At 49.8% G+C, this 70,225-nt stretch overlaps 2 protein-coding genes and 1 pseudogene across 4 annotated transcripts; 2 read left to right on the top strand and 1 right to left on the bottom strand.

The window, feature by feature from the left end:
- Window positions 1–18,914: 18,914 nt before the first annotated feature.
- Window positions 18,915–40,242, bottom strand: EMC8 (ER membrane protein complex subunit 8). 2 transcript variants are annotated; one of them, XM_026004942.2, is made up of 5 exons: window positions 39,842–40,242; window positions 31,693–31,769; window positions 23,175–23,244; window positions 22,372–22,466; window positions 18,915–21,908 (listed from the first exon to the last, which is right to left on the bottom strand). In XM_026004942.2, the coding sequence occupies exons 1-5, from the start codon at window positions 40,070–40,072 to the stop codon at window positions 21,749–21,751; spliced, it is 633 nt and encodes a 210-aa protein (XP_025860727.1). In that variant the 5' UTR covers window positions 40,073–40,242; the 3' UTR covers window positions 18,915–21,748. The 2 variants fall into 2 exon arrangements, with proteins under 2 accessions (XP_025860727.1, XP_025860726.1); XM_026004941.2 differs by having other exon boundaries at window positions 22,372–22,462; window positions 39,842–40,214.
- On the top strand, window positions 19,253–19,416 carry LOC140594935 (U2 spliceosomal RNA; annotated as a pseudogene).
- A 2-nt stretch (window positions 40,243–40,244) lies between the features above and the next one.
- Window positions 40,245–48,125, top strand: COX4I1 (cytochrome c oxidase subunit 4I1). Of its 2 annotated transcripts, none has more exons than XM_026004943.2 (5): window positions 40,245–40,398; window positions 41,527–41,600; window positions 46,042–46,209; window positions 46,827–46,958; window positions 47,866–48,125. In XM_026004943.2, the coding sequence occupies exons 2-5, from the start codon at window positions 41,528–41,530 to the stop codon at window positions 48,000–48,002; spliced, it is 510 nt and encodes a 169-aa protein (XP_025860728.1). In that variant the 5' UTR covers window positions 40,245–40,398; window position 41,527; the 3' UTR covers window positions 48,003–48,125. The 2 variants fall into 2 exon arrangements, with proteins under 2 accessions (XP_025860728.1, XP_025860729.1); XM_026004944.2 differs by having other exon boundaries at window positions 40,315–40,413.
- The last annotated feature ends 22,100 nt before the right edge of the window (window positions 48,126–70,225 follow it).

Genomic DNA, 70,225 nt, shown 5'->3' with positions numbered 1-70,225 from the left:
GGGTGGGCGCTGGGTAAGCTGCGTGGCCTTCTGATGCAGACCCCTCTATTCCTCCCCTGAACAGGCGAGGGGCTGAGGCTGGTAGTGATGCCTCACTCCCTCCAGGTCTTGGGCCAGGAGTGGCAGATCCTGGGTTTCCGCCGGGGAGTCGGGTGTCACTCTGCTGCCCTTTGTGTATGCTGTGGACAAGAGTCGGCATGAGAGCACAGCTGTCCCTGTCCGCGACCCAAGGACGATCGGGGCTGCTTGTGGGGGAAAGGGGAGAAAGCTGCCCCACAAAAGCCCAGGCCTTCACAGCCCGCAGGCAAAGCAGCATCTGCCCGACAGATAGAAAGTCATGAGATTGGATGGCCATGTCCCCCAAATTAAAACCTTCTAGAGACACCGTTACAGAAATTAACAGACTAGCCACAGACTGGAAGAATGTGTTTGCAAATAGTGTATCTAAGAAAGAACGCACACAGACAGAAGCCTTTGGACTCGGAACAGGGAGCCAAGTAACTCAATTAAGAACTTAAATTTAAATTAAAAAATTAAATTCAAAAAAGATTTGAGTAGACAGTCTATGAAAGATCCATGTATGGTCAGAAGCACGGGAGGAAAGCTCAAGGTCATTGGTCGCTAGGGAAATACAAGCCAAACCCAGAACGAGATGCCACCAGGGTGGTCGTAATAACGATAAGGGGAAACACAACAGCAAACGTTGGTGGGGACGTGGGGAAGCTCTGATGTCACTGCTGGGAATGTAAAATGAGGCAGCCACTCTGGGAAGTGAAACACTCGTCCACCATAGAACCTGCCAATTCCACCCAAGTGGTGGGATGAAAGCCGGTGTCCACACGAAGACTCGAGCACGATTTTATTCACAGTACCCCACAGGTGGAAATGGCCCAGGCGAACTTCCAGTGGTGGTGGGCGCATACATGGAGGTCCCCCCACACAGCCACGGGAGGGAAGGAAGGAAGGAAGGAAGGAAGGAAGGAAGGAAGGAAGGAAGGAGGCTCCCACTCATGCTGCAATTCAGATGAGTCTCAAAGGCGCTCTGGCCAGTGTGAGAAGCCACCTACGAGAGGGCTCACATTGCACGTGTCAGATCACCAGGAATGTGCAGAACAGGCAGCTGTGCAGAGCTAGAACGCAGACTGGCAGTTGCCCGGGGCTGGGCCGAGAATGGGGAGGGCTGCAGATGGTGGGGTGAGGCTGGACACTCACTAGAGGTTATTGTACTGGCGTTGGAACAGGTGACTTCTATGGTATGTAAGTGACGCCTCATTACCTGTAATGCAACCAGGACACGGAAATACCTCGGAAGAACGTGGCACCTGGAATGACCAGGGGGCCAGTAGGTACTAGAACAGTGGTTAGGCTCTGGGGCTTTGGAAAGAGCCCTGCAGTAAGGAGAGGGGAGGCCGGGGACCCTCACGCCGGCAGGGAGGAGATAAGAGGGCAACCAGGTGGGCCCTAGAAAAACGGGCAAGAGGGTGGGGAGATGGAAGGGGTCAAGTGGGGGATTGTGGCCAGGAGGAGGGAGGGGTGCTGTCTGGCACCCTGGGAGTCTGTTGAGGACAGTCCCTCTGACGGGGGCTCAGGGACTCCGGCGTTGGGGACGCTTGTGGGATAACGCGTCACATGTGTAGTTGCCCAACCTGCTCCTTCACTCCTCACTGTGCATCTCACAGGTAGCCTCCCCCTGGAAAGGTGCCAGCACTTTGGGGAACAAGCAGGTCCCCTGCATCACGGAGACCTTGGGCTGGTGGGGCAGGGCTCTGATGTTTTGCTGGCACGTGTGAGGGGGGTCACAGAAGCCAAGTTCAGCGGAGGAGGGTAGATGGCAGGGTTTAGGGACAAGGCAAGAAGGTATCATGAGGGAGGATGGCAGAGGGAGAGTGACTGCAGGGGAGCCCTGCCTTGAAGGCTGTTGGGAGGTTCAGGGGAGGACTGAGTGGCTGAGGGCACTGGGACCCAGGGCGGGGGGGTCAGGGGGCCAGACCCGTGGGGCCCTGGGGGCGTGTTCTGGAGGTTGGCATCCACAACAATGGAGACAGGGTGACAGGTGTTCAGCAGGGGAGTGGACAGGTCAGAGAGGCGTGTACTGCTGCAGGGCAGGAGGGGTCTACAAAGTGAGTGCAGGGCTAGAGAAAAGGAACAATAAACACAAAACAAATCATTCGCTCTGCCGCCATATGAGCGACCAGCTCTTCCCGTCCTGATGTCCTGATAGGGAAGGATCTCTAGGTGCAGAAGAACGGGGATGCCCTGTCCTCCGGGTCAGGGAGAAGGATGTGGCTCGGTACCTGTCCGCCTGCGCTGGGAACATCTGGGGAGACCTGGGCTGCTGGCCACTTGCTTGTGGCTGGCTGCGCGGGTGGGGGCCTGGGACCCTCTCCACTTCATACCCTTTGTCTCTTTTGAAACTGAACGCGGAGAATGGATGACTCAGTCCAAAAGTTAAATGTCAAAGAAAAAAAATCTGTAGGTTCTAACATACAGAGAAAGCTTCGAAATAGAAGGTACTAAAAGTTCACCCAAGACATGGAAATGGGATTCATTCATCATTGACTTTGCTCTTCCCAAAAGCTTCAGTATGATGGGTGATCTGGGTGTGCAGGATGGTTGAGCACTCACAAGTGATCTGGGTGTGCAGGATGGTTGAGCACTCACTGCCGACCTGAACTTTGTAAGTTCCTTACAGCCAAACGAGGGCGGGTACAACATCACAAATGTTGTTTACTTTTTAAAGAGCACTGGAGCCAGTGGGGTTTAATGGCAGGTGTGGGTAAGATTTTTCATCAGTGGACTGGGCTCTGGGGTAGAACTTCGCAAAGAGGGAGATTTGGAGGCATCAGCCTGGGCTGGGGCTGAGGTACTGAGTGTGGAGGGACAGGCAGGGGGAGTCCCCAGGGGAGAGGTGATAGTGACGGGATCTGTGGCCAGTGGATGGGGGGACAGAGGGGGCATCCCCGGGGGAGATAGGGATGGGATCTGTGGTCAGTGGATGAGGGACAGAAGGGGAGTCCCCGGGGCAGGAAGGGATGGGATCTGTGGTCAGTGGATGAGGGACAGAAGGGGAGTCCCCAGGGGAGGTAGGGATGGGATCTGTGGTCAGTGGATGGGGGGACAGAGGGGGCATCCCTGGGGGAGATAGGGATGGGATCTGTGGTCAGTGGATGAGGGACAGAAGGGGAGTCCCTGGGGGAGGAAGGGACGGGATCTGTGGTCAGTGGATGGGGGGACAGAGGGGGAGTCCTTGGAGGGCGCAGGGACGGGATCTGTGGTCAGTGGATGGAGGGACAGAGGGGGAGTCCCTGGGGGAGGGAGGGACAGGATCTGTGGTCAGTGGATGGGGGGACAGAGGGGGAGTTCCCGAGGGAGGGAGGGACAGGATCTGTGGTCAGTGGATGGAGGGACAGAGGGGGAGTCCCTGGGGGAGGGAGGGACAGGATCTGTGGTCAGTGGATGGGGGGACAGAGGTGGAGTCCCTGAGGGAGGGAGGGATGGGATCTGTGGTCAGCGGATGGGGGGACAGAGGGGGAGTCCCTGGAGGGGGCAGGGACGGGATCTGTGGTCAGTGGATGGAGGGACAGAGAGGGAGTCCCTGGGGGAGGGAGGGACAGGATCTGTGGTCAGTGGATGGGGGGACAGAGGGGGAGTCCCTGGGGGAGGGAGGGACACGATCTGTGGTCAGTGGATGGAGGGACAGAGGGGGAGGCCTTGGAGGGGGCAGGGATGGGATCTGTGGTCAGCGGATGGAGGGACAGAGGGGGCATCCCCAGGGGAGATAGGGATGGGATCTGTGGTCAGTGGATGGGGGGGACAGAGGGGGAGTCCTTGGAGGGGGCAGGGATGGGATCTGTGGTCAGTGGATGGAGGGAAAGAGGGGGCATCCCCAGAGAAGCAGGGTCGGGATCTGTGGTCAGTGGATGGAGGGGATGGGGGGGGAGTCCCCGGGGGTGGATGAGGGGACAGAGATAGGAGGAATCAAGGACGGCTCCCGGTCTTTCGCCTCCTTCAGCCCGCGGGTGAGTTTGCTTTGTTAAATTAATTTTGATCTTGCCAGATTCAAGCAAATAGCAGATCTTAGAACCATCATGAAGACTAAAAGATTGGCACTCTGTGATCTGTAGAGAATTTGCTGCTCTTGTTGAACATTCTCATTCATATACCAGTATCTTCTGGTAAGGACAGTAATGCCATTTATTTGAGGACATGTCTGGGGACCTCACCTGTCCATGTCCCAAAGCCCTGTGCCAAAGACGACCCAGGGGTCAGAGGTAAGACCCAGTCTATATTTTACATACATTTGAGTAAGTTTGGCTTTTCCAGGTCAGTTTGGCAGGGGTCTCTTCCAAAGGGATCTAGATGGGCTAGAGGACGGTGAGGTTAGGGAAGGACGCGGACGGCAGATGCCCTGATGCAGCAGGAGCTGATGGAGACTCTGGACCAGAGGAGGAGAATGAAAGGCTAGGAGACGCAAGCTGGGGGCTCAGACAATGTGGCCACTGGGGACAGAAGCAAGACAGTCTTCCATGCTCGTGGGGCCTGAGGGTGTCACCATTCAACTGCTCAGCCTTGGACCCGATGGTCACCATTTGTCATAAAAAAAAGGACCAATATCACTGGTAAACATTTCCCACCTAAAACCACTAAGATATGTAGAAGCACTGTGTCTGCTGGAGTAACACTCCATCACCCAAAATCTCAAGTGTTCTAGGTTTCTTCCCCAAGGTTCCAGATGGGTGAGGTTTCTGCACATCTTTGGAAGGAGTTCCCCCACAATTCAGGCTGGGCTCCCCACTGCTCAGGGGTAACTCTGCAGGGTGTCCAGGACTGGAAGCCTTAGGGCTCTTTGTTTAAGCCCTGCCTGTCTAGCTGCTCCCCCAGCAGCTTCAAAGTTAACCTTTCTCAGGGCATCAAAGTGGCCCCATGGAGTATGGGGCCTGGGCAGGCGCCCAGGGCCCGAGCACAGCTTTGGCATTCTTCTTCTGTGAGGCCTTGGGCAGGCACAGCAGCTGGCTCACAACCCTCTACAGTGTGGCCCTGGCCTCTTGTGGGGTTAGGACAGGGCCAGCAGGGTAGGGCTGTCACATGCCCCAGCTGGGAGGAGGTGAGGGTGCTCACCAGACCCCTAAGGGACCTGAGCTGTTCTGCAAGACAGTGTCTCCCTAGTCAGTGTGAGGTTTTCAGGAAGGCCCTGCTCAGGGGGTGCTGGCCCAGCAGAGCCCAGGCTTCTTTCCCAGGCAGCTGGTCTCCTGCGCTCTCCTGTGACCCACCTCTCACTTCCTGGGGGCAGAAGGGGTGTCAGGGCTCTCAGGTAAGGAACTAGCCTCTGTACCATCTGAAGCACCCGGGTTGGGGCCAGGGGGGTTCGGCTATACCCTGGATGTCCTTATCTCAGGTATCTGATTTCACTCATTCATTCATCAGACTTCTCCTGGCACCCCCCGCGCCCCAGGGCCAGCCAGGCAGAGTCTAGAAATCCAGAGTCTAGATTTCCATAGAAATCTATGCCATGCCACACATGCCATCTACAGGTTTCCTAGAACCATGTTAAAAAAGCAAAAAGAGGCAAAATTGGTTGTAATGGCATATTTCATTTAACCCAATTTATCAAAAAATGTTCATTTCAACATGTAATCAATATAAAAATTATATGGGGATCCCTGGGTGGCTCAGCGGTTTAGCGCCTGCCTTCGGCCAGGGTGTGACCCTGGAGTCCCGGGATCAAGTCCCACGTCAGGTTCCCTGCATGGAGCCTGCTTCTCCCTCTGCCTGTGTCTCTGCCTCTCTCTCTCTGTGTGTGTGTCTTAAAAATAAATAAATGAAATCTTTTAAAAAATATATAAAAATTATAAGTAAGATAGTTTATATTCTCTTTTTGTACTAAAGTCTTCCAAAGCTGGCGTGTATTTTATACTTAGAGGGCATCTTGGTTCAGAACAGCCACATTTTGGGGGCACCTGGGTGGCTCAGACAGTTAAACATCTGGCTCTTGATCTTAACTCAGGTCTTGATCTCAGGGTTGTGAGTTCAAGTCCTGCATTGCACTCTACGCTTTGCATGGAGTCTGCTTACAAAAAACAAAACAAAACAAAACAAAACAGCCACAGTTTAAGTACTCAGGAGCCACATTTTAAGTCCTGCCAGCTGGCATGTCGGACAGCACAGATCTAGAGATACAAAAGATAGCAACACCTGGACTTCCCTGGAGGCATTGTTTGGATGTGGGTATCAGGCATGTCAACAGCCCATTATGTAAATCAGAGCTGGTAGGTGCTACCGGATCCAAGTGTGGAGATGGTCTGTCCAGAGTCTCCTGCGTGGGCTTGGGAGCTCGGGTTTCTGGTCCTTGCTTTGTCCCCTCGTAATAATGCACGGCCCCCCGGTGAGCTGCAGGTGCCGGTCAGCATTTAACGACTGGACCACGAGGAGATGCCACCGCACGCCCATCTGACAGATGACTTAAAAATGCTGGTTCTGGCCAGAGTGCGGAGAACACTTCCCTGCTCACGCAATGGAAGGAACAGGGCAGTGTCTGGGTAGCCCGTCCCCTGCCGCCCAGCCACGCCTCTGGGGGCCTGTGTCCTCAGTGTGGGAACCCACACAAGCGAGTGTGAGCACGCAGGCGCCAGGGTGTTCACTTAGCATCGCGGGTGAAACTGCAAACTGGTGATTGCTGTTTGTCAGAACGATTAGACAATTTGTGACATTGATTACAGTGACCTATTTACTGGCGGAAGACTGCACGGTGGCCACAGGCAAAGAACCAGACCTCTGGGCGTCCACCCGGGAAATACTCAAAGGCTTACTGAGCAGGGAAACCAAATTTAGACGGTATGACGTCGATCAGAACACTTTGGAAAGACAAAGCGACACATGAGCTCACGCGGCAACACTATCGAGCTCCTGGGGAAGGATGCCCACCAGCCTCAGATGAGTGGTTGACTCTCACAGGGGAAGGGAGGACAGAGGACTTCTTAGCTCAACATTTTAGTTCTTAACAAATTCAGCAACGACAGCAAGAGGCTCATAGGTTTTGAATACAAGAGTGCGTGTGGAGGTAATCTCTGTACTTGAGGTATTTCATAATGAACAATGAACGCCCTTCTGAAATAAAAAATGAATTAAAGAATGGCCCTGTGAAGGTCACTTGTCCTCCCTGCCCTTTGGTTTCCACATCTAAAGATGGGATAAGAGTACTACGTCGCTGAGTTCATGTGGAGCGAAAGTGTGACCATGTTTTCGTGACCAGTGTCTGGTAACAGGAGCCCTGAATCAACAGCAGTTGTGCATGTTCAATGCTTACTACACATGCCACACGGATGAACGGGCTGGGGGAGCTCAGTTGGCCTCAGGTGGCCGACTCTTGGTTTCCACTCAGGTCCTCATCTCAGGGTCCTGGGATCGAGCCCCACATTGGGCTCCATGCGTGGCAGGGAGTGTGCTTGAGGATTCTCTCCCTCTGTTCCCCCTGTACTGCTGCTCATGCTTGCATGCACTCTAACAAATAAATAAGTCTTAAAAAATAAAAATGGGGGTCCCTGGGCGGTTCAGTAGGTTAAGTGTCTGCCTTCGGCTCAGGTCATGATCCTAGGGTCCTGGAATAGAGCCCAGTATCGGGCTCCTGCTTGGGCTCCCTCTCCTTCTGCCTGCTGCTCCCCCTACTTGTGCTCTCTCTCCCTGTCAATTAAATAAATAAAATATTTAAAAAATGAATTAGGTACACCTGGGTGGCTCAGTCAGTGAAGTGTCTACTTTTGGCTCAGGTCACGATCCCAGGGTCCTGGGATGGGGCCCCGTATCAGGCTCCCTGCTCAGGAGAGTCTGCTTCTCCCTCGGCCCCTGCCCCCTGCTGGTTCTCTCTCTGTATCAAATAAATAAATAAAATCTTTAAAAAAATGAGCTGGCCTAACGATGACAAGAACATTTTACAGATGAGGACACTGAGACAGGGTGGCTGGTTCATGGTGGAACCAGGACTGGAGCTCCGCCAGTCAGATCGGGATTGGCATTTTCACCCCTTCCATATACTGCCTCTAATCAGTGATTTGCTTTTCTTTTCCAGAGATTGAAACCATTTTTCAAGTCTGCAGATGCCAAGTCGCACCCCAAGCTTGGGTCTCTGGCTAATCCCTGGAGAGGCAGGTGGTGCCCACTCTGGCTGCAGATGGCTCTCCCCAGAATAGACAAGCCTGCCTGGAGACCAAAGAGCCATCTACCGACTTTAGGGCCCCCCCAAGCACACCAAGTTCAAAGGTGTGCACGTAGTTAACACTAAGCGGCCACCAGCTACACGAATACTCAGCAGGCTGGGGTCCACACAGAAGGGGGGTGGTTTTGAGTTCTAGGTCCACCTGCAAGGTGCCCTGACCCCAGAGAGCAGCTCACTCCCCTGGAAGGTGTGGCTGCCTTTGCTGGGGAGCAAAGAGAGTCACCACTCCCTGCACACTTGGAGGTTCTCTGCTGGGCGAGGGCTCTCCTCTACCAGCCAAGCCAATGTGCAAACAGATGAGCGTCATCTTCTTCCCAGGACACAGTCAGCCGACAGTGAGAAGAAAATGAACGTTCTTTTCTGCCTGCCACTTACTTCCTATCTCATTTAATTTAAATTAGATGACTCCCATTGACCTGTGGATTGGGGTGGGAGGAGAGGCACCACTGCTTCTTGCTCTGCTGTAACTTTCTGTAATCTTTATGTTAAAAAACCTCCAAGGGATTAAAAAAGGGGTGCCTGGATGGCTCAGTCTGTGAAGCATCTGCTTTCTCCTCAGGTCAAGATCTTGGGGTCCTGGGATTGAGCCCCATATGGGGCTCCCTACTGACCGGGAAGTCTGCTTCTTCCTCTCCCTCTGTGATCGCTCTTGCTCTCTCTCAAATAAGTAAAAAAAAATTTTTTTTAAAGATTTTACTTATTTATTCCTGAGAGACACACAGAGAGAGGCAGAGACGTAGGCAGAGGGAGAAGCAGCCTCCCTGCGGGGTGCCTGATGCAGGACTCGATCCCAGGACCCCGGGATCACACCCTGAGCTAAAGGCAGACCCTTAACTACTGAGCCACCCAGGTGTCCCAATAAGTAAAATCTTTAAAAAACCCCCAACAACCCAGGGGGTATACATGGCTTCTACTATATGAAAATAAAAACATAGGTTTAAAAATTCATGAGAAGAGGTCCAGGAAAGTGCCTGGCACACGGCTGCGCCCCCAGAAGGTGGTGTTAAATACTGACGGGATATTGCAGAGTGAGGGCTCCTCCCTGAAACTTGGAGAGGTCTAGAGATGGGGCAGGGCGGACGAGGCTGCCTATCCCTCCAAGCCCTGCATTGAAGCCCCTTGCAAGGCCCCCAGCAGCACCCCCTTACCTCTAGGAGAAGAGATCAGTGGCTGTCTTGCATCTCAGGCTGGGGACAGTAGCTCGCTCTTCTGGGATGGCCATCTGGGCTGTGGCTGCTCCCTGTCCCCTGCTGGCCTGGCCCTCTCCTGGCTCTGCCCATTTGGACTAAATGCCTGGCCTTTGCAGAGAAGGGAAATTATCTTTAAGCTCAGGCTTCCAATGGCCCCCGTGACTTTCGGAAGCTTACTCTGTGCAATTAATCCCTGGCTCATATCCCCAGTTCCTGGCTTCGAGGATAGAGGGATGGACCAAGCAGAGACAGAACCCACGTGGTGAAGGGAATGAAAACCATGACGGGGATGAGGGGAGAGGTGGAGGACGTCACCATTTCTTTTTTTTTTTTTATAAATTTATTTTTTATTGGTGTTCAATTTGCCAACATATAGCATAACACCCAGTGCTCATCCCGTCAAGTGCCTCCCTCAGTGCCCGTCACCCAGTCACCCCCAACCCCCGCCCACCTCCCCTTCCACCACCCCTAGTTCGTTTCCCAGAGTTAGGAGTCTCTCATGTTCTGTCTCCCTTTCTGATATTTCCCACTCATTTTTTCTCCTTTCCCCTTTATTCCCTTTCACTATTTTTTATATTCCCCAAATGAATGAGACCATATAATGTTTGTCCTTCTCTGATGACGTCACCATTTCATTTCTGAAAGGCTCTCCTGGGAAGGTGGCTCGGGACTCTTGTGGGGCCCTGGTGGCTGATGCCAGGGTCAGAAGGGGACTTTCAGGAACTGGTTTCATAAAACCGAAGGGTAAATTTCTGGCAATCAGAATTGGGGTGAGCACTCGAGTCTGGGTGCAGCAGGCACGCTGTCACCACGCTGGTTACCATGGGTGGTTGACCTGATGACTTGCTGGCCTGGGAGGGAGGGGTTTCCCCCTGTGAGCAGACTGCCTGTGGCTCCAACACTCCACACTCAGAGCGTCTAGACAGAGGTCAGGGAGGGAAAGCAGAACACAGCCTGCAGCAGGGGGGCACCCTGCACACGGTGGTGTGCTCCAAGGACGCCTGCCTGAGATGCCAGACAAACAGGGCCAGGGCTAGCAACCCTGATCCTGGCCTGAGGGCTTCGAACGGAAACCGGGCAGGGTAGAGAGCAGATGCGTGTGTGTGGATACACCGCAGGCAGTGCCACGAGGACTTCACGGGTGCCCAAGAGCTGTGGTCGGCGGTAGTAAGACCAGCCCAGCTGACAGAGCAGGAAGCTGGTAAGATGCGAGTCAGCCATGGCCAAGGACAAGCCAAGGATGCTTGCTCAGGCCCGAGAGGCCCACCTGAGTCCACGTGCCACGCCAGTCCTGGGAAGTCAGGGAGCAGATGGGACTCTTTCCCCAGCGTACTCCCCAGGCTGCCACTCAGCTCCAGAGCCTTTTGGAGGGTGAAGAGAAGCCAACTATGAAGCTCTGAGCCCTTATGAATAGAATGGTCCTGGAATTAAAGCTACCATGGACCCCGGAAGCCAAGGCAGTGGAGTGGTGTGGGGGTGTCCAGGGTGCTCGATGTTCCAGGGCCCAGACCTCACCCTCATTTGGAGAAACAGTTGTGACCAGAGGCAGATGGGGCTGGAGGGGCCAGCCGCAGGGTCTCCTGGTCCCCACCGTGTTCCAGGACCCGTGACCCAGTCCAGGCAGGCCCTAAGGGTGTACCCTCGTCACCGCCGAGGGACGCCTTCACGACTTTCCCTTCCTTGAGGGGTCCTGCAATCCTGGTGTTTCAGCAAAGGTGTTGCTGGGTTGTGCAGTCCTTGGGTGTCTACACTGCTGATGGCCGAGTCTGGCCCTCTGTTCATTTTCTACTCCGCCCATCCTGAGGTCAGGATGCTGATGCAGAGTTGAACCCAAGGCCCCTGGGATAAGTGAGGGGCCCCAGGGTGCCCCTGGAAGCAGGGAGCAAATGGCCACGAGGCAGTTTTCCAGACTGGTCCAGACTTCTGGAATTCTGTTGTCTCCACAACTGTCAAAGCACCCAGGACATTCCGGGCACCAGCCTGGCTCAGTGGCTCTCCTGCCTCTCGTCGGGGCAGACAGGGCCACACAGACTCCGGGAGGCCTGGAGAGGCGTCCACCCCAACCTCAGCCTCCTCAGCCTCATGACCTCAGCTGGGGGAGGTCCCTGTCCCAGGAGCCCCGGCGGCAGGGGCGGCGGCAGTGGTGGTGGTGGTGGCAGCAGTGGAGGGCAGGCAGCAGCAGCAGGACAGGCCAGGTCAGCGCCAGGCTTGCTAACAGGCAACCGTGAACTTCCCGCCACAGGCGCACTGTAGGAGGGAGGCCCCGTGTCTGGGGCTTTCATATCCTGTCACAGCCTGTGACCCGGGTCACTGGGTGGCCAGGCCTGAGTGTGTGTCAGGGGGAGGTCCCCAGAACAGGCTCTGTGGTTGCACCTCCTCTTTTTTAGTTGAGTGGGGAGGTTTGGCCTGCCCTGGGGCAATGGAAGTTTCTGCCTAATAAAGCAAGTGTGCCACCTCTGAAACAGCTCTGGTCTTGGGAGGGCAGGGCTGTGGGGGGAGGTGCTCGTGGATCGGTCCCTCTGCCAGGGAGGCGAGCTGTGATGGGGCTGTCAGCCTGTGGCGCTCCCTCCCCTGTGACTCAGCAAACCAGGGCCTGGGCTCAACTGTCTGGGTGCTGGGGAGGTCTTGCCCCAGCTGAGGGCCTTGGGGTAACAGGGACAATAGATGACAAGATTCACCCAGCTCCAGGTTTAGCCACTGACCCTCCATCTCTGACCCAAATTAACCCAAGGACCGTGAGGCAGAAAGCCAGGATCTGCTAGGGGAGCTCGTCAGAGATGCACATCTGCAGCCTCTTCCTTGCAGCACGTGTCTGGGGGCCTGGAGTGAGTGGGGTGCACCCAGGTTGGGGGGGCTTCAGCAAGCTGGAGACCTGGCTAGCAGTTTCTCAGGAGACACCAGGCCTGGTGGGAGGGCTCAGGGAGAGATCCCACAATTTCTTTTACCTCGGGAGCTTCTTGGTCATCAGTATGGAGGGAAATTACACAAAAGAAAGCTTCCTTCTCCTGAGTCTCTGGAACATTCCTCCTGTTCCCCACCCTGTGGAGCCTGTACGGGCAGCACCCACACTTCCTCCGTGCAGTGTCAGGGGTGTGGATGGAACCGGCAAGATACCAGGCACTGGAGCCCTGGCCCCCAGGCCCAAGGCCCTGAGCTGAGGGTTCCACTGCCAGCCTCTGTGGCACCAACACCCTGCTCCTGTGTGACCACCCAGCTCTCCTGCCATGCTCCTGGGGCTGGTTGCTCCCTGCTACCCTGGTTGGGGTTCCCTCCTGCCTCTCTGATGCTCACATGGGCCTCCCCCAGGGACATATCTCTCTACCCACGGCTTCCAGCTTCCCCAGAGGCATGGCTCTTGCCCTCAAACAGCCCCTTCCTGTCCGTCAGGGCTGGGTCCACAGAAGGGTGCCTGAGGCTCTGCTTAGGTGGGGTCTGAATGGTGGGGTGCCTGGGATCCCTTGCTGAAAGTGGGACAATATGAAGGTAAGTCCTAACTTACTTTGGGTCCTCGGCTTCGCCACATCTGCTTTGCTCTCTGGTCCCCTCAACAAACACCCATTCGCCTCTTCTCTGCTCCAGCCACCTGACTCGCCCGGGAGCAGCCCTGCCTCAGCTTCCCTCTGTCCAGGTGTGAGTGGTGGTGCAGCACGTGGCTGGGTCTGCAGGTGCATCGGCTCACCTGGATCACCACACTCCAGTGACTATGGAGAACACTACTCCTCCCAGATAACCCTGCAGAGCCTAGATGCACAGTGCTTTTCTCCTGGGGCTGCTGCCAGCACAGAGCCAGCTCATAAAGGCACCCCAGGTCTCTGGGACCGTTGTGAAAACTACCTCTTAGCACAGAAGTAATTTCGCAGAAAGCTTGACCACGGGGCAGCCATTTTACCAGCAGGATCTGCAAATGATTTTGAACTCCTCAGAAGGCGGGCGCTGGGTAAATTCCAGGTATTATGGGTGATTAAGAGAACAATTCCAACTCTGGAAAGACTAGCTCGGAGCTGCAGGGCAGGACAGGGCGGGAGGCTGGGACGGCAGAGGCGGCAGGAGTCATCTCCCGTGAAGTTCCGTAGAGGTAAATGTCCTACATTGGCTAGGAGAAGCCCAGCTGAGGGCCTCACGCCGTAACTGCTGCTCCCTATTTGCCTGGTAGTAAAGCTGAGTCTCCAGCTTATGTGACCCCAGGACTGAAGAAGCTGGAGACGGCTGTACCTTTGGCTGAGCTCTGGCCCTGAGTCAAGGTTGTGTGACGTCATCCTGGGGGAGCCAGGGCCTTTGAACCATGCACACATAGAGGATTCTGCTTTCTGACATTTTCTTCCCATTAAAAAGTGGATTCCTGTGTTTTCAGTTTGCTTCTCCTTGGTGACATTACTTGAGCACATTTTCTTTTTTTTTTTAAATAATAAATTTATTTTTTATTGGTGTTCAATTTGCCAACATACAGAATAACACCCAGTGCTCAACCCGTCAAGTGCCCCCCTCAGTGCCCGTCATCCATTCACTCCCACCCCCCGCCCTCCTCCCCTTCCACCACCCCTAGTTCGTTTCCCAGAGTTAGGAGTCTTTATGTTCTGTCTCCCTTTCTGATATTTCCCAACCATTTCTTCTCCCTTCCCTTCTATTCCCTTTCATTATTTATATTCCCCAAATGAATGAGAACATACACTGATTGTCCTTCTCCGATTGACTTACTTCACTCAGCATAATACCCTCCAGTTCCAACCACGTTGAAGCAAATGGTGGGTATTTGTCGTTTCTGAGTAATATTCCATTGTATACATTGTATACATTGTATACATAGACCACATCTTCTTTATCCATTCATCTTTTGATGGACACCGAGGTTGAGCACATTTTCATATGCTCATTGGCCACCTGGGTATCTTCTTTTGGGAGTGCTTGATCAGTTGGGCTATTTTTAAAAAAACTGATCTGTAATTTTTAGTATATTTGGATGGATATATTGAAGTTTTTTTGTAAGGTGGACAGTATTATAAATATTCTTCTCCTGCTCTGGGGCTTCTCTTTTCACCACCCTGATGATGATATTTGATGAACAAAAGTTCTTGATTTCCATGTAGTACAACTGACCATTTCTTTATACGTCCTATTTAAAAATGTCTGCCAAGCCCAGGTCATGACCCTATTCCTCTGTTACTTTCTGGAAGCTGTATCATTTACTTTTCATATTTAGACCAATAATCCACAAGACACCACTATATACCACCCAATGTCTAAAATTAAAAACCAACAAACCCAGTGTTGGTGAAGCATGACTGCTCACATACTGTGGGCAGGATGTTCAACTGGCAACATACCCTAAAAAATTGCATATATGCACCGCCAGCAGATTCACTTCTATACATAATTCTGAAAGAAACATATACCTGTGTGCACAAAAAGGTCCATTTGAGAATATTAACTGCAGCAACATCTGTATCAGCCCAAATGTGGAAGTATCCCAAATGTCCATCAACAGTGAACTGTATCCACACTGGGGTTCCTTGATATGATTATTTACACAGAAATGGATGAAAAACTGGTACACACAAAAATGCAGACACAGAATATGTGCTGTAAGGGAAACAGTCAACAAAACTAAAAGGTGACCTACAGAATGAGAGAAGATATTTGCAAATGACACATCATATAAGGGGCTAGAATCCAAGATCTATAAAGAACTTACCAAACTCAACACCCAAAAAACCAAATAATCCAGTTAAGAAATGGGCAGAGGAGAGGACATGAACAGACATTTCCCCAAGAAAACATACACATGGCTAACAAGCTATGAAAAAATGCTCCACATCAGTTGCCATCAGGGAAATACAAATCAAAACCACAATGAGATACTACTTTATACCAGCGAGAATGGCTAAAATTTACAAGACAGGAAACAACAAATGTTGGCAAGGATGTGGCGATTCCTCAAGAAGTTGAAAATAGAGCTACCTTATGAACCAGCAATTGCACTACTGGGTATTAAGCCCAAAGACACAGATGAAGTGAAATGATGGGACACCAGCACCCCAATGTTCATAGCAGCAACGTCCACAATAGCCAAATGGTGGCAGGAGCCGAGATGTCCTTCAACAGATGAACGGATAAAGAAGATGTGGTTTATATATACGATGGAATATTACTCAGCCATCAGAAAGGATGAATACCTACCATTTACACTGATGTGGATAGAACTGGAGGGTATTATGCTGAGTGAAGTAAGTCAATTGGAGAAAAACCATTATCATATGGTTTCACTCATATGCAAAATATAATAGTGAAAAGGGACCATTAGGGAAAGTAGGGACATTGAGTGGGGAAAAACTAGAGAAGGAGACAAACCCTGAGAGACTCCTAACTCTGGGAAACAACAAACTGAGAGTTGTAGGAGGAGAGGTGGGGGGGAGGAGTGACTTCCCGTCACTGGGTGACGGGAACTGAGGAGGGCACTTGATGGGATGAGCACTGGGTATTACACTGCATGTTGGCAAATTGAATAAAAAAAAAGAATATGTGCTGTAAACCTGCATTTCTTTAAAGCTCAAAAGACAGGCAGTACTAATCCAGGATGTGGGCATGAGGGACTCTTGGGTGTCAGTAGTGTTCTAAAGAGTCTCTGTATAGGGATCCCTGGGTGGCGCAGCGGTTTGGCGCCTGCCTTTGGCCCAGGGCGTGATCCTGGAGACCCGGGATGGAATCCCACGTCGGGCTCCCGGTGCATGGAGCCTGCTTCTCCCTCTGCCTGTGTCTCTGCCTCTCTCTCCCTCTCTCTGTGTGTGTGTGTGTGTGTGTGTGTGTGTGTGTGTGTGTGACTGTCATAAATAAAAATAAAAAAAAAAGTGTCTCTGCGTATATACATATATAGTGTGTATGTATACTATTTTTTTTTAAGATTTTATTTACTTGAGAGTGTGAGGAGGGAGAAGAGCAGAAGAAGAGGAAGAAGCAGACTCTGCTGAGTGCAGAGCCCGACGCAGGGGGGGCTCAATTCCACAACCCTGATATCATGACTTGGATCTGAGCCAAAATCAAGCCATATGTTCAACCGACTGAGCCACCCAGGCGCCCCTAAGAGTCTATGTTTGAACTTGGTGGTGGTTATAGGAGCCTGTCCACTTCATTCACTTTGTGAAAATGCACTGAGCTACACATTTGTGATTTGCACTCTTTTCTGTATATGTTGTACCTCAATAAATACATTTCATTAAAACAAAAAAATTCTTGACAAATATGTCTAAGATGGGAATACAGAGAATTTAGGACACGAATATAAGTGGGCAACATAACACATAAAGGTGTTTCATGGCACATCTCTCTCAATAAATTTTAAAACTTCAGATTTCAGAAATAGAGAGCTCTGACATTTAGGGAGAGGTGATTGGAAGGATAGTCAGAAAATGGGGAGATTTTGCTTTCACGGTTTGTGCCTTTTTTTGTTTGAGCTGATCTATAGTACATCTCTGCGGGCATGTCCTGATACATGGAGACCACGATGGGGCTCCTGGGACACGACAGTCTTGCTATGGAGCTGCCACCTGCAAGTGGGGAAGTACAGGACCGATTCGAGACCAGACTGAAAGTTGAAGAGTAAGATACCTCACGAGGCAGAAGCGTAAGACACTGACTTTGCTCTACTACCCTGGGTCTAAGGCTCTGAGACTGTTCAGACGTTGGGAGTCTGGCATCACTGTTTTGTACTGCTCAAATGTGAAGCACATACTTTGTGCATTCTGTGGGCAATATGGTTTAAAAGAGAAAAAATCAAAGAGCCTCCTGCTGTGACCGAGTTCACTCAGGAGCCCTAGCCCTGGATTTTGCCAGCCTGAGCCCTGTGGAGCTGTGAGGCTCTCAGCTGCTGCCCTAGCCATTTAGCAGTTTCAGAGAGGGTCAGCCTAATGGTCCAGTTCCTCAGGCTGGGCTGCCTGGGTACCACTGGATGAACCGCTGGATTTCTGTGGATCTGAAATTCTTCATGGTAAAGCATGGGTTTTGGTCAGAGATTAGGGTTTTTAAAACTGTGGCCTGAATCTAACCACTCAAAATCTCAACTTTTGGGCCCTAAATCACAGTGAATTAGAATGCTTGGGGTCTGGGTCCATTTCCTAGTATTTTACTTGTATTTACACTTTCTACCTCTTAAAAGCTCCTCCAAGGTGCTTTTCATCTCAGCACCCAGAACATTAAAGGTGCTCAGGAGGTCACTGCAGATCTGACTGCTTTCTATCTTGTCTTCATGGAGGCAGGCAGAGGAATGGTGGAAGGGAGTGACGCTTCATCCTGGTTTTCTGCTGTGAGTGCACAATGATGTCACAGGAAGGGTGAAAATGTGTTAGCACCAGGGCCAGGGGCGGGAAGTCCAGGGGGAGTGAGAAAGAGGAGGCATCGTTTGTTTGCTCCTGGTCTCCCAGGAGATGGGCCGTACCTGAAGCCCTAGCCTCCCCTTCCCTTCTGGTCTGAGTCTCAGGCAGACACATGCACACCTAGGCCCGGGTTATTGCCTATAAAGTGCAGACGAGGCCCTGAAACATCACAGGGGGGTTGGGAAGATGAATGTAAAGGACAGAGGTTGCAAACACGGATGCTGTCGTTATCTTTTGAGAAGGGATGCTTTCATTCGCTCATGCAGTCACGGAGTGAACGTGCACTGGATGTCTAGTATGAATAAGCACTTAGCTCCTGCTCAGCCTGGCCTGGAATTGTTAAAACGTTAGCAGAGAAGAGCTGTCTTCCACGTGGTGCCACCACACTCCACTAAGCGCTAACATGTGTATTCTTCCCTTTGGTCTTCATGACATTCCTGTGGACAGGCATTATCGCCTCATGTTTCAAACAAGACTCGAGACAACTTGCACACAGCTGCAGAGCTAAGGCGGCGAAGTTGGGATTCACACCTGGCCTTCTCGGGTCCTCATCACCACACACCTCCTCCCACCAGCTGGTACCAGACGCTGCTGCATTTTTGGAGTTACCTAAGAAGCAGGAAGTGAGGCACTGCTGGAGCCAAAAGGAAGATTCTTTTGAGAAGATCCAGTGTTGAGAAATGAGCAACTCTTTCTTTGGAGAAGGGGACCTGGAAGGTACTAAATCTTCCCCACTCAGACCTCACTGCCTGAGGTACACCCAGGGAGCTTGTCAAACTGGCCAGTGTCCCGCCTTGGGACAGACTCCCCAGCTACTGTGGGCCATGGCAGGCCACAGAACTCCACAATTAGTCTGAAATGCTATTATTTATAGGTTTATTAATGGTATCTGGAATGTTTGTTTGGACACCACTTAAATACACTGCGTTACTCTCTTTGTGAGGCAACACAAGTTTGGGCCAAAGGTTTCCTCTAGTCAAATTCAAGTGGATGCTTTGCTGGCACTTGTCACACTGCTTTGAAAGCAAAAGACCAAGAACAGAATTCTTGGCAGTTCTAAAGCTGGATGAGATCTCATATTCTAAAGAAAAATCTTCAGATCACAGCAAGGAAATGTCCACCCCAAATGTTAATCCTTAAGGAAAGAAAGGATCCTTAGAAGAATAGCAATTTATTCTAAGAAATGGCAAAGCTGATCAGATTTTGCATCCTATTCAAAGATATCTTAGGCATTTTAAGAAGAAACAAATCAGAATTATGAGGATAAAAATATTCGAGTTATCCCTTGGATTCTGAAGCATATGGGAAGTGAAGTCAGATTACTACACTGCCTGCCTGCGCATTGGCCCGGGAACACAAACCAACATTTGGTGCCAGGCCTTCTCCTGAATTGGAGGAAAAAGTCCAATGTTTAAGAGGCACTGAGTTGATGGAAAGCCTCAAGGAATGTCAATTAGTAAAACGGAAGTCTACTTTTAGACTCGGCTCTCATCACTTCTCAGCGTTTTGGCTAAGATCAAGTGTAGACTCTGCTCTCTTCACTGAAATGGCTAAAATGTCCATGGGATATGGAGATGGATGCCAATGGTTACTTTTCCTGTGTCTGCCTACCATGATCTCATGAAGTAGCTACCGGTGTTATGACAGATACAAAGAGAAAAGGGGCAGTTTTAGAAATAGTTTCCTTAGCTGGGAATTACCATATGTGGGAACAATAGGTTTTCCAAGTACATGTGAGAAATAAGCTGTTCAACCAAAGCTAATTACACAAGGGCTTTTTACAACCAAGGTGGCCTAAAAATATCAGATCCCCAGAAAACAGACTTGTAAATTTAAATTGCTCAAGATTTTTAGGTTGTTTCCCATTCTAAATCAACCTAATTTAATTAGAATTTGCAAGGCTGTATTCCCCCTAGCAGGCATGCTGCTTTTCTTTGGGAAGTTCCTGCCAACTTTCCCTGAGTTCAGTGTCCCTGGTTGTTAAAGGTGACTGTGATTAGAAATAGGAATGACATTTTTATCCATTAATAATTTATCTGTCCTGCTCGTTTCTTACTGGATGGGTGCCAAGGAAGAGACAACAGTGTCGGCCAGAATGATTCTGAGCATGGGGCTGGCTCTGAGTGGCAGTTCTACACACACCTGCCCCCCCCCCCCTGCCCCGCCCTCCGATCCCTTCAGATTCAACTTAGAATAATTCAGGAACATCTATGATGGACAAAGATCTTTTCAGTAGACAAAAATACTTTGTGCCAGTTAAGTCTTTTCTATGAAAGGCAGAGTAGGAATATGAATGTGCAGCTACCTGGCAGGTTCTCACTTTTATCCCCAGGAGGGAAACACGAAGCTGGTCCTCAGGGCCAGGGAGGCTGTGGGCCAGAGACTGTACAGCGAGCCTTCGAGGCAAGAGGAAGGGGGACCCAGCACAAGCTCCTGCTGTTTCTACAAGGACACAGGAGCTGGCACCTGCACTTTGGACATTTTTTTAAAGATACATTCTTCCTCTTGGAATATTGAACATACTTCCTTCTGAAAATGTATGCCTGACTCAGCCACAGAAAGGGAACCTGGTTCCAGGCCGAAATCTGACCGAGGGTGGCACAACGGTCCTGGGAAGCTGGTGGGAAAACACATACAAGAGTTGCAGAGAGGTGAAAATGAGGAAAAACCAGAGTTGGTCTTTAAAATGCCTCCCAAACTCGCCTTAGCCCCACCTTCATTCTGAATAGTTCTGCCAATTCCCCTTGACCTTGAGCTGCAGGTAGTACATGCTCGCTTTAATCCCAGGAAAAGAGCATTTTTCTGTGGTGAACGCTGGAGGTGATCCTTCTCCCTTTGTGAAACAAACACAAACCTAGTCGGAATGAGATTGCTCCTTGTGTTCTATGACGGGCCGGGCGTGTGAGGCGAGAACGAGGAAGATGGAGCATGCCGACCCATCACCCCTCCTTCTTTGTCCGCACATGAAGTAATGCCGTCTTCAAAAATTAAGGGGAAGGTGTTGTTTGAAGAAAGGGCAAAGAGAATGACTCCTATAGGAAAGAATAAAGTGCTGCAGTGCCACAAAGTCTCCCCATCATCTCCTGTGATTGTGTTAAAAAGTGTGACCCAATGTTCCAACTATAAAAATTACAAACAGTGCTCTGCAAAACTCGGGGAGTCTAAGTTTTGTTTTGCTTTTGTTGCTTCAAATACAAAAGAAAACAATTATTTTGAGGACACAGAACCATTTAGATAATCAGGGAAATGAGTTAAGAATCGGGACTGATTTTTGCCTCTTAAAGATCATCTTAATACAGTTCATTTTCCCAGTTTTGATTCCGCAGGTTTACGAGCTTTCTGGTTGACTGAGAAGCATTACACCATGCTTTCCTCCAAGTTCCCATTACCAGTGGCGTCTGTTTTTACCCTTAACGATGAAGGTTTCTTAGGCAACAGTGGCATTATTCCCACTGTGTCGTTGCGGCAGCTACATGAGCCCAACCGGTGTGGGGCAGCACTGTTCGCGGCCACAGCCTCCCGAGGGCAAAACGCTGAGTGCACGCTGATCCCAGCACTGGACGACACAAACCCCAACAGGATGAAAACTCGCACTCACTCACTCAAGTATAAGATCTGGGCTTTTTTCTTTTATAGGCAGTTCATAAGCCTTAAAAAGTATTCTCTGAAGATTATAAAAGGTTAGTTAAAACTCTTTAATAGGAATGATCTCGGACAAGCAGAAACAGCTTTGATTTGGAGGATTAGAGCAACATACAACTGGGCAGGACTCCACAGGGCCGGTCAGATGGGAAAGTCTGCACCTCTTCTAGAGACTCTGCATTAAAAGATGGCTGATGGACATTCTGCCCTTTGTCAGGGCATATGCCACCTCCAAAAACTGTCGGCTTTCCACACAGGCTAGGAGGGATCTTATTTACATTTAAAAATAGCTTTCTTCTTCAGTGTAGTGGAAATGCCCAAAGACCAGTCACTAAAACCCCTCCCTAGCACAGATGTAGAACGGCTTTATTGATCTCTGGGTTTGTCCAGTCATTCCGAATGTCATCCAGGTGGTTGTCGAAATCCACAAGTGTTTCGTAGGACCGGCTGTCCAGGAGTGACGCTGAGATCCTCTGGGCCTCTGGCCAGTCTTCACAGTAATCACTATGACGTGAAATAGGAGAGATCAGCCTCTCAGCGAAAAACAGGTGGTTTTCCAACAGAGGACACAGAAAACCGGCCACATACCCACTGGTATAAAGGAAGACAATCAGGAATGCTAGCAAGACAAGTTGCAAACACCCAAAGATGTGCACAAAGAATATGAAGCATGGTTAAGAAATAAAAGAGACGCCCTCCAAACAAAAATCTAAAGAAGCTGGAGGGGGTGGTGGTGGAAGCTTTCTGAGTGATTATGAACCAAAACAAATGCCTGAGAGCGGTACAGGCATTTGTTTTGGTTCATACCAAAACAGGTTCTTCCAGGGGTTGGAAGAACCAGAAGTAACACTCGAGCTCTCTCAGGAGCCGGGGAACGTGCATGATTTCTGCATGAGGTTTCTACGCTGCCCTGGAGAACAGCCCATAGCATTCCGCACACAGGTCACCCCGAGAATGCAGCACTCACTAGTGTGGGTCCCTGCACCGCCATCTGTTTTCATGGTGTTCGTACACATGGATTGTAGGCACCACGCAGTCCATCGTAAACTTAGTGTTGTCTACCTGTGCACAAGACAAAGGATGCACTCGTGAACAGAGCTACATTTCTGGAAGTCCTCAGGCACCTCCTCATGGCACAGATGGAAACCCACCTCACAGCACATGGACACCATGAATCTGACACATGCAATCACACCTCAAATATGGTCTAAGGTTAACTGTGTGTAATGTACAATAAATGCCAAGTACTATGGTTTTTACATAAAAGCAGAGCTTCTGAATATTACTTCTTCCTTCCCTGTCAGAATTGTCTGAACTGAGCCTGTGTAACAAGGCTTTTGATCTTCGTGACAGTCCACCTGACTTCTTTCCCTTCGGGCTGTCGGCTAATTCAGTGGCTTTCACACTTGAGTGTGCCTCGGAATCATCTGGAAGCTTATTAAAGCCACCTGCTGGGCCCTGAGAATCTGCATTTCTGGCAAGTTCCCAAGTGGTGCTGATGCTGGCATAGAGACCCCCCCCTTGAGAACCGCTGAGCGAGACTGCCTCCCCCTGTGGAGGCAGGGAGCTTGCTGTGGTTGCAGTGGCATTTATACTGCGCCTGCGGAGTCTGCAGCCAGGAGGAGACCACAGAGGGTGGCACCGGCCTGTTGCAATGTCTGCAGAGAAGACCACTCGTGCGATAAAGCTCCATGTTAGTGCGAGAAGGCTAAGCAGCTGTCCTTTCTGTCCATGCAACAGAAAACATGACAGTACCCAAGAGGGACTCACCATGATGAGAGCAGTATCGCTGAAGCCCTCGGCGATTCTGGAGGCCACCTTTTCTGCGACCTGGTTCGGACTGCAAAAGACATGACAGTGAGCTGAGTCTCAGCTTCCACCATCCTGCATGGTCCCCCTATGGCAGGGCTAACAAGCACCAATATGAATGATACACCAATCACCTGTGTGTGCTCCTCACGCCAGTCAGAGCGGCTTATGGCCATTGCAGGTACCAAGGATAGGGCATGCCATTGGGCAACAGGGAATAAGGTGCAAAGCAGGTCTGTGCGTTCCAGAAGAGACACCTTCTAACCAGAAAGGCTCCCTGGAACTCCATAGAGAGCAGCCCCCCCACCCCCAGCAGGCCACAGACCCCTGGTGTACTTCCCCATCCTCTGAGCTCCAGGTTGGATGCCTCCCAGGCTGCTTGCTCCACTGCACACTTGCAAAGGAACTCCATCCACCTCTTAGCTACAGGCAATCGAGCCATTTGTTTTTTAATTTAGAAAATTCCTAGGCCATTCCAAATCTTCTCCATTCTTGTCAGCCATCAGTTGTGGGCTCTGGCCCATCCCAACTTTGATAAATGATAACCTGCTACCTTTAAGTCCATTAAAGCAAGCTAGAGAGGCTCCCGCATCATCCCTGTGCCACCCCCACCTACCCTGTGCCACGCCCCAACTATTTTTTGATTCTGTATCAGGCAAAGGCCTCCTCTCATCCACAGGCCTCTCCATGCACACTTCCTCCTTAGGGGCTTCCTTTATGTCCTCCCCTCCCAGTGTCCCTGCTCTGTTGCCCAATTTGAGCCAGACTTTTCCTTCTTAGGAAAAAATATTATTTAACCGGTTCCCTCTAGCCCCAGTCCAATTCTCTCCTTTCAACCATGTTTCGTGAACTTTAATATATCTTAATCTTTAATAAGCTGAGTCTTGTCCTGCAGTGCCTACCCCCTGAGCTTCAAGGGTCTGTACCCTGGAGGTCCGTCAAGCACCCCCACTCGCCCCAGCCACCCCACTGGAGCCTCCTGTGTCCAGGCTGCTGGCTGCTCTAGTTTCTCTGGTTTCCTACTCTTCTCTGAGTCCTCACCAGCTGCCCCAAACTCCCTCCTTGCCTTGGCTTCTGTCTGCCCTGCCATCCGCTGTGTTTAGGCTATCATTCCACACTTGGGTTTCAAAAATTGCTTCCAAACTGGTCTCAATTTCTAGGCTCTTCTTATTTCACATATCCTGAAAACTCTCCTTAGATCAATTTTCTTAAAGTGAAACTTCCATCCTGTCTCCTGTTGCTCACCACTGCTTGTGATCTAACAGCCCACCGTTCTCAGCCTGGGAGATTGAGGCCTTTCTCCCTGTGGACCTAGTTACTGTTCCTACTCAGAAGCAGTCCTTTGTGCATCTTTAATTTCAATGGAATGGTCTACAAACTGTCTCTCTCACACACTCCTCCCCCTCGTTCACACTGTTCCCTGTTTGTGATGCCCTGCCATGCTGGTTTCTGCTTACTGAATTGCTTCCCATCTTTAATGCCCAGAAAACACCGTCCTCTATGGGAGGTCTTGTCAAACTGCCTCAGAGGGGGTCCATTTGTGCCGTCTCTAAACCCTACTTCTAAAGTGCTTTAACACCTAATCCTTGGCATGCAGTTATCTTTTTGTGCATCTTGTTTTCCCAGCACAATGAGAGCCTCAGTTTTTTGAAGCAAGAACTAAGCCATGTATATTTTAATGGCTGTAAAAAACACATTGATAATTGTGGGTTTACTTAAGGAACATCCTATATAATTATGTTGTGATTGAGCTGGAAAAAAAAAAGATTAACAATGTTTTATGAAAATGAATTATTTTATCTAATTATTCTATTTTCACATTTAAAATTGAGAATTTGTAGTGATATGCCGATTGTAAGTCTACAGGATTAGGAAAAATGAACAGCAAAGCAGGTTCAAAGAGAAAGGGCCCCAGGGGTTCCTGTCCTTCAGGCCACCATGGAAAGCTCCACATGGCAGGGCTATACTGTGTTTACCCGGAGCTGGCAGGTGCACAGTTCCCATGGCTCCAATGGCAAATGGCAAGGAGTGGGGCTGGAGCCATGGGGGCTTTCCTGTTCATCCATGAAATGTGCATGACACACACGCTGACATCCCTAACTCACTTACACCTTAGGTGCAAAGGGAAAAAAAGTCAGCATTTGTGTAAAGCATCTACTATAAAGAAACTTACAAAACTATTATTCTGGGATGCCTGAGTGGCTCAGTGTCTGCCTTTGGCTCAGGTCATGATCTCAGGGTCCTAGGATAGAGCCCTGCATTAGGCTCCTTGCTCAGTGAGGAGTCTGCTCTCTCCTCCCCAGCTCACCCCCTTGTGGGCCCAATGCCCTTGCTCATGTTCTTTCAAATAAATAAAATCTAAAAAAACAAAAACCATCATCCTAACATTTATGATGATCATCTTTAGACAGAGACTTTTATCAGGAAGGGGGTTAAGAAACATTCATTAAAAAAAAAGAACTAGGGGATCCCTGGGTGGCTCAGAGGTTTAGCGCCTGCCTTTGGCCCAGGGTGTGGTCCTGGAGTCCCAGGATCGAGTCCCACGTTGGGCTCCTGGCATGGAGCCTGCTTCTCTCTCTCTATCATGAATAAATAAATAAAATCTTAAAAAATAAAAAATAAAAACAAGAACTAGGGCAGCCCCGATGGCACAGTGGTTTAGCGCTGTCTGCGGCCTGGGGTGTGATCCCAGAGACCCGGGATCGAGTCCCGCATCGGGCTTCCTGTATGGAGCCTGCTTCTCCCTCTGCCTGTGTCTCTGCCCCTCTCTCTCTGTCTCTATGAATAAATAAAATCTTAAAAACAAAAACAAAACAAAAATAAGAACTACCATGCAGATTCTCAAGAACTCAAATTTAAAATGTATTCTTCTAAAAAAAAAAAAAAAAAAAAATAAAATGTATTCTTCTAAAAAAACTTTTAAAAAATTTATTCATGAGACACACACACACACACACACACACACACACACAGAGGGCTGCACTAAAATGTATTCTTGATAAAGTTAAAATTGTAGTTAATGATTTGAAAAAGGATTTGAAAGAATTGCCAATTTTGTCTACATTTTTTGGTATTATTTACTTTGTCTCAAATGCTGACTTGCCCCAGCCCTAACTGCATTTCTAATGTACAACTGTCACATGATGATAGTAAGGTCACTATTTTGCTTATTAGGCTGTATCAACTCTGTTCCCATGAAGCCTCAGTGGTCAAATAAAACTGCAGATACCACTTTACACCCCCCCCCCCCCCAACTAGCACAAAGCTAGGCATTCACTTGAACTGAGATCTCTATTCTTGATATAAAAGCTAGTAACTGGGGATCCCTGGGTGGCGCAGCGGTTTAGCGCCTGCCTTTGGCCCAGGGCGCGATCCTGGAGACCCGGGATCGAATCCCACGTCGGGCTCCCGGTGCATGGAGCCTGCTTCTCCCTCTGCCTGTGTCTCTGCCTCTCTCTCTCTCTCTCTCTGTGTGACTATAATAAATAAATAAATAAAAATTTAAAAAAATAAAATAAAAATAAAAGCTAGTAACTGGGCAGCCTGGATGGCTCAGTGGTTTAGCGCCCCCAGGGCGTGATCCTGGACACCTAGATCGAGTCCCACATCGGGCTCCCTGCATGGAGCCTGCTTCTCCCTCTGCCTGTGTCTGTGCCCCTCTCTCTGTCTCTCATGAGTAAATAAATAAAATCTTTTTTTAAAAAAAAAAAGCTGTTAACTGAGCATCTAACCTCAGACCAGGACACTGTGCCTGGTGCTGACATTTACCCACTTGAAATGCAAAGCAGAAAGCAAAACACCAGCGATTAGGAAGTGCTCTAACAAAACCTGACATAATGACCTGAAGTTTAGTAAATAAGTGAAAGTGTTACAAGCACCTTACATTTCTTTTTACAACATAAAACACTGATTTTTTAAAACTATGTTTCCTATGCTGTACTTTTATCTCTGTGGCTTATTTATTTTTTTACTTATTTATTTTATAACTGGAAGTTTATACCTCTTTTTTTTTTATAAATTTTTTTTAAATTTTTATTTATTTATGATAGTCACACAGAGAGAGAGAGGCAGAGACACAGGCAGAGGGAGAAGCAGGCTCCATGCACCGGGGGCCCAACGTGGGACCCGATCCCGGGTCTCCAGGATCGCGCCCTGGGCCAAAGACAGGCGCTAAACCGCTGCGCCACCCAGGGATCCGTATACCTCTTAATTCCCTTCTATTTTCCCCCTGCCCCTGGTGACCACCAGTTTGCTCTTTGTAGTTATGAGCCTTTTAAATTTAATTAATTTACAGCTATTTTAAAGATTTTTTGCCTTTTTTTTTTTTAAAGATTTAATTTATTTTATTCATAGACATAGAGAGAGAGAGAGGCAGAGACACAAGCAGGCTCCATACAGGGAGCCCAATGTGGGACTCGATCTTGGGTCTCCAGGATCACACCCCAGGCTGCAGGCGGCGCCAAACTGCTGCGCCACCGGGGCTGCCCAGATTTTTTTTACTTTTAAGTAATCTCTATACCACCTGGGGCCTGAACTCACAACCAAGAGATCAAGATTCGCACGGTCCACAGAGTGAGCCAGCCAGGTGCCCCAAAAATTGGGTTTGTTTTTTAGATTCCACATGTAAGTGAAATCATATAGTATTTATCTTTCTCTGACTTATTTCACTTAGTATCTGTAGGTCCATCCACATTGTCGTAATGGCAAGATCTCATTCTATTTCATGGCTGAGTACTAATCTATGGATATATTCACATCTTCTGTGTCCATTCATCCATGGACGGACACGGGCGGTTTCCACGTCTTGGCTGTTATAAATAGTGGTATGGCAAATGTAGAGGTGCACACCTTTCCTGATTAATGTTTTTATTTTCTTTGGTTAAATATCCATTAGTGGAATTAGTGAATCACATGGTATTTGGGGAACCTCCATACAGTTTTCCACAGAAGTTGCACCAATATTCCCATCAACAGTGCAGAGGATTCCCTTTTTTCCACATCCCCACCAACACTTGGTATTTCTTGTGTTTCTGATTCTAGCCTTTCTGACTGGTGTGAGGTGACATCTTACTGTGGTTTTGATAGGCATTTCCCTGATGATCAATGATGCTGAGCATCCATCCTCTCGGGTCTGTTGTGCTATCTGTAGGTCTTTGGAAAAATGTCTATTCAGGTCATCTGTCCATTTTTTATTGTTTGCTTTTTTGGGGTTTTGAGTTGTGTAAGTTCTTCATATATATATATACATATATATATATATTTTTTAAGATTTTATTTATTTATTCATGAGAGACACAGAAAGAGAGGCAGAGACACAGGCAGAGGGAGGAGAAGCAGGCTCCACTGAGCCACCCAGGCGTCCCTCTTCATATATTTTGGATATTGACCCCATATGGGATATATCATTTGCATACATCTTCTCCCATTCAGTACCTTGCCTTTTTGTTTTGATGATGGTTTCCTTTGCCATGCAAAAGCTTTTCATTTTGGTGTAGTCCCAAGAGTTTGTCTGAATGATCCTTTTTTCAAAAAAGTCATCATGGGACTAGTAATAGTACAAGCTTCTACTTTGAACCAAGCACAAAGCTAAACATGGTGTATGTTGCTTCACTATGTCCTCAAGACCAATTTCTGAGGCATAAGCTTTTACTGCCATTTTACAGATAGGACCACCAAGGCCCTTGGAGGTAAATCAGTAAGTCAGCTAAGATTTGAATCCAAGGCTATCCAGCTCTAAGACTGTGAGACACTGTTAATCAGCTGCTATTTCTTTTTTTTTTTTTTTTTTTAAGATTTTATTTATTTATCCATGAGAGACACAGAGAGAGGGAGAAGCAGGCTCCATGCAGGGAGCCCGATGTGGAACTCGATCCCAGGATTCCAGGATCACGACCTGGGCCAAAGGCAGACGCTCAACTGCTGAGCCACCCAGGCGTCCCTCAGCTGCTATTTCTAAAGGAAAAGCAACGTTTTAGCTAAGTCTGGCTGAAGAAGAGAAGTGAAGACTTTCCAGGAGAGGAAAATAGTATTCAAGAAGAGAAATTAGCATAATCACAGCTCCTGGGCTTCCAAGCTGTTTGGCCTTTGTGCAGTGACCATCTCTAGCTGGACTTTCTTCACTTGAGTGTCCTTGTGAGAGTTAGACAGGAGGGCGCCAGTAAATCCTAACATAGCAATGGCATAGACACCAAGTCCAGCAGAGACTCTTCAGAAGGGACTCAAGGGTGACTGGGCACTCCTGTTCCCCAGCTCATGTTTAATACCGCTACAGACCTGACAAGGGTCTGTTAGTAGGCAGTTAAACATAGACATCAAAGGGGAATGTAAAATATCCTTGAGTAGAGCAAGTGAAGGAACCGCGAAAGTCTAGAAGTTCTGAGCAGCACGAAAATGGTGTCTGAGCAGAATTCTGGACTGGGCCAGAATGAGGTCCAAAAAGAGGCAGGAGGGGATCCCTGGGTGGCTCAGTGGATTAGCTCCTGCCTTCGGCCCGGGGCATGATCCTGGGGTCCCAGGATCAAGTCCTGCATTGGGCTCCCTGCATGGGGCCTGCTTCTCCCTCTGCCTGTGTCTCTGTCTCTCTCTCTGTCTCTCATGAATAAATAAATGGAATCTTAAAAAAAAAAAAAAAAAAAAAAAAAAGAGGCAGGAAGACAGAGCTATGAGCCAAATGAAGCACGCAGCAGGTAAAAGCAGTGCACATACATTTGGGGCAACCATGTGAGGCGAGGAGTTGAGGTGTGGTGGGAGGAAAGGGAGGCATCTACACTCAATAAACTGGTGGCATTGCCTCCTGCTTGGTCTCCTTGTCTTTCTGCAAGAGCAGCTGCTCAGTTCAGGAAACACTCCTTCCAAGGACAGCTCCCCACTTATACTGAAAGTTGGAAGTATACTGCTTATACTGAAAGTTGGAAGGCCTTAGAGTCCTACCTTTACAGTGTCACTTTCTAGCCATTTCCCTGTGCATACCCCAGGCTCCTGTTTCCACCTGCTGGCTACCTCACTCTGTCCCCTCTCTGGACGCTCATCCTTCCTGTTCTCCACATGTGCACCTGACAAGACTCCACCCACTCCCAGGCATTCAAATGACACCCCTCCCTAAGGGCTGCTTTGGCCATCCCAGTGGAGGAGTTCCCCATCGCACTTGCTATCACAGCCTGTGCACCACCATCAGGGCACGTGACCTCAGGCTGGCGCTACAGTCCTACACCGGCACTATCTCCCATGTACAATCCAGCAACCTAAAGGCAAAGGCCAAGAATGTTTAGCTCCTGTTCAGCAAAGCCTGGCCCAGGATCTTTTGTGTAACACAGACCAAGACCAACAAGGGCCCTTTGAGTATGCTCTGGATGAGAGATGGAAGTGTGGGAGGTGGGTGGGATCAAATGGAGAAGGGGTCCTAGATAGAGTGAGGTTGTAAGAGTGGTGGGTCCTGGGACCACAGAGGCCCTGTGTGTTGTTGTCCAAGTGGGGGGTTTTAACAGCATTGTGTTGGTTACCCTCCCTCTGACTCCTGACTGGTGCATCTGTGCCTTATTGACAGCAGTACTCAGGCACCAGCTTACTGTAGATTTCCAAACATACTGAGTCCACCCTCTTGCCTATGCTGAGCACATAACTCCAGGCGGCATTTTGGTCTGTGATCCTCCACTGCAGCCCCTAACTGCCTGGACACTGGAGTCAGTTGGCTCTATTTGACAATGTGAGGAGAGCATGAGAGCGCCATGCAGGAGACCGCCCATCTTGGCTTCCAGGTGGAGGAAATCACAGGGAGGTCAGGGTAGTGACTCTTCTGGGGCTTTCCCTATCAGGTCATAGGTAGCAGGTTGGCTGCTGGCTATGTCCCTAAACTTCTTTACCACACTCTGCCTCCCTGTCCCTTCTGGGCCCCAGGATGGTACTGCCTTCTGTCATAGCACTACCCTGTGAGCCTATACCTTAGGAAACCACCCACTGTTGAGTGCTCTTGCAATCACCCTAACTCCAGCGTGGCATTGGTTTTTCTGTTGAGACACAGACTAAGGCAGAAAGAAAGCAGATTTGCTCATTAGTGAGAATTAGAGGGCGACATGTGAAGGAGCTATCAGCACTACATTTTCATCACAGTATCAGACCCTAAAAGCACCAAATTTAAAAGTCATTTTATTTGTCCCCAAAGAGAACAATATTCTTTCTGCATGCTCTGCCTTACATCATTCTTAGTTGGGACAGAAATTGGAGGCCCCTGACTGTTGCTTTCATTGTATGAACTTTCTTGAAGCAAAATCAAGAAGATACAAAACATAATCTCAGATTAATATAAGTGCTGGAATTTCTGTTGTTTGGAATTATTCACACTACAGTTCCCCTCACACACCAGAAACAAGCACAGAAGGCAGGGATGGGTTTTGTTCTCACTGAGCCTACAGAAGGTCAAAAGGGGTATCAGAGATGTCCCATGATCATTCTTTCAGACCAGAGGGTTTTTGCACCGACATACCTGGCATCCTTGACTCGTTCATTAGCTTGATAATAACCAGCAATCACATAGCTATTATCTTTGCACCATGAATCAATCTGAAAGAGAAACAAAAATCGGGAAGAAAAGATGAACGATTTTCCCTTAAACGTCACCTCTTAATACTCAGAGGAGACTCTGCCCTCCCACCCCACCCCAAATGCTGGGACAAGACACGTATAATCCCTGAATCTTTCTCCCCATGAGAAGAGTCACACCAGCTTGCTGTCCACGGTCTGTGGGAGGGCACAGAAAACAGAGAGAGTGGCCTCACCCTCATTGTGGGGCCCCAGTGCCCACAGTGTACAGGTACAGCACCGTGGGGAAGTGGGGCCATCTTTACACACCTGCTCTTAAGATATAAAGAATGGAGGATCCTGGGGCTTGAGTAAGTCCTTCAGATCACTGAAGTCAAACCTTCATAGATAAGCAAACTAAAACTCAGAGGTGCCCTCAGTTTGCACAGCCAGGGAGCAGAGCCAGAATGGGAACTTCGGTCTCTTGAAACCAAGCCTTTTACTATTAAATTTAAATTTCTGTATTCCTAGCAACTAACCATGAGAAACACTTCATGCTGGCATGTGGGGTAAACAGGCACATGTGCAAGTGTGCGTGGGCAGATGCAAGCAGGGGTGTTTACACACATGTGCACATATACTCTCCTACTCAATTCCCTGTAGCATTTATTTATTTATTTATTTTTAAGATTTTATTTGTTTATTCATGAGAAACAGAGAGAGAGACAGAGACACAGGCAGAGGGAGAAGCAGGCTCCATGCAGGGAGGCGGATGTGGGACTTGATCCCGGGGTCTCCAGGATCATGCCCTGGGCCGAAGGTGGCGCTAAACCAGCTGAGCCACCCAGGCTGCCCCTGTAGCATGCTTTTAAATGGGAGCATGGCTGCAGACTTTCAAAGTTTTTGTCTGTTTTATAACGCCACTCATCCCTCATCAGATTTAGCTTCCTGCAGGTCTAATGCTATTATTAAAAACAATAAAAGGTCATCCTAACGTTTTGCCATTAGGGAATTTTAATAACATACTGCAATAAATTCTATTTTCAGTCTGAAGAGGAAATAAAATCGATCCTTGTTTTTCATAGTAAATTAACTAGTTAAAAATATTCTTTTTTCCTTTTCTTTAATTAAACGAACAGTTGTGTTGTTCTTTCTCTTGAATTCTGGTTTGGGCTCAGGCAATATCCCCTACGACTACAAGCAGACTTCACAATAAGTCCAAGGTTCCCTGGCTTGCACAAGGCTTAGAATAATAATCCTGGCCTCTTAAGAGCTCACAAATTACCATATTGGGTCAAAACCAAGGCTCACTAAACCCATTAAGATGTTTTGGTCATCCATCCAAAAGATTAGGGCAATGTCTCCAAAATATTTATGAAATGGCTCTTTTCACTGTAACTTTGCTGCAAATTACTCCCAAATCACTTATATTTTACTTCTATCACCTGTTAAAGGATTGGGTTCCAGAAATACTGATGTTGCTTACAGTGGCAATTTCTTTCCTTTTCCTCTAAACCTGTTGGTTTTTATCGCTAAAGGGCAGAGCCTAGCTCTAAAATCTGGCATCTGCCCCATTCCCTGACCTCGAATTCAGAGGATTAGCCTCCCCTTCAGCGCAGCCCTCTCAGCCCTTGCTTCTACTCAAAGACCAGCCTCTTGAGTGTGTCCTTGCTGCCCACGTGGGTGTTCCTCTCCTTGCTCTCTGGTGAGGCTTGTCCTATCCAGAGTCAGAACTAAAGATAAGTTTAAAATGGTCATCAGGGCTGATTCCTTCGGGAAGCTTCTGGGGAGAATCCGCTCCTTGTCTCGTCCAGCCTCTAGAGGTCACCCACATTCCTTGACTGGTGGCCGCATCATTCTGACCTCTGCTTCTGTTGTCATATCTCCTTTCTTTGGCCCTCTCTTGTCTCCTTCTTATAAGAACCCTTAGGATTACATGGGGACTCGTCAGATAATCCATGTTCATCTCGCCTCAAGATCCTTATCTTAATCTCATCTGCAAAGTCCCTTTGCCAAGTAAGGTCATGTATTAATGGGTCTGAACATTAGGATGTGGATGTGTTGGGGGATCATTTTTGGCTGACTGCATTTAATATAAGGATTATTAGTTATATTAAAATAATATAATAATCTAACTACTCCAGAAGCAGTCTTTAGTGAGCACTCTAAGCTGCACCCAGATCCCTTCTTGGGCTGGAGGCAACAGTTCAGGACTTGTCTCCCAGCAATACATATGGTATCACCTTGTGTCTGTGTTCAGGGAACACAAAAAGTACCTGATGTGAAACTGATTCTTGTAACAAATGTAAGGGCCTAACCAATTCCAGCAGAAAAATAGGGTCATGAATTTGGACTTCTAGAACTTTCAACAGAACTCTCTGAAGAGGCTGCCCTAGAAGTGAACCAGGTCATAAAAGCACTGGCTTGGTTTTAAAACTTGAATGATTCAAACAAGGACAACCAAGTTAACTGTAAAGATACCTTTTTTTAAAAAAAGATTTATTTAAGAGAGAGACAGATAGTATGTGGGTGTGTGGGAGCAGTGGGAGGAGCAGAGGGAGAGAATCTCCCAGCAGATTCCCACTGAACACAGAACTACGTGGGGCTTGATCCCACAACCCATGAGCTTATGACCTGAGCCAAAACCAAGAGTCAAGGCACTGAACTGACTGAGCCATCCAGGTGCCCCTGTAAGGATGCTTACGAGAGGCATACACTGCCTGTCTGCAGCTGTCCAGCTAGACACATAACTGAAAAATGGAAAACACAACAGGGTGGACGTAGAACTAAGGGCTCCCACCAGGCACCAAAGCCCATAGAGGTCAGGTGAATCAGTTTTAATAAGATGGAAGAGTTTTCTTTGACGGTTTCAACAAAGGAACCAGACCTCATGGGTGAGAGTGATCTGGAGTGTGGTACAAGTTGGTGAGCAGAAACGAGCAGCATGAGCAGGGGAAGCAAGGATAGGGTAGGGAGGTCTTGAGGAGGTTCAGAATCCTGCAGAAAGCCCAAGGGGCTGGTTAAATGAAAAAAATTAGTGGATTTAAGAGGCAGCTTGCTCAGTCAAGGCAACTCGTGCCCAAGTGGGACAGGTCAAGGCAAAAGAACTGAGCAGCTGTCTGACCTCTGTTCTCTGTGAATCTATTTTCCATTTTCCCTGCTCTCCTGCAACACAACCTGTAAACAATCCAAATTAAGACAACAGCTCAGGACACACTCTGAAACCTGATGTCAACTTAGTATAAGTGACTCTGCATACAGGGTCCAAATTCCACATTTACTTTGTAGTTTCTTCTGTCTTTCAGAGGGAAAGGAGGACAGACACTTAACTGTGCATAATCGTTTCTGGCTCATTCTACTTAGATACATAGAAGAACTATGAAAGGCACAAGGCCCTACTCATTCATTTCCAGTTCAGCTCTGCACAAAGAAACCAGCTTCTCGGATGGCTCAGTGGCTGAGCGTCTGCCTTTGGTTCAGGGCGTGATCCCACAGTCCCAGGATCAGGTCCCACATCGGGCTCCCTGCATGGAGCCTGCTTCTCCATCTGCGTACATCTCTGCCTCTCTCTGTCTCTCATGAATAAATAAATAAAATCTTTAAAAAAAAGAGAAAGAAAGAAAGAAAGAAAGAAAGAAAGAAAGAAACTAGCTTCTCAGCAAACTTGCTAGCATTTGCATGTGTGATACTGTAATTTTCAAAGCACTATTACCTACCTCCTGTGACTTTAACATTGCCATGAAGCAGGTAAAGCAGGGAACTCATAGGAGCCACTCTGAAGAGGGTGTCACTCCCACACCTGCCACTTACAAGTTAAGGATGTCTGTGAGCCTTGCTGCCTACAGCAATAAGCAGGTCTGGGGAGTCTAAGGAGAGGACGTGCTGAATTAACTGAGAAGAAAAGCTCCTTCTCAAGTGGGATGCTGGTTTTTCTATGGAACAGAAAGGAACTGGAGCCATGAAAGAAGAGGTCCTAGGTAAGTGGGATGGGGAGGATGAAATTTAGAGGGAAGAACTGAAAAGAGGACCCAGAACAGCCATTTCCCTCTCCCAGGCTAGCATGTGAATGTTCTGGAGATAATGGGGGCAGAATAAGTAGGGGGTTTAGGAAAGAGCCAGAGGACAGTAGCCCATGCAAATGAGCACAGACAAGGCACATGTGAGGCAGCAGAAAGAATTTTGGACTGAAATCAAAGTGACTAGACCAACTGGTAAATAAGAAAGTCATCTTGGCAGAATGTAATCAAAAGCTGCTCCAAAGAACCAGGAAATCAACGAGGAGAAAAAGACAAAAAGGGATTAGAGAAACAGCAGGTCTATGCTAATTTTTCTGCTAAAATTTTATGGGTTTTGCTATTAGAAATAATTCTGTCACTACTTACGTCAAAGGGTTATAAGGATAAATAACAGGCATAAGTACTTAAAAAAAAATGAAAAGCACCCAGAAATGAAAGGATTTTTTCTAAAATGGAAAATTATAATGAAAAGCTTTTCAAAGGAATCTAACGCTGCCCTGTGATGGACTGCATATCAAGTCAGTCTTTCCCACTTACTAAAAATAATCACAACACGAAACTCCCTGAATAGAAAAAAGCCATGAAAATAAAAGCCTCATTTATAATTTCATGGATTTAGAAGCTTTAGTAAAATCACATCTACCATAGCTGATATATTGATAAACTACAGCTCCATATGCTGAGATTTTTCATTGCCTTCAGGTTATAAATTTGCTAAGTCAAAATCTGAATGGCACAAAAATAAATAGCTTAATTGAAATAAAAATTTTTCAGATGGAGGCACCTGAGTGGCTCAGTCATTTAAGTGTCCAACTCTTGATCTCAGCTAAGGTCTTGACCTCAGGGTCATGAGTTCAAGCCACATGCTGGGCTTCATGCTGGGTGTGGAGCCTACTTAAAAAAAAAAAAGAAGTTGTGGCATAGAATCCAGTTTAGACTAGACTTTGCAGACTGGGAGCCTCAAACACTAACAGGTGTGTCTGAAGGAAGTGCTGCAAGCTGAGAGTGAGGGCAAAGTGTAGTGACACAGGGGAGCAAGACCAAAACAGAGCCTCATGCAGTGCCCCTCCCCCTCCTGGGAGGCTGAAGGCAATAGGCCATTTTACGAGTCAAGGTCTCTTCTGGGTATTTTCCCTCTCCAAGTGGTTTGGGAGGCTGCTCTGCTCCTCTGGGAAAATTCATGTAAAGGTGACTCCAACACAGTTGTTTATAGTTCCTATGTTTAATTTCCTCAAGAGATGTATTTATATCTTATAATAGTAATATAATGTTTTAACTGTAAAGCTTACTTAAAAATGAGAAGCACTAGTAATACTTTGACAATTCCAAGTGAGGTTCAAGTTTGTCTTTAAGGTGCTTAGATATTTCTGATAGGATTTTTTTAAAATAAGATTTTATTTATTTATGAGAAACAGAGAGAAAGAGAGGCAGAGACACGGGCAGAGGGACAAGCAGGCTCCACACAGGGAGCCCGACAGGGACCGATCCTGGGTCTCCAGGATCACGCCCTGGGCCGAAGGCGGCGCAAGGCGGCGCCAAACCGTTAAGCCACCAGGGCTGCCCTGATAGGATTTTTTTTTAAGATTTTATTTATTCATGAGAGACACAGAGGCAGAGGGAGAAGCAGGCTCCACGCGGGGAGCCCAACGTGGGACTCGATCCCGAGTCTCCAGGATCACACCCCAGGCCGAAGGCGGCGCCAAACCGCTAAGCCACCAGGGCTGCCCTCTGATAGGATTTTAAATGGATTTAAAGCAACACACCTCTCCCCTCTGGCAACTCCTCAGCTAGCCTGCCCAACTCTTCTTCTTCTTTTTTTTTTAAGATTTTATTTATTTATTCATGAGAGACACAGAGAGACAGAGAGAGAGAGGCAGAGACACAGGCAGAGGGAGAAGCAGGCTCCATGCAGGGAGCCCAATGTGGGACTTGATTCTGGGTCTCTAGGATCACGCCCTGGGCCGAAGGCAGGCGCTAAACCGCTGAGCCACCCAGGGATCCCCTGCCCAACTCTTCTACCATCCACCCTGTGGAAGCAACAGTTGCTCAGGCTTCTATCATAGCTCCCTCCTCGTCGCACATGCTGCTCCTGCCAATATGTCCTGCTTTCATGGCTTCAACAGTCACTGAGAAGCTACCGGTTCTCAATCTACGTCTCCAGCCCATCCATCTTCTAAATTCCAGATCCATTTCTCAACACCAGAAACTAGGTCATCTTCATTTGGCACCACTATGTCCAATGCATAAGTCAGACACTGAGGTATCCTCTTTGTTTCCTTCTCCCTATGTCCACATGCAATTCATCACTGAGTCCTGTGGATTAGATTCTTCCTCCTGGTTCTCTGTGATCTGTCTCCTCTGCAGCCACACTGTGCTCAGTGTAGATCACCTCTCCGGCTTCTGGTCTTGTATGCACTCTGCCTCCTTGCTGCAGGCTGCAGTGATCACTCTGGGACACATCCAACTGCGCAACTCTCTCCCAGGGGCTTCTCTCTGTCCTCACGATGGTACCCCAACTCCACTGTGTGATCTGCCAAGTTGCTGTACAATGAAACCTGTCTATTGCTTACCTCTCTCTGCCCCCAGTCCCTTTACATGCCACACTCTAGCCCCACCCCCATTTTCTCCTGGCCTTTGCACACACACTGGTTCCTCTGACTTGAACGCTCTCCCCTCAACTCCCCCCTCGCCTGCCCCCCAGTTACTATGGCTAGCCCACTGTGTCACTCCTTGCATGTCCATTTCTCCAGGCAGCCTGCCTTCCTGGACTCTGCAAGCCTGGGTTAGCTTTGGACCTTTCACACTTACTGCCTGAGCCCACATGTGACACTTATTCTTTGGTACTGTATTTTGTGTTTCCTGCAGGTTCAAGTGCTAAGCATGTGCTGTGATCCACAGCCACGTCCCTCCTCCAGCACAGGCCTGGCACACTTTTGGAAAACCGAATGCTCCCGGTAAATCTAGTTCCCTGCAAGTGACTGCACTTCACATAACCAATCAGCCTGCAATCCCCGAGAACAGAATAGTTAAGGCATTGAGTGAAAAAATTTGCATTAAAACATACACACGCACCCCCCCAGTGATGACTTGGTACTGACAGCACATTTCTTTAGGAGCTAAACTGACTGATTTTCTAAAGGTCCTACCTACATCCTCTCCAGAGGTGATCTGAAGAAATTCATACAGTGGCTGCGTGTAATAGGCACTCAAAGATGTGCCCGGTAACTTTAGGGTCGGACCGTTTGCCCAGGGACACTTCCTGCCTACCAAGGTTTATGTAGATGTCATACTCAGGTGAATTATGAAACGGGTTCATTTCGCCTGAAACATAGACAACCGATCTCTGTCTACACCTCAAACTTATTACTTTTTCTACGAACTAACTTTTCTTCAGGCCCATAGCTCATATTTAAGTGAAAAGTAAACAGCATCTCAACTCTGGGGCACTGGGGTCGGTAGCTCGGAGGTTACAGCTGAAGTCCCCAAGGCTCTAACAACTGGGTGGAACTTAGAGGTGGTCTTTTTCCCTCCACTGGCCACTAAAACCCAGACAGCACTGCCTAGAACTCACTCAGTTGCCGGCCAGGTGATCTGTGCGCTGAAGCTCCCCCTCACCACCCCCCTCGGGGAAAGCGGCCGTTCAAGCAGACACCCCAGCGCGGTGGCTAAAAGGTCTCGGCAATGTCACCGGGAGTCTCTAGCGCTTGAACCCCCGGGGGGTGCAGTCTAGGGGCGTCTGGCTCTTGACCTCGAGGTGCTGAGTTCGCGGCCCACTCGGGGCACCGAGCTGACGGATCTAAACCCACGCGCGGAGTGTCGCCAGGTCAGCGGCGGGGCCGCACGTTCCAGGGGACGGGCGCCTGCCACGCCGACCCCGGCGCTGCGGAGTGCCGAGGGCCCCGGCACCACCGTGTCTGCACCGCGGCGGACCAGCCAGGAGGCCGGCACAGCCACATCCCCGACGCAGGGGCGGGGGGCCTGTTTGCACGAAGGCCTCGGGTTGGAGGAACGCGACGTGGCCGGCCGCCTCCCGCGCCCCTAAGAGCGTCGGCCGCAGCGCTCCCTGTGTACCGCGGGGACCGCCCCCCCCGCGCTTACCAGCGTGAGGGCCACCTCCAGCATGGGGGCGAGGGCCAGGGTGCCGTGGAAGAGGGGGATGCAGTCCACGAAGAGCGTGTGGTGGGCGCCCGGGCCGCCCAGGGGCAGGTGCTCCTTGCGCGGCTTCTGCTTCTCGGCCACCAGCAGCCCGTTGACGGCGCAGTGGGGGTACTTGGCGCCGTGCAGCACCATCTTGCAGTAAGCCTGGGTGGTCAGCTTCACCCCGGGCATGCTGAGCCCGGCAGGGCCCCGGGTCCCCGCCCGGCCGATGCTGCGCTCCCGCCGGGGGAAACCGACGCGCGCCCGCCTCACTCGCTCTCCGCTCGCGCTTCGGGCCGGGCGCCGCCGTAAAGCGGCCTCTCGGCGCCGCCGTAAAGCGGCCCGGCCCGGCCTTTCACGACGCTCGCGGCGCTGCCCCGCTTCCGCTCGGGTGACCTCCGGCGCGGCGAGTCCTCCTCGATCCCGTGGTGCTTCGCGCGCGCTCTCGCGCTTTTCCGGTCGCGGGCAGCCGGGGCACGGAGGGAGGTCGCGGCGGACGCGGCGGGTGGCAGCGGCAGGTGAGCGGGCGGCAGGTGAGCGGGCGGCGGGCGGCGGGCAGCAGGCAGCCCTCGGCCCGGGGCCGGGGGGGCCTGGGGCCCGGAGCCAGCGGGCGCGTGTGCCCTCGGCCCGGCGCCCCGACCGACGCCAGGAGGGAGTGGCGGTTGGGCCTCGGGTCCGATGACATTGAGGCGGCCGGCGGGGGACTCGGGGTTCGGGGGCCACCGGGCCGCGGCCTGTGCGCCGCCCCGCAGCATCCGGCCCGCCCGCACCGGCGCCGCGGCGGCCGCGGGCTGACTCGGGGCTCTGACCTTGGAGCGCCCGCTGGCCGAGGGCAGGGCCCGGGGGCCGCGGTGCAGCCTCGGCGACCGCCCCGGTGTAACGGGGCTCCGGGAGCGGCGCCCCACCTCCCGGCCCCCCAGCCGCCCAGCGGCCGCCCACGCGCGGGCCGGGCCCGGGGAGAGGAGACTCCAGCCCTGACCTGACGCTTCTCTAGGTGTTCTGCCCTGAATGCGTTCGGGGTCCCTTCCGTCGCCAACAGCCCCCCCTCCGCCCCCCAAAGAGCCCCTTGTTAGGGAGGGGGAGCTAGAGCGGAAGGGCCCAGGTGAGGCGGGTCACCCAGGTCATCCGTCGTCCGCAGGGCCTGGAGGCGGCCCGGGCCGCAAGTGCAGCCTTTCTGTCTGATGTCTCCCTTACGCTACGCACATGCTAGGTCTTTAATCCGTTAACAATTGCCTGCAGTACCTGCCAGTCCCTTTGAGCTGTTTATTCTTTCCCTGCAAACAATGGAGCCCATCATGGCAGCCGGGTGCTGTAGGGTTTCTAGCTTTTTAGGTCTTCATTAAAACTACTTTCTTTCTTTCTTTTTTTTTTTTTTAAGAAAGCCAGTTTACTACTAACGTCCTGTGGTGTGTGTATGTTACAGCACTTGGTTTATAATGAAGCTGCATAAAGACGTGTTGACTCAGTAAAAAATAAAAATAAAAACAAAAGCAGTTTATTTTGTGAATTCAGAATTGGTGATGAAGAATGGATCATCTGTGCTGGGGAGAAGAAAACAAAAGCTGCATCCACGTACAAGGTGCGCTGGAACTTCTAATAGGTATTTGCCCTTTTCCTTAGAGAAGGTGTCCGTTTTTATCTTTCAGGATGTTGGCTACCAGAGTGTTCAGCCTCATTGGCAAGCGGGCGTTTTCCACCTCGGTGTGTGTTCGAGCACATGGTAAGTGTAACTTTTCCTTTAAAGGAGCTGAGCTGATTTCACTTTGCTCCGGGGATGTGTAAGCCCTTGTACTGGAGTTTCAGATACAGATGGCCTCAGGTGGCTGAGATCCTGATTCTGTGGTTGTGGGACTTGAGGGTAGTACGCGTTTTAACAGGGCGTGCTTTTTAGGTTATGGAGTATTTATTGATCATATTGAATGCTAGTCTGGATCTTTGAGCTGATACTTCCTTCTCCCCTTTTCCTTCCCTCCCCTCCCCTTTTTTTTCAGGTTCAAGTTCCATCTATTTCAAGAGATCTCTACCATACTTTAACGATCTCTTCTCTCCCCCTGCCCCCCCCCCCCGAAAACTCCCAGCCAATTTTCTTCAGTACCAGTTACATCATTGGGACAATGGAAGGGAAGGAGCTGGACTTCCTAGGAAGCCTGAGCAGAGTTCAATCTCATTTCTGTCTTGGACAAGCTACTTACCTGCAGGAATCTCTTTTTTCACCTGAAATATATGTTAAAGAGCTTTGTTCACTCCTTGGCACATAGCAAGCTTAGTTTTGTGTTTATCGAGCATCTTTGTGCCAGACATTGGTAGGCATTGAGGATAAAAAGAATATGAGATGGAATCTTTCCATGGGACATTTGTGGTCTGGAGAGGGACAGATGCATGAAGGTACTGTGTGAGTAAGTGGTGGCCCCTGAGGAGAAACATTTAGCCTGGCCTGGGGTTCAGGATTGGTTTCTGGAGGAGAGGCTTCATTGTGCTGAAGGAATAGTAGGTTTAACCTCACGTTCAGAGGGCTATCGCGTTCCATTCAGAGGGAAGGCAAGTAGAAGGACAAAATGCAAATTTGCAAGGTAGGGTGTGTTAGTGAGAGGTCAAGCGCAGTGCTTGAGTACTGATAGTGAAGTTGGAGACCAAGGGTTATGTATCTCCGGCCCGATAATCAGTAGCTGCTTTATGTATGAATTTTTCCTTGAAATTGTGTTCTTGAATTGCTGATACTGTTGTCTTACAATTTGCTCTGTTCTTATATTGCCCAGGATAATGCTGTGGACACAAATCATGTTATTGAGAGTATCACTGATAGGTTTGTTAATTAAACAAGTAAGTAATAAAGAAAAGTTTGTTGTGTAATCAGTATATTTGGAAAGAAACACTTCTTAATTAAAAGTCTAGGAAGTCACTTATGACAGGTTATATTTTGTTTACATTTTGGATTTGCTGATATATTTTCTTAGCTCTTTTGTTTGTTTAGTTCATTTGAGTTGCAATTTGCGGAAAGTAAAATTTATCTTTTCTAGGCGTAATGGCCTGTTGATTTTGATAAGCTCACACAGTTGTGTAGCAGTGACCCCAGTCAGGACCTGCAACATCTCCATTCATCCTCTCAAAGTTCCTTCATGTCCGTTGGTCGTTCTGGTCTTTTATAAGAAGTCAACTACTTTATCCTAATGGTGGCTTTAGCCATAACTTATTCTTAGCTATTGTTTTGGCAGAGGAAATTAAATTAGTTCCTTTTTTGAAATCCTTCAGTGGCTTCTTTTGCCTAGGGTAAGATCTGCAGCTAGCCTTTCTGATGTCCTCACACCATACTCAAACAAACAAACATACCTGAATCAGCACTCCCGCGTTGCCCAGGGTCCCAACCCCCCAGTAGTACAGTCCTTGTAGACACCAGGCTGCTGCTTCTGCCTCAGCTCCATGCTTGTGGGTGGGAGCCTTTTTCTAATCGTCGGCCTCAATCCAAATGTTATTTTAGAACAGCCTTTCCTTGCCACCCGCTGTGAAGATGTGGAGATGCTGCTTGCCCTACATCACCCTGCTTTGTCTTTGCTTGGAGCGGTGACATACTGAGGCTTGTGTGTATCATCTGTCTTTACTTCTAGAGTGCAAGCTTTGTGAGGCTGAGGACCTGCTGTGTTTTCATTGCTGTGTCTTCAGCGCACAGTGGGCAGATGGCAGAAACTGCAGTCCCTTGAACAAGTCTTGTCCTTTTGAACTTTTAGTCACGCAGATCTTATCTGAATACACAAACCTGTTTCCACATGAGAGTAACGCCATGGAGCACCTCTGGGAGCCACCACCGTGTTTGGATGCTTGTGTGGTGGCCCATCTGATTGAGGGGGCAGCTCCCATTCCCCAGACTTCCTTAGCAGAGGCTCAGTGAGAAACCTCCCCAGTTGAGGATAGAAATGATGAGATGCTCACCTGAATACAAAAATCTCTCTCTCTCAAAGGAATGCTGGGTATGCTAGCTTTTGTGGGGTGTGGGGGACCAAGCCCAAAGTGCTGAAGAACCCCTGGCAGCCCTAAGACCACTGATGGACCATTTTCATTCTAAAAATGCAATTTTATGCTAAGGGTACTCCCAGGTTATGAAGATTTGCATTTTTATAACATTTTATTCATATGTAATTCACAGAACATTCCTCCACTGAAAATATGTACTTTGTTGCTTTTTTGTTTAATCCCCAAGTTGTCATAACCACCACAGTCAGTTTTAGAATATTCTCATTACCCCAGTTTACTTCTGCTTTTAGTAATTAACCTGTGAGCTGAGTGCTAGCATGCAGCTATTATTTAGTCTACTCGTCTTTTTTTGTTTTGTTTTGTTTTTTAAGATTTTAAAAAATTTTATTTATTAGAGACACACAGAGGCACAGACATAGGCAGAGGGAGAAGCAGGCTCCATGCAGGGAGCCCGACGTGGGATGTGATCCCGGGTCTCCAGGATCACACCTCGGGCTGAAGCCAGGCGCTAAACTGCTGAGCCACCCGGGCTGCCCTAGAGTCTACTCATTTTAATAGAACCTTAGAATTTTAAGATTTGAAAGTAATTCTAGTCATTTCCACCTTATATTTTTTGAGGTAAGCTCCAGTATATGTAAGTATGCTGGTCATTTGCATGGCAAAGATAAGCATCTAGAGAAATTCTACTTTGTGTGAGGTGAAATGATGTATTTCACTTTTTTTTTTAAAGATTTTATTAATTTGAGAGAGAGCAAGAGAGCACAAGCAGCAGTCAGAGGGAGAAGCAGACTCCGCTCAGTGGGGAGACCGACGCGGGGCTCAGTCCCAGCTTCACTGATTGAGCCACCCAGGCACCCCTATTTCACTATTGTTAACATGATTTCGGGAAATTTATTCATTGAGACTAACCTAATGGAAGTGAAGTGTGTTTGCAAGACTTCATACCTCCAGGCTGGTTATGATCACAATTTTCTTGAGGGTTCTTTTTTGCTCTCTGAGCTATTTTCCTCTTGCCCTGATAAACACACAAATTGTGCTGGTTTTAAGGCACTAAAATTTTTTTTTTTAAATTTTTTATTCATGAGAGAGAGGCAGAGACATAGGCAGAAGGAGAAGCAGGCTTCTTAGAGGGAGCCTGATGCAGGACCCAGGGTCATGCCTTGAGCCAAAGGCAGATGCTCAACCATTGAGCCACTCAGGTGTCTCAAGGCACTAAATTTTTATCTACATGAGCAGAAACCCCCATTTTGTACTCTCCCCACTGACCAATAAGGTTTACTGTGCCACGAGTTTTGTGTTCAGTTACATGTACATGTAAGTATATGCACAGTTTACATTTTTAGGGAGAAAACCAAAAAACCCCCATGTTCTGTGACTGAGTATATGACTTTTTGCATTTTGAGCACAGGGATCTACCTTATTCTCCTGTCTCCTAACTGTTGTGTCCTGTTTCCTGCTGTATATGCACCTGCCCCCAGTTCTCTTCTTCTGCTCTGCCTTTCCTTTTTCCTGAGTCCTTGTTCAGTAAGCTCTGATGCACTTGTCTGTCCACGTTTGTCCCGCTTCGGGTGTGTGAACACCAGTGGGCAGTGATCTTTCTTTGCTGATCTCAGATGCGTAGGGCCCCAGTTAGCATGTAATAGGTGCTCAGTGAACATGAACCTGTGGGTGAGTTGGCACCATGATATGCCTGTGGAGTCCATTGATTCTAGACTTCAGTGAACACAGGTGATTAGTTTTTGTTACTGTAATAATCAACGCTGTATGTCTTGGTTTCTGACCTTTGAATGCTTTGTTTCTTTTGTGAGTTTTCTGTTGTTTTTGCTTTTCCTTCTTAGTTTGAGTCTCTTGCAGAAGGGCCTTCATCTAATCCAGTAGGGCATCCTGAGAGCCCTTGTATGCTGTCTCTGTGAGACTGTTAGCTGTAGGCAGTGCTGCCTCTGTTGGCGGTTGCCCTGGCAGGTGTTTGCTGGCTGTGATGAAGTGCTGCTGTTACCCGGCTGCCCACCACCCTCATTCTGCCATCTGAGCCACACAGGACAGGCCTGCTTCCCTTGACAGTCATTCAGCTGTTTGAAACGTGGCTGCAGCTCCCCAGGATAACTGAGGTCTTCAGGGTATACATTTTTCTACTTATTTTGGATTGTAATTCTGAATCTGTGTGTGTTCAAATATTTGTTCACTGTGTTTCATAGGAAGTGTTGTGAAGAGTGAAGACTTCGCTCTCCCGAGTTATGTCGATCGGCGTGACTATCCCCTGCCTGATGTGGCCCACGTTAAGAACCTCTCTGCCAGCCAGAAGGCTTTGAAAGAGAAGGAGAAGGCTTCCTGGAGCAGCCTCTCCATTGATGAAAAAGTTGAATGTGGGTATTGAAGCAGGAATATCGATAAACTGTGTGAGAGAATTTTTACTGGTTTCTGGGCTGTGAGCTCGAGGGTGCTGCTTGAGACCAGTGTGCTCGGGAGGCTCAGTGTGTTGTATATTATGGGGTTGTTCCAGGGCCCTGACTCTGGGCTGGCTGCACCTCTGGCCGGGCCCCTCTGTGCTCAGGGGGCTCTGGTCCCTGGGGAGGAGCATGGATATGGATGCAGAGCAGCCAGGTGTGGGTCATTTGGGTGCAGAGTGTGTGGATGCGGCTTCTTGGCACCCCTGCTGAGTAGAACTGGGTTCTCTGTAACTTACTGTTGGAACATCAGTAAGTTACAGCAAAATGCTGTCAGTTGATAAAAGGGAGTGAATTTTATGGGATTATGCATCTTCTACACTGTTCTCTCAAGAAGAAAGAATTCACTGTGGTTTTATTGTCCAAAGCAGAGTCCATGTGTTTTCTCCCCTCCATCACGCCTTGTAATGCAATCGTGAGCACGTGTGTGCATGCTGTGTCCCTTGGCTGTGCTGTGGGAGAACTAGTGGATCCCTGTGGAGAGGGAGCTGCTGTGCCGCCCCTCATTCCTACAAACACCTGTGCTCTCTTCCTAGTGTACCGCATCAAGTTCAACGAGAGCTTTGCTGAAATGAACAGGAGCACAAATGAATGGAAGACGGTTGTGGGCACCGCCCTATTCTTTATCGGCTTCACTGCTCTCATTCTCATTTGGGAGAAGCACTATGGTGAGTGGTGAGAGGTTGTAGGCCTGGTGTCTCGGGTGGCAACCACACAAGACCTGGATTGGGTCAGCGCGGCACCATCTTCCAATGGCCAGGAGTGGGCTCTGGGTGCCTATGCACAAGGCAGGCACCTCCGTTCTGGGATTCATCCCAGCATTGTTCACCAGCTTTGGGAAATCAGCTCACGTTAACTGAAGTGTAAGCCAAAATCTGCCTTACATCAGGCTGTGCTTGGTAGTGAATGACCTTCCCTTCTTTGTATGGCACATCACGTTTCTGTAGCGCTTTATTGGCTCACCAGACAATTCTCAAAAGATGATGTGAGAGTTCGATCAGGGGAAAGGGCACGGTTTCTTATCGAAGGGCTATTTCAGTTGTATGGAGACTGCATCTCAGTAGGATCCTGGGTCTTCAGACCTCACCCACTCCTGCTTAGACAGTGTTGGGGTTGTTGGCTCGTTGTGTGCTGCCTCTTGGTCCTCCGTGTCCAGGCATAATGGTTTTTTCCTGTTCCAAACAGCTATAATTATACATTTTGGTCTCCTGTGGCCATGGGTTACTCATGCCTATATATTTGATCTTACAAGTCACTTTTGGCTCAGTTTGTGTCCTATGCTAGCCTGTAGACCCCATCATCTTTATCCTACACAGAAGATAAGATGTTTTGCTCCTAGCTTGTGTTTTATTGTTAGTCTTTAGTCAACAAAGGAGTAATTTGGAAATACCGAGTAGTCAGTGCCCAGAAGTCAAAGCCTGTGTGTGTGTTTGGGTGTTGGTGTTGAGTGGCAAATGACTTCCCTAGTGTGGTGGCCAGTATGTTGCGTTGGGGAAGACCTGACTCGAATAATGCATGGGCTTAGAAACGACTTGTCAAGACAGTGTTGTCTCATGAAATTGTTTTGGGCTTTAGTGTATGGCCCCATCCCGCACACCTTTGAAGAGGAGTGGGTGGCCAAGCAGACCAAGAGGATGCTTGATATGAAGGTCAGCCCGATTCAGGGCTTCTCAGCCAAGTGGGACTACGACAAGAATGAGTGGAAGAAATAGGAGCCTGCCACTCATCCATCTGAACCTCACCGTGTTCTGTTTGTCACCTCCTGGAGCTCAACACAGTCACTGGAAACCATTATGTTACAGCAGCAGTGCTAATAAATGAGCAGTCTACGTGAACTCCTTTGTGGTTGGTTCTTTGATAACTAAAAAGCGCCTGTTGTTTGAAACACAGTTTCTTTCAAGTGTCTGACTTAAATATATTTTGGGTATAAATGAAATGGCAAGAATAAATTGTTTAAGGGGACATCATGTAAAAACTAAAAATAGGGATGCCTGGGTGGCTCAGCAGTAGATCGTCTGCATTTAGCTCAGGGCGTGATCCTGGAGTCACGGGATCGAGTCCCCATCAGGCTCCCTGCATGGAGCCTGCTTCTCCCTCTGCCTGTGTCTCTGCCTCTCTGTGTCTCTCATGAATGAATAAATAAGATCTTAAAAAGTATTTAAAAACTAAAAATGCAGAGTTGTAAGATCCCATTATGGAAGCTAGATCAATAGTAGTATCCTATGGGGATAGCTACTTTTCTTCTGGGACCAGCCCTCCCCCTTTTGAGATTGTAAGTGTTGGTTGGAGTGGGTGGCCACAAGCCTATGAAGGACAGGCTGAGCTTAGCTCCTGGAATGAGGTCTGAGTGATGGACTTGGTACCCTGGCCACACTCAGCCTGGTTATCTAGAAAGCGACAGTGGAGCTGGTGCCAGGGAAGGAGCATCACCCTGGCCCCAGCAGGCTCCCTGTGGGTTTGCATTCCGCTTTACTGTTGTTCTCCCACCTGCTCTGCTTGTCAGGGCCCCTCACTGATCCCTGGAGACCCTGCCTGGAGCAGCAGAACAAATCCTAGAACAACCTGTGTGATGAGATGCTCAGAGGACGGGCAGCCTTTGTGTCAGAGTGTGCTGAGGGTGGGAGGTGGCCTCTGAGAAGCCCAGCTGGAACTGGGAGGGGAGTTGGCCTCTGGAGCTTGACCAGAGGCTGTCATGGGAAGAAGGCCTTTGGTGGTAAAAAGGCAATATCTAACCAACAAAATTCAGAACAGGTTAAAGCCCCTCATGGTAGTGTCTTCCTGCTGCTTTAGAAATGCCCTCACTCCTTTGTCGAGGGCCTTGCAGAATTCCCTGGCAGGCCCTTCCCACCTTGAGGGGAGGGGATACTGGGATCTGCAGAGCATGGGAGGCTGCCTGTGAGGGCCAGTGTGGTCTCTGGATGGCCTCACCTACAAAGTTTGGGCCTCTCACTAGTTGGTACCGTTTTCAGCTTTTCAGGGTGAGCTGTGGGGCTGAGGTGTCCCCTGACCCAAGGTCACTGCTGGCCCACCACCTGGCTCTTCTGACCCTTAAATGGCCATTGATGGGCACCTACCTAGGCCGGGCACTTCAAGCCACTCTCCCTCTTCAGAACAGCCCTGAGAGGAAAGGGCCCTTACCATGGGTTAGATGATGGAGCTGTGTGGGGCTAGAGTTGGGGGGACTGCCTGAGGAAACATGAAGTTGTAGGAGACTGTTGAAGGTCCATCTGACCCCTAAACTCTTCTACCCTGGAAGAGCTCCAGTGTATCCCTGTACTTGGGGACTTTCCATGGGGTAACCAAGCCTTCCCTTACCCTGTAGGAACCTGCTCTCTTGGGCTTGCTAAGAGGATCACCACTTGTACATCAGTGTCAGGTTCCAAAATGTGACTCTGGAGTCCTGTTCTCTGTCCTTGTTCCTTCCCTGCCACCATAGTGGGAATTCAGAAGGGAGCGGGGTTCATGCTAGATTCAGTTGGCCATCCCTAAGCCAGAGGTCTGTTTGACCATTGCTTGGTATCTACACATTGTGGGGTATAACAGTGGATGTGACCTCGGAGCCCTTACCCTTATGGGGCCCACAGGAACACCGAGGACAGGTATAACAATGGGCAGAATGGGAAGATGTAATAGTGCCCCTCAGGGCTGATGGAGAGAGGTTCAGAATGGGGGTGGGAACAAGTTGGGGTTGGTTGGGAGAGCACACTGAGAACATCATGTGAGCTGAGACTAGAAGGCCAAAACTAGAGTGGAGGTACAGGTGGCAGGTGGAGACTGTTCCAGACTCGAAGGCTTGCAAATGAAGGCACAGGGGAGGATCGAGCAGAGCCAAAGCACCATGGAGGAGAGGAAGGAAGCTGGGGCAGGGCTCTGGGAAACACCAAAGAGGCCAGAGGGGTCCCTGTGCCTCTAGGAATGGGGCTCCCAACAGACTTAGGCACTTGGTCTCCACATGGGGCCATTTGCAGAGGCCCTGCCCAGCTGCTCCTCCCCTAATGTGGGAGAGCTTCTTGCCATTGAAAACACACCTTGTCCCTTTTGACTGATTTTTGCCTCTCACTCAATGGTCACCTTGTTACTAGCTGGCATCTTTTTACCCTGCACAATTTAAGACTCATTCCCTCCAAAGGGACAGCTAATAGACTTGTCAACCCTGGAAGCCAGAAGGCAATGGAGCAATACTTTCCTCTAGAATGATATAATTCGCTAAACTATTACAAAGAGCAGGAAAAAGGACCTTGACAGGTGAGAATTAGGAGGATTATCACTAACCAGTCTTTGTTGAGAGAGGTGTTGAAGGGACAGTCTGAATAGAAAGAAGGAAACAGTTCGGAAGGAAGGAGTGAGCTGTAAAGTGGAAGGGCAAAGGAAATGGAAACCATTTGGCAAGTTGGCCCAAGTGCTGGCTGAATGGGACAGTGACCACGATGATAACCAGTTCTGGGGATCCCTGGGTGGCTCAGCGGTTTGGCACCTGCCTTTGGCCCAGGGTGCAATCCTGGAGACCCGGGATCAAGTCCCGCATCGGGCTTCCTGCGTGGAGCCTGCTTCTCCCTCTGCCTGTGTCTCTGCCTCTCTCTCTATGTCTATCATGAATAAATAAATAAATCTTTAAAAAAAAATGACAACCAGTTCTGGGGGCAAGAGGTTGAAAGCAAGGGGAAGGGGCTCTAGGAAGATGAAGCCTATGGTGACATACTTTTTGAGTTTCTGTGAATCCCCACATAAAAACAGTAAGTAGGGAGCAAAGCCAAAAACCACAGATGATGTCTATCAAATAATGAAGCAAGGAGGTATTTCTATGGACCACCCCTTCCCAGTGACGGCGAGTGGAAGATGGAAGTTACGAATATCAACTATGGCTCCATGTGCACTCTGCTTCCTGTCTGCTTCCTGTATCCTACCTGCTTCCTCTCTGCTCCTGCATCCTGTCTACTTCCCGTGTCCTTCCTGCTTCCTGTGTCTTGCCTGTGTCCTGTCTACTTCTTCGACCTGCTTCCTCTCTGCTCCTGCTTCCTGTCTGCTTCCTGTGTCCCACCTGCTTCCTCTCTGCTCCTGTGTCCTGTCTACTTCCTGTGTCCTATCTGCTTCCTCTTTCCTGTCACCTGTCTGCTTCCTGTCTCTTTCCTGCATCCTATCTGCTTCCCGTCTCTTTCCTGTGTCCTGTCTGCTTCCTGTGTCCTCTTTCCTATGTCCTGTCTGCTTCCTGTCTCTTTCCTGTCACCTGTCTGCTTCCCGTTAGCTTGCGGTCAGCTTCTCTACACTGATTGTGTCACCCCGCATGCTTCTTCAAACCCAGCAATGGTGGTTCCTCCCGTCACAGCAGCTGAGTCTGGTTCTGAGTCGTTCCCAGCTTGCAGGATCAGCCTAGCAGCTCTTCCAGAAGCCCTGGTCCAGGTGGAAAGTTGGATGTGTATTTTTAATGTAACTTTGATGTTGGTATTTGAAGGGATAAAGATGTTACTAGGAAGAAGTACATAGCACTTTTTTGACAGCAAGTCTTAGACACCCTTTTGAATTTCTGTTAAGTCTTCTGGGTCCTTTGAAATGCTTCACAGGTTAATGCCAATATTACCTTACTATCTGGCTTCCTTCAGAGCTTCGGTTTCTTCTAGGTGAATAGCAGACTTCACTCCATGGCTTGCCTAAGCCCTAAACCCCACAGAGGCTAGTGAGGGGTCGAGTGTGCCGCCACCAGCTCAGTCCTGGTCCTGGTTTACTGCCCTTAGGCATTGTTTCCTCATAACAGCTGAGAGATATTTATCCCATTTTACAAATTAAGGGATGGGGACACCGAGAGGTTCAGTGACTTGGCCAAGGTCGCACGGCCCGTCAAAGGCAGTGCTGGGATTCAAACCCCAGGTGGCCGGCACCAGAGTCCTAACGATGCCTGCCGGGTTGCTGTCTTTGCTTGAGTGCCTTATACAACTCTTGCACACAGTAGGTGCTCAGTAAATGTTTACTGAGTGACATGTCCAAGCCCTAGGATGAGTCAACCTCTAAGGATCTTTCCAAATAATTTCTTCTTGCTCCTGTAGCAGCCACCACTTCCCTGACCCCAAATCAAACCAAAAGTCAACACCCACATCAGCCACGGTTGGTACCCACTGTTCTCCAGCTGACCAGTATGTCACAGCAGCTGAGCCATCTCTTCCCAGATCTGCCCAACAGGCAGCACCTCCTCTTGGAATGGATGTTAGGAATCCCATTCCGTCCATAAACATAGCTGTATGGTGCATTGCCGGTTTTCACCTGGTGCACCGGTAGGATATGCATCACAGTTGAGGGTGGGGAGCAGCACGGTCATCCTCAAGGGATTACAGGCCTCTGTAAGAATAGATGGACTCTCTGGCTGCCACTCTCAGAAAATACACACATGGAGGTCCAGGCCCCATCATTGCTGATCTAAGGTGTGAGGATGAGGGTGAACAACTTGCCGGGTTTGCCTGGGACGTTCACAGTTTTAGCTTAAAAGCTCTGCATCCCTAGGGTTGTTCATTGCATTATGTGGTAGGACATGTGGGGGTGTCCTGACAAAGTCCCAGCGAAGTACAGGAAAAGTCCATGCAGGTGACCTCTATATCCTGGAGCTCCTTGGTCCCAGGATGACCGGGAGCATTGGCTGGTTGCAGAGCCATGTTGAAAGCAGGCATCTTCCCAAGGATGCTGACATATATGAGGAAGTGCACAGTGACACAGGCTTGTTTTGGTGTTCCTCAGCCTGGGCTGCAAAGTAGGGTGACCTGGCAACCATTTGAAGGCACTGAAGCATGGACCTCGCCCTAGGTGTATTTGCAGGGTTTAAATCTGCCCCAGGTGACTCAATTGCGGGTTTAAACCACTGCATTCATTCCCAGGTGGCCTGGGAAATGGGTGGGACCCTTGGACCTCTGCCCTACCTTGGGTTTCCTAAACCAGGACCTCTAGGGAAGCAAGTCTGGGATGAACAAGCCCACAGGTGCTTTCGAGGCACCACTTACTCAAACGAGTCTGTTCACCAAGTAGGAGCCCAGCTGCAGAGATGGGAGGGTGGTCTTGAATGCAGGGTCTCCCCGCTTGACACATCTTCAGAGGTGGCACAGAACTGGCTATCATACCCCATGTGAACACCAGGTGGCACCCAGGCTCCGTGCTGGAGCCCCCAGAGGCCGGCTTTGTGTTACAACATTTTTCCCCTTGTCAGACTTGTTTCCTGAAAAGTTGGAGGAGAGTTTGTGCAATCTGGATTATTGGGCAGTGGCCTGAACTGTCCTGCTGGGCGTGATATTCCTTTGAAAGCCTCGTGTCTGGTTGTGAACATTCACAGGTGGTTTCTAGTTTGCTCCAACATGCTGCTGTGTTTGTTTGAAAATGGAAATAATTATTTCCACAAATTGCAAGTGAAATCGATCCACCTCACCCCAGAGAAATGCATGGCTTTTTTTTTTTTTTTAAGATTTTATTTATTTATTCATGAGAGACACAGAGAGAGGCAGAGACATAGGCAGAGGGAAAAGAACGGCTCCCTGTGGGGAGCCTGATGCAGGACTCCATCCCAGGACTACCAGGATCATGACCTGAGCCGAAGGCAGACGCTCAACCACTGAGCCACCCAGGTGCCCAATGCATGGCTTTTGCAGGCTTTCCAGTACTGCTCACCTCAGAGGTGAGAGCACCTTCTCCGGCTTGAGAAGCTCAGATCTATGTGTGGCCCCGGGCAGGGGAGGACATGAGTTTGATGTGCTCCCCCTTGTTCTTTTCCTCATCAATACCAGACCTCTGATTTTAGTATATGTGCTGCCGAAGTGAGCACGACACCAGACTTCTGATATGGGGAGGATGGCAGCCTTGCTCTCGAGGCTCAAGTGAGAAGCATTTTTATCTGCTCAGCAAATTTCAGTTTACTTCTGAACGCATGTTGTTATCAAATTATCCACGAGCCACTTTCTACTTCACGCTCTGAGGCTGGCTGTTATGTAACAGCTGAAAAACGTCATGTAGGAGACTCACTTTAGAAATAGGGAAACAGAGACTCGGAGCTGGGCAGCATGAGGTGGGGAAGCCAGGCTCTGCATTGAGTTCTGGTTGGCCCAGTAGCCTGGGTGTGTGCCCTGCCTCTTCCTGCCTGTTGTCACCATCTGAAGGGGTGTAGCAGCAGGACGGCTGCCCTTGGGTGGCTGAGAGGGTTCCAGAGATGATTTGCAGATGCTGGCCATACATGGCAGCTGATGGCATCACCAGGGGCTCCTGGGATGGACACACTGCCTCAGGACCCAGGGTCTGTGCAGGCTGATGATGCGGCCCATGTCCTGGGACCACTGGGGTTTTACAGGGAAAATGAAGTTTCCAGAGACCTACCTACCTTTCTCCTTCTTTCTTTCTCTCTCTCTTTCTTTCTTTCTTTCTTTCTTTCTTTCTTTCTTTCTTTCTTTCTTTCTTTCTTCTTTCTTTCTTTTTCTTTCTTTCTTTCTTTCTTTCTTTCTTTCTTTTCTCTCTTTCTTTCTTCTTTCCTTCTTTCTTGATTTCATTTCTTCATTCATGAGAGATGCAGAGACACAGGCAGAGACACAGGCAGAGGGAGAAGCAGGTTCCTTGCAGGGAGCCCGATACAGGACTCAGTCCTGGATCCCAGGATCACACCCTGAGCCGAAGGCAGACGCTCAACTGCTGAGCCACCCAGGCGTCCTTCCAGAGACCTTTCCAGGGCCTTCTTATTTTGACATCTTTTGGCTCTCAGCATAACGTCGCTGAACCCAGGCTCAAGCTCCTTGCCCTTTGGAGCACAGAGCAGTGTGCAAGTTGCCTTCAGGGCCTTGACCTTCTCACTCCCCTGGCCCTGGCACCACTAGGAGGAAGAGGCATATCCTCAAGGCTTCTGGCCCTGGTCTCTGGACCTCCAAATGCATGTAGGGTGGCCTGAGGGGGTTGATGTATGTGTGGTTAGTATCTCAAAAGCCACAGGAATAAACAGGGTATGCTTTCTTGGGGGCATAATTTTAACTCAAGGTTTTGGAAATAAGTTCTTCTTGTTTATAAGTAAAACAAACATGGATATACCATAGAATGGAATGAAAAGCTTAAGTCAGTTTTAAAGATAAAACACATGACTTCAAAGACATTTGCATGGAGGCCAGTTTGAACTACCCTTGGAGGGGTTCTTCTCCCCTGCCTAAGCAACTTGAAGAATAAGTCCATGAATAACATACATTTCTTTAGTGCATACTGTGTGCAAGACACTGTGCCAGACACTGAGGGAACCAGGAAAAGGGAGACACAGCTTTTGCTCATGAGGACCTCATGGTCTAGAGAGGATCTTAGCTTCACCATTATCATAATTATCATCATCACCATCACCACCCTCACCATCACCATCACCACCATCATCATCACTATTACCACTATTACCACTATCATCATCGCCACTATCACCACCATCATCGTTACCACCATCACCATCATCATTCTCATCACCATTATCACCTTCTTCGTTTTCATAAACTCTGAAACACCTGTCTATTTTGTTTCCCACTGTAACCCTAGTTTCTAGGATATCACCTGACACATATTAGGTATTAAATAAGTATTTACTAAATGGGTGCTTGGGCGTGATATAATCAAGCCAACTCTATATTGTGTATTATCTCACTTACTACTTACTGCAGGGCTATGGGGTAGAAAGTACATTTATCTGTTCCCATTGGGGACACTGAGATAAGTTGAACAACTTACAGACACACTGTATGCCAAGTAGATGGTAGAGTCAGGATGTAAACCCTGGTCTGTCCTTCTGCAGTGCCTGAGTGTTCCACTTTGAACCATGGTGGCCTGAGGATCCTGGCACAGCCATCAGATTGGACCTGTGCTGAGAGGGCATGAGCCCGTGAGACTGGCTTGGTCTGGGATGACTTTGAGTTAGCTTTTCCATTGGATACTGAGACAATCCAGTGTCCAGATACCAGAGAGCTCTAGCTGGAGTCGACAACCTGTGTCCAGAAGGTGTGACAGCAAGGGATTTAAGTAGCAATTTCATGTTTGGGGATTCTCGGCCAATAGCCACGTTGGCTGCTGGTGCTGCCAAGGTGTCTCTGCACACACATGCTGGGTTGGAAGAGTCTTATGGGCTTTTCCCTTTGATCAGGAGTTTGCTGGGGTCACCTGTAGAGCAGAGTCACAGGCTGCGTTGGAGGACTTTCCCAGCCATTAGGGTCACCACTTCCTCAAACCTCCCCAAGCCCCTATTGGAAAACACCAGATTGGAATCCTCCTGAGTCTGGGAAAGCCACTGTTCTGGAGCCGCAAGGAGATGGGCTGGGCGACGAGGACCCATGTTGGGCTCCTGGATGCACTGTTGGTTCATAGCCTGATGTCAGGGTCAGACAGAGGACGAGTGTCCTGTGGTTACTGACACAAGGTAGTCCTGGCTGGGGGTTGAAACAACAGGAAATCACTCTTTCCCCATTATGAGGGGCAGAAGTCCAGAATCGAGGTGTGGACAGGGCTGTGCTTCCTCCAGAGAATGTAGGGGAGGACGCTTCCTACCTCTTGCTGTTCCTGGTGGCTCCTGGCATTCTTGGGTTTCTGACTGTTGCGCTTTGGTCTCTCATCCCATCATTAGGTGGCCTTCCCTGTGTCTGTCCAGTTTCCTTCTCCTTTCTCTTGTAAGGACCCCTGGCATTGGGTTTATGGCCTGCCCTAGTTCAGTGTGACATCTGCAAGGACCCTGTTTCCAAATGAGGTCTCGCCTACAGGTACCGGGATTAGGACTTCAACGGCTTCAACACCTCTCTGGGGGACACGATTCAACCCCACGGCAGGCTATCCCTGCAGATGGCACCAGGCTTGCCAGCTCTCACCCACAACTGGCCACAGTAAACTACTGGAGCTTGAGCTTGTCTAAGGAGTTAGCCTTTTTCAGAGTGCAGGGGACTGACCTTTATTGCCTCTGCCCTGTGCCACCACCCCTTCCTCATACACTACTTGGATTTCTGCTGGTGACTCATCACTCCTGATCACACCGGAGCATCCCCGTCCTCCACCAGAGGGATCTGTTCATGGATGCGTGCATGACCCGCCTTGGTGCACTGGATTCCAGGATGTCTACTGGGGAGAATGAGGGAAAGTGCTTCTTCTGCCACACATGGAGCAGCAACAGTGTGAATCTGGACCTACTGGAGGACCTGAGTGGAGTGAGCCCACCTGATGACAAAGGCCACAGAGGAAGCTGGGCCAGAGATGGAGAGACATTTGGGCTGCTTTGGGGGTATGATTCGAGCCCTGGATTCAGCCTCACTTGAGCCCAGCTGCTCCTGGACCTTTTGGTTGCATGAGCCAATAAGTTCCATTTTTCCCCCTTATTTGCCCAAACCAGCTTAAGTTGGACTTTTTGTTTGTTTGTTATTCATAACAGAAAGAACCCAACTGAAACACACAGATTCAAAGACTTGGAGTCAGCACCATCTTTGGGAATCCAACAAACGCTGAGACTCCTTTCCCCAGAAGCACCTGTGAGCACACAGAATTGGGCATGTGATCACGTTCAGAGGCTCAACGGGTCACTTCCGTGGACCCAAGTACCAGGAGTCTCAAGCTGACACTGATCTGCAAAGAACTAAAAAGGTCCTGGATGCCACGCTGGAGTCTTTCCTGGTTCTGAGATGGGAGGAGACAGAGGCCGTGGCAGGGCGGGTATCTGCACATCCGTCTCCCTTGCTGCCTGCCTCCTCCCCTTTCCCACCCTCAGTTATCTTAGGGTTCCCTTGCCTGCCCTCCTTGGTCAGTAGGGGGCGGGAAGGGGAATATGGGCATGGCCACCCCAGGAAAGTTGGGGACCCGCACAGCTTCTGAGGATAGGCCCGGAGGCACTGCTTAAAATAGAAGTGCTAAACAATCCCATGTTTATCAGGAGGGGAATAGAGAAAAGAATGTGGCATAGCAGCAGTTTGTCTAGAAGCCACAGGTCCGTGAGCAGCAGCAGGGAAGATCTCGGAGCCACACATGGCAGTGAGAAGGAACAAGGTGCCCAGGGCTGGGGTCCTCGTGGTGCCTCCACCTGTTGTGAAGGACACAACGCAGGTGTGTGGAAAGTGCAGCCGCCTGACAGGGGCTGCCCCTGGGAAGGGGTGGAGGGCTGCACTCTCTCTGGGGGTTAACTTCTTTCCAGAGTCTGAAGCAACACAGAAAAATACTCCAGGGTCTGCTCTGAGTGTCACCATGAATTCTCTGTGAAGCCTGGCCTCACGCTTCACTCACACACCTGTACACATGCACTGTGCACACATGCTCAAGCACACAGGCTTGCACACACAACATAATGTGTATACATGTGGACACAGGAATGTGAACACACATGAACAGCATGCACATGCTATATGCACACGCACAAGCACATACAATGTACTCACATACTCAAGCACACACGCATACACATCACAATGCATATACTCAAGGATACAGGAATAGATTTACACACAAACACTGCACACCCGCACACACACACATACTGAATACTAATAGCTTTGTGTATGTCTCCAAACCCAGTCACCCTGGATCTACCTCAAGATTCCTGGTTATATGGTTCCATATTTTGGTCTCCCCTTTGCTTGGTCACGGTGGGTGGGCTTCTGTTACTTGTGGCTGAAGACCCCGGCTTTAATGCACTTCACAGGGTTGATGTAGGGACCTTGTACCTCTAGGGAGCATTTCAGTGGTGGATCCAGTCTCCCCTCCCCATGTGGTAGATGAAAAGCTCAGGTCTAGTGGGATGAGCTGGACAGGTGTAGCCTGTCCCCTGTGAGAGTATGGCTGTGCTCATGGAAACTGAGTGTTGGTCACTGGCCACAAAACCCTCTTCGGGGTTTTTGAAATAATAGCATATAACCAGGGACTGCAGCAGTTGAATGCCAAGCTATTTATGTTGTGAGTGAATTATGTATTTTTGTCCACTTGCAGAGAACAGATCTTTGAAATGTTTACCCAGTAAAGATCCCTATGGGTCTCAGAGTTGGATGCTTGAGATGTCTGAGCAGCCTGAAATATTCTTTCCCTGGGCTTGAAAAACACAACGGATTCCTCCACTCCCCATTGCTGTGTGAGCATGGTCAATGGTCTCCCTTGGGGTTCTACAGAGAAGGGCAGGGCTGTGCGTGTTTGTGGGGCCCAGCTCAGCTCAAGGAGCGGTGGTGTGGCCTTCCACACAGCTATGACCCCAAGGTCAGGAAGGGGCTTGCTTTGTTTAACTTTTTCTGCTGGGCATTTGAATCCTGAGCCTGTATCTGGGGATAAATAGTGGGGCCCAAGGTCTCTGATGCAAAGAGCACCAGCCACTTGGCCAATATTCTTCTGAGTCTGGATTCACTGTTGGAGAAGAGGTCTATGCAGTTGGGTGTTTTCTGTTTTGCTTAAAATTATAAAATATTTCAGACCTACAAAACCATATAAAGGATCATACAGTGAACCCAGTGGACTGACCGTCGGATATGAGAATCAAAACACTACTTAGGACCTGTCCTCAGTTACCCTCTCTATCCCCCAGAAATGACATTGTCCTCACACAAATGTTCTTCCCTGGGGGCACTTTCCCTGTGCAGTTTCCTTCCAGGAGGGGTGAACTCAGGCCTGATTCTCCACCTCTCTGAAGGACCCTGGAGCCCCCTGCACCTGTAGCCTTCCGTGTGGCCTTGGAGGTGCTTGAGCACTGGGGACTGTGCAGGGGGGACCCTCGTGGGCAAGTGGTCCTAGTTCTGGTCGATCTTCTGCCTGCCTGACCCAGGTCAACCGTGTCACCTCCCTGAGCGAGCCGCAGCTTCCTCATCTAGACATCCAGGGTCACAGCTGGCCCACTGTGGAGGGTTGTCGGGAGGACTGTCGGGAGGATGCCAACGGATAGCTCCCTCCCCTGATCAACAGTAAATACTAGGGGTTGTTATCGTGCAAGCTCCATGCACATTCGGGCACCATTTCTTAGGGAGACAGAGGAAGGGAGCTGCTTCCATCTCATTCTAGGGGCACACAGTGCCTGTCCCCCCACCTTGGCTGGACCGTCAGAGCCTCTTCACAAACAGACAGCTCTGGACTCCTTCCCCAAACTAAAAAAGCAAAAGAAAGGGGTTTCTTCATAAGCTGTTTAGCAACCCAGGGAGGGAAAAAACAATCAGAGACATGGAAACAGCTCTGGGGAGGGGGGGGGGGTTCGCTGTGTAGGGAGCCGGTGCTTCCCTGTGGTGAGCCCGCAGAGCCGCTTGGACCACACGCTGCAGAAGCTGCGCCTGCTGGGGAAAAGGGGAACAGGAAAAGCATGGCAGGTTGAGCAACTTGGAGCCCAGATTGGGGCTGGGCAACCACAGCCCATGGATGCTGCAGCTGCCTGGCGTTTGCACAGGAAGTGCCCCCATGCCGGGGCAGGCGGGCTCCTCTGTGCAGGGTGGGCACCTTGGGGTCCCGCACACATGCTGCAAGGGTCCAGCTTCCAGGGCCAGGGGCTGGGACTCATGCACTCTGCCCCTGAGGCCCTGGGAGCACTCAGCCCACACTTCAGCCTGCCTCTTCCAGGAAGCCCCCTGGGGACTCTCCGGAAGTTTATCACCTCATCACCAGGCACCCTCCCCACATCTTGCTTTTTAACATCCTCTCCTCTGTGACTGCTTTGGGGTATGTGCAGACTAGTTCTAAACACTGTGCAGGTAACTCCAGAGGAGTTTAGAAAGGGAAGAATTTACCCATTATCCTGCCACCCGCACACTACAGCTCATGTAACTGCCATATGTTTCCTTCCAGACTTTTTTCCCTAATTCATATTTTTGCACATGGTTTAAATACAGTATAGCCATACATAATCTCATGAGCATCTGTCCATGTGGTTTCCATACATATCCTCATCACCCCTGAGTGTTTGAACTGTACTTTTAAAAAACAGTAAGTTTTTTTTTTAAAACAATAAGTTTTTTTTTTAAATTTTTATTTATTTATGATAGTCACAGAGAGAGAAAGAGAGAGAGGCAGAGACACAGGCAGAGGGAGAAGCAGGCTCCATGCACTGGGAGCCCGATGTGGGATTCGATCCCGGGTCTCCAGGATCATGCCCTGGGCCAAAGGCAGGCGCCAAACCGCTGCGCCACCCAGGGAACCCAAACAGTAAGTTTTTTAAAAAAGTATTTTAGTGGGGAAAAATTTCAAGCACACACAAAAGTAGGGTGAGTAGTAAGAGAAATCTCCATGCCCATCATCCAGTTTCTTCGATTATCAGCATGTGGTTCCACCACCCTGGTATTTTTTTCTTATTGTGGTCTAATATATAAAACATAAAAGTTACATTTCAACCAGTTGTAAGCATACAGTTCTGTGGCATCAAGCGTGTTCCCATTGTTGTGCAAACATCACCACCACCATCTCCAGAACTTTGCATCTTCGCAAACAGAAATTCTGTTCCCGTTAAACTGGGGCTTCCCCTTTCTCCCTCCTCCAGCCCCTGGGAGACACTGTGCTACTTTCTGCCTCTATGAATTTGACCACCTGGGTGCTTCGTATAAGTGGGATACTAATAATATTTGACCTCTTGTGATGGGCATCAGCCACAGATTCTTTGCCATGGCTGAACAATATTCCATTATATGTATATGTCACATTTCATTTATCCATTCCTCCACCAATGGTCATTTGGGTTGTTTGACCCTGGTATTTTAAAGCAAATTCCAGACAGCATCTTGTTCCATCCACAGATAATGTCTAAATACTTAGAGCTGCAGATTTGAAGAAAAAAAATCATAGCAATGCAATTATTCCCTCCAGACAGGTTCACAGTAATTCCTCTAGATCACCTAATATCCAGGCCCCGCTCAGATTTCTGATTTTCTCACGAACATCTTCCTAAAGCTGTTTTGCTTGAATTAGGATCTAAAAAATGTTGATGTATAAGGCCTGCCTTGTCCTCCTCTTTCCTGCGTCTACTTGTTGGAGACACTGGGTCTTTGTCCCGTGGAATGTCTCACGGGCTAGAGTTGGATGGTGTCTCCCATGTGTCCTTTGATGTGTCCTTCTGTCCCCTGGGGGCTAGAGGTGACATAGGGTCAGGATCTGGCAGGTGCATGTCCAAGGTGCTGTGTCTCTCCCACTGTGCATATCAGTAGGCGCTCCAGTACACCCCATCAAGTCTTCTCTTGCTTTCGTTTTTTCCCCTTCATGTCTGTTGTTACTATTTATTTCAAAACCATATCAAACTTACAGAAACATATTTCAAAGAATATTTTGAAGAACTCCTGTGTACCCTTCATCCAGAGACTCCTTTCAATTTCCCAACAGGTGGGGCCCCTTGTTCCAGTCACTTGTTCCTGGCAGCGAGCCCCAATCCAGGGCCCCTTCTCGACCAGTCTTCAGTGTGGAGTAGTTCTTGGGCTCTGCCTTGGCATTCACAGCCTCAACATTGTTTGATATTATAGACTAGTCTTTTGTCAAATGCTTCTCAGTTCAGATTTGTCTGACATTTCCTCACGAGGGGTGAAAGCTACGCATTTTGGCTAGGACATTGCAGAGTCCTTCTCACTGCATCCCACTGGGGCGGGCGCGTGCATGATGATCTGTCCAACCTAGTGGCGTTAGCGTTGAAGGCTCCGTTAAGGTGGTGTCTGCTAGGTCTCTCCATTGTGAAGTCACTTCCCCATGTTTGTATTTGGTGAGTCTTTTGGGGATAGATACTTTGAGACCATGTAAAATTCAGCTCCCCACCCCTCTTTCACTGGTCCTTAGTTTCCTTGAGTATTGCTTGTTTTAATTAATCATTGCTTTTAGGATGGCCAAATGGCGATTTTTTTTTTTTTTTTTACTTCCATTGTTCCATACAATTGTTGGCGTTCTACTGCAGGAAAGAGCCTCTTCTTCTCTTACACTCATTCATTTATTCCAATTGCATTTTTCTCTTTCTTTCTTTCTTTCTTTCTTTCTTTCTTTCTTTCTTTCTTTCTTTCCTTGAGAGAGAAAAAGAGCACAAGCGGGGGTTGCCAAGGGCAGAGGGAGAAGGAGAAGTAGGCTCCCCACTGAGCAGAAAGCTTGATGCCAGGCTCCATCTCAGGACCCTGGGATCATGACCTGAGTTGACGGCAGATGCTTAACTAACTGAGCCACCCGGGTGCCCCGTGGCTTCCTATTCTATTCAAAGCCAAACTCTGTTATTATCACTATTTTTGTCCTCAACTATGCCTGCATTTCTGTAAGCTGCTCTTGTCACTCAGCATTCCGTGATGGAGCTTGCACCACACGCAGCAGGACCACGGACACCTGGCTCCTTCTAAATAGGAGGAGACCTTGTTCTCTGTGACAGTTCTATGGATGGCCCCTTTATCTGCCCCCGATTCCCCCAACGTCACTGCAGGGATATCCTCTGTGCAGGCACCCTGTTCCCTCATGGGAAGCATTCTATTTTAGAAAGCTCACCTTGCCAGACAGAAATGTCTTCCTTCTTTGGAACCCAAATGTCCCTTCTTGCACTTCCATGCTACCCTCCCCACCCCCCAGGGTCTCAGTTCTGCTTGCAGCAGCTGTGGAACTCTAAGGTCAGGTCTGAAGCTCGTCCACTCTGCAGGTCACAGAGTGGGTGAAGACGCCTTGGGTCTCCAGCCTCCCTGTCTGAGTGGTCCGTGGTCTTGCGGCTGCCCTCCGCACCACGGCCTCAGGCACCTCACCAGCCCCTCTGCTCACAGCCTGGTCTGTGGGCCCCGAGTCTGGAGTGAGCACAGGCTTCCCTGTGGCCTTACCAGAGGGGACATGCAGGCCTGTCCACTCGCTTCTCTTGGGCGCCGGGCCCTCCTACCTGACGCTGCTGCTGGTTTGGCAGCCACACCCTGAATGTATAGTCAGCAGGAGCCCTGTCAACAGTGTCTGCTGTGTACATGGCCACTGATGAGGCCCCTTTGTGTCCATCCCCAGCATTGCTCTTGCCACAGTCCCAGGAGCAGGTGTTACGTCCATGTTTATAGACGAGGACATGAGCTTCTGTGGGGTTATGCCAGAGGTTCCCCGGCAGGGAGGTCACCCTCCAATTAGTAAGATGTGGCAGGGCCCTTTGTCTGAAACTCATTTCAAAGGATTCGGAGGTGGGGGGAGTGTGTTGGGGAGCAGAAGCTAGAAGAAGAGTTCAGAGCCCGGGGTGGGAGCAGAGGAGCTGTCCCCACCCCAAGCCAGCAGGGACAAGGGGAGGGAGAAATTTCTGGAATGGGAAGGAGGGTGTTGTCTCCATCAGGTCTCCCCTAGAGGAGCAGTGATCTTGGGGGAAGGGATGCAGCCAGTCATACCAGGAAGGGCAGTGAAGAGAGGCCACCAGCCTCGTCCTCCCTCCCTCTCCTTGCTTCAGCTACCTGCTAACAGGCTCCTCAGGCAGTGGAGGCTTCTGTGAGGCCACACAGGCTGGCCTTCTGCAGGTAGGAAAGGGAAGGCAGATTGAAGATTCTGACATGGAGGCCTAGTGGATTGCCTGAGGTCTGAGGTAGAACTGAGGGTGGTGGTTGTCTAACACCTGCTTCTGGGCGGGGGGTCTCAGCTCATTCACTTCTCTCTCCTTTCCCCTCTCCTCCAACCATATGCGCTCTTCATAGCATAGCCATATGCAGCCCTGTGCACAACAGGCTAATCCCCTGGTACCCAGACCCCTTGCTGGGCCCTGCCCAGGGCAAAAGAGTGAGCCAGAGGGCAAGTTAGGAGCTATGCTCTGTGATGGAGCAGGTGAATAGACAGGGTGTCCTCCAGACCTGCCTGGGAAAGTCTCCACCATGGGCGGCTGGTCTCTGCTCCTCCTCAGTACACAGCTTGTCTGTAAAGAGCTGACTCTTCTGGTGGATGGTGTTTCCCTGCAGAACAGGGGATGAGATGCTCCACTCAATTTATTCTCCTGCTTGATCTCCCTCACTGGCAAATGGAAATAACATCAGGTTGATTATCAGTTAGAATTAAGTCTGGCTGTATTGAAGGAAGGCAGGAAGGCAGGAGGGAGGGAGGAAGAGAAGGGAAAGGGAAAGAGGAAAGAAGGGAGAAAAGAAAGGAATAATAGGGAAATAAATGAGAAAAAATAGTTCTTTCACGAGACAAATCATTTCTCTCCCACATATTAGAGAAAGAAAACTCTAGAGGTAGCAGCTCCAGGCTGATGCAGCTACTGCATCCTTAAGCTTCTCCGGTTGTGCTGTTCTGTTGTTCCTAGCACAGTGCGTCAGGGTCAGGTTCGAGTCATCAAGTCTGCATTCCAGCCAGCAAGAAGAAGAAAGGGGGAGACAGAGCCACTTCTTTTGCTTTGAGGAGACTGCATGGAAGGAATGAAGCACACTTTAGCTTACATTTCATTTGTTTAGAAAATAGCTTCTTTTGTTGAAAAAGACTTCTGCAAGGATGCATGCCAGATTTTAACTGTGGGCACTTCTGGGGTTTGGGATCAGTGGGGCTCCTGATTTTTGCCTGATGATAAACCCCATAGTTGCCAGGAGGCTGATCCACGAGGGTGCAGCTGGAGTTCAAGCTAGGGAGGAGTGAGGAGCTAGATGAGGCAAGGAGAACAGGGGGTGTTCACAGGGGTGAAACAGGCAGACCTACAACTTGTAGAGGCTGTCTTATGGGAGAGGAGTTAGGAACTGGGCTGGCTGTGCACCCTGGGTGGCAGGTCTGGGGCAGATTTCAACCCGATGTGGTAAAGCACTCTGACAACAAAAGTTTTTGGTGAAGCAATGGGATGGGTTTTCCCCAGACGTTTGGGTGGGAGGACAGCCTCCTGCCTCTCAGTGTACTTCCAGACAGGGAGCTCAGGATCTGCTGCTCCACTGAGGAATTCCTGGCGCAATTGGAAGGGAGGGAAAAGAAATCTGCCCGCAGAGCCAAGCCCCGAATGCCACCCTTGGTGACCATTTGTGTTTGTGTTGTGTGCGGTCATGGCACCGGGCGCTGTCCTGAGAGCTCCCCAGGTGTCATCTCGTGCAGTCCTCCAAGCCCTGTACCCTGAAGCTGAGTAAACAGTGGGTGGAAGTCTGTGGCCCAGCCCACGTCCACAGCTGGCAAGTGACAGGGCCAGGATGGGCACCTGGGCCGTCTTGCTGGGGACCGGCACAGCCATCTGGCCAACTGGACTGGCGTAGAGGTATGCAGGCGAAAGGTCAGATATGGTTTCCACACCCACCTAGCTCAGAGGGCCCCTCGAGGGCGTTGGCAGAGCAAAGAAAGACCAGCTTCTGCAGTACAAGGAGGGACTAAGGCTTCTGTGGAGCTGGGAGGCTGGGAGAGCCCCAGGGGCCACTGTGTCTTCAGGAGGTGCCCAGGGCAGCAGGGGTCAGCTCTGCCCACAGTGCTGCTGCAGGCCCACTGCGTAACACCCGGGCATTCATTGCAGGAGGGGGGGCCCAGATGTCTCAGCAGGGGCTGTCTGGCCCTGAGCCTGCCAAGACACTCTTTACAGCATGGCTTCCTGTGCAGATCTGTCTAGAGGGGGAGGCTGTGCAGGTGCTATGGACAAGCACATACTAGTCTCATGACCCCCTGAATTTTCAGGGCTGAGAAGTACAAGTCTCTTATACTAGTCTAGCCAGTTGGGATATGTACTTGTTCAGTGTCTTTGAGACCAGCAAATCCCTATGGAGTAGGATTACTGGATCGAGGGGACATATGCCACCCCAAGGTCTCAATCCCCCGACCCCAGGGCCCACATTCCAGATCCTTCTCTGCAGGGGCAGGCACTGCCTGGTGGGTATTAGGTTGGGGCTTGGGATTCAGGCTGTGAACACTGTCTGCCAGCATTGCCCCAACTTCCTGGAAGGTGGGGCATCCCTTACAGGTGCTGACTGCAAAGTAAGTGCTCCACCAGGAGAGTCAAGGCTGTCCCCACCTCAGCGGGCCTATCTGTCGGCCCTGCAGACATAAGCAGCCCTGAGCAACTGTGGAGGGAGGGGCTGATGTGGAGCAGAGAAGAGGGAAGCCAGTTCTCAAGGGAAACCAGGGGGCAGCCCTGGGCTTCTGGGCCCTTCCCCTGAACCCGGGGTCCAGAAGTTCATCTAAGGCAATCTCTCATTAGACTGATGAGCAGAACACAGCCTAGTACCTGCTGTGGCTCCTTCCTCCAGAGGGGTGCTGGCAGATTTTAGAAACCAGTGGACTGAGAGAAAGCCCTGATTTCCCAGTGCTGGCCTGTCCTTGTGCGGTAGCTGCTCCGTCACACAAGCTACCAATATGGCATCACTGAACATGGCCTTTGAAAGAGACAAGCCTACTCCACACTGCTCCTGGTGGTCTAGATGCCTCTAATTGGTGAGGGCCATTTACTTTCTCACTGTGCAAGGGTATGGGGGGAGAAAGTACTTCCTACCCCAGGGAAGCCACCAGCAAGGGGTCCTTCAGGAAGTTTCAAATGTGTCCTGCCACAGGTGAGGACACATGGCATGCAGGAGTTGAGGCAGGGCAGCACACAGCTGTGGTCTCAAGCTACTCCAGGATGACCCTGTGTTATAGGAAGCAGCCCCAGTTGTGGTGTAGTCGGGCTGCACAGGGTTTGGAAGGCACTGTCCTGGGGCCACAGGGGCACCTCTGACATTCGGGGATCATACCCCCCCGCCCAGAGCTGTTGACTCACACAGAGTCAAATGCCTGTAAAGCTCACAGCTTTGGAGCTTATTTCAAAGGTTGCTATTAAAGGAGGCTGGGAGGCTGCACACCGTGGCCCCCACAGGAGGCTCACGAAACAGGCCCTGGGCTCTGAGGACCAGAATGAAGTAGTGACAAAGTCGAAAGTGTTTCTGTCTTTGACTTTGGAGTACAAACTACTTGGAAAAGTAGGAGAGAATGTTGTTCTGAGAATTTGTAATGAAGTAAAATTTCGAATAAAGGAATTAAAAAAAATCCCATCTTTTGGACGTTGATAAAACCATTGACATTGGGCACTGCAAACGCCTGAAGGAGCATTGATGTTGGTTTGAGTCCTCAAGCTGGTGGAACTGCCTGCATCTATGCATCCCCGGATCCTTGGGACCTGCGGGGAGGCTCTGGACCCGAGCAGGCCCTCAGCCTGGATGTGGAAACTGCCCTCTGTGGTGACGCGGTTTGGGATGGTGACTCCTAGTGCTCAGGAACCTGGGAGACCTTCAGTTCCATTCCCTGCCCTCCTCGGTGGTGAGACCTTGGCCCCCAGCTCCTTGGCTTGGTCTCTGAGAGACAGCCACAGGGATGACCTGCCCAGATGACAGCAAATGAATCAGGCTGGACACTGGAGTCTGGGGCTCTCTCCCAGAGGGTGGATAGTGAGCTCTCCCGCCCCTTGACACTCAGGGGCTACAAAGCCCCATTCATACATGGATTTCAGGAGTTAGAATGACTCCCCAGAGAACAGAATTTGGAATAAATTAAACCTGAGGTCATGTGGTGAAGGCAGCTCAGAAGACAGTGGCTGTATTGGAGCTCAAGTGTCACCCACAAACTCTATTCTTGACCAGGAGGACCCATTCCCACCCCATACTTTCCAGTAAGAAATGTCATGTCTGGGTAGGTTTAGAAAGGTGTCCCAAATGATAGAGAGCAGTTGGCATGGTGTTGAGTGTCTCACTGAGAACCAAAGGGGAGAAGGTTCCTTAATTATTGAGGGGCGGGCGTTGATGATGAGAGTCATCAGACATCTCGGATGTGGGGGCCCCACAAAGAGCAGGGCAGGCAAGGCTGGGCCGTGCACAGGGTGGTCCAGGAGTGGAATGGGGCCCCTGTATCGGCGCTTGGAGGGTGTACTGGAGAGGACATCCCTGGACCTGACACCATGCACGGTTCCCATTCGGGCCCAGGATGTGGTGCTGACCTTGCCCCCAGGCAGAGTCCCTGAGAACCGGGCTCCCCCACTCCAGCTGGGTTGACCTGCTGTTTTTCAGTTCCCCATTGGCCCTGCGTTCCCAGGGCTGCTGCTGCCCACCCCAGCTGGAAGCTTGGCCACAGCGCCTGTGGTCCCTCTCTGCGGCTGGCTCGGCAGCTGGGAGCGGGGCTCTGCGTGCCAGCACTGGTCCCCACCCAGCTGGGGACGTGGGTGTGGGCCAGTCTGGCCTGTGAGTGGGGGCCTTCAGGGGGCTGTGTGGTGTGGGGGGAGGCGGGGGTCCCAGGGCTGCCCAGTCTGAGCTGGGTGCCACCACTGCCACCCCGCAGCCCCCTCTGAGCCTCTGCTGTACAGTCAGCCATGGGGTCTCAGGGAGGCTCAAATGGGACCAGATGAGTAAAGTCCTCGCACCACTTGGTGCCCAGACATCGATTCACTTCCACCTTCTCTTTGAATGGGCTTCACGGACCTTCTCTCCTTCCGTACCCTGCCTCCTTCCTTCTGTGCTGCGTTTTCCCAGCTCCAGCATGGAGGACACTGAGCTGGGCCCACCAAGCTCTGTGGCCACCTGGAAGGGCTCCTGGGAGGTGCATTTCCAGCTTTCCACACTGGTGCTCCCAGGCCCTTGACCGGGACTGCATCTGGTTCAGAGGAAGTCCTCAGGGGTTTGCTGAATGAAAGGATCTGATGAGCCCCAATCAGAGCAATGGCTGCGTAAGCCAAAGGGGAGGTGCCTTTCAGAAGAGTCTTTCTGTGCCCTCCTGTGCCAGCCTGCAAGTAGCCAGTTGCAAACACACTGCCCACTCCCCGAACTCAGGGTGACCACAGGGGTGATTGAATTTGAGGGAGGTCAAGCCCCAAAGCTGTCTGCATGTGGGACCCTGGGATGATTCTCTTTACTGGCAAGTTGGAAGCAAGAAATGGTCATAAGTCCCAGGGGCAAGACTTGCTTGCCACTCTCCCTGGGACATTCTATGTCTAAATCTATTTCCAGATGTTCCTGGCCTGGGCAGGAACACCTGCCCCAGCCACCTTGTAGCATGGGCCACAGAGACAGTGAGCCCACTCCCATGTCTGCAGAGGGGGTGTGAAGGGGGAGAAGACCTCCCAGGTTCATGCGCTGGTCAAGGCAGAGCTGGGGTGTGATTCTGT

This window comes from Vulpes vulpes, chromosome 12, assembly GCF_048418805.1.
Source record: "Vulpes vulpes isolate BD-2025 chromosome 12, VulVul3, whole genome shotgun sequence".
Classification (NCBI taxonomy): domain Eukaryota; kingdom Metazoa; phylum Chordata; class Mammalia; order Carnivora; family Canidae; genus Vulpes; species Vulpes vulpes.
Note: the sequence above shows the minus strand (reverse complement) of the source record. Positions and strands in the feature narration are given on the sequence as shown.

Coding starts and splice junctions, on each gene's coding strand:
- EMC8 (XM_026004941.2), bottom strand. CDS start 40,072: ATGCCCGGGGTGAAGCTGACCACCCAGGCTTACTGCAAGATGGTGCTG. Junction 22,463..23,174: donor GCGATACTGCTCTCATCATG/GTGAGTCCCTCT, acceptor GTGCACAGGTAG/ACAACACTAAGTTTACGATG. Junction 21,909..22,371: donor CGGTGCAGGGACCCACACTA/GTGAGTGCTGCA, acceptor TTCACGTCATAG/TGATTACTGTGAAGACTGGC.
- COX4I1 (XM_026004943.2), top strand. CDS start 41,528: ATGTTGGCTACCAGAGTGTTCAGCCTCATTGGCAAGCGGGCGTTTTCC. Junction 41,601..46,041: donor GGTGTGTGTTCGAGCACATG/GTAAGTGTAACT, acceptor TGTGTTTCATAG/GAAGTGTTGTGAAGAGTGAA. Junction 46,210..46,826: donor CATTGATGAAAAAGTTGAAT/GTGGGTATTGAA, acceptor CTCTCTTCCTAG/TGTACCGCATCAAGTTCAAC.